General features: G+C 42.5%; 1 long non-coding RNA gene across 1 annotated transcript; it reads left to right on the top strand.

Annotated features, from left to right (window-relative positions):
* The first annotated feature begins 11,921 nt into the window (after positions 1 to 11,921).
* Positions 11,922 to 58,868, top strand: LOC112633646. The gene is made up of 4 exons (XR_003121562.1): positions 11,922 to 12,194; positions 55,634 to 55,766; positions 58,531 to 58,675; positions 58,808 to 58,868. It is a non-coding gene; the product is annotated as an uncharacterized LOC112633646 (long non-coding RNA).
* The last annotated feature ends 13,221 nt before the right edge of the window (positions 58,869 to 72,089 follow it).

Raw genomic sequence — 72,089 nt, forward strand, 5'->3', positions numbered from 1 at the left:
TATTTTGGGATAATTACGAATACACCTGCTATAGACATTTGGGTGTGTATTTTTGTGGGAAGATAATTTTTCATTTCTCTAGGGTACATACCCAGGAGAGGACATGTGGTAAGTGCATGTTTAACTTTGTAAGAAGTTTCCAGGCTGCTTATGGATGCAGATTCCAGTTGCTCTGTGCCTTTGTCAGCCCTTGGTTATTGTCAGCTTTACTGATTAAGTCATTCCAAGTGGTATCTCATTGTGATTTTTTTTTTTTTTTTTTTTGAGATGGAGTCTCACTCTGTTGCCCAGGCTGAGTGCAGTGGCGCAATCTCGGCTCACTGCAACCTCCGCCTCCCGGGTTCAAGTGATTCTCCTGCCTCAACCTCCTGAGTAGCTGGGATTACAGGCGTGTGCCACCAAGCCTGGATAATTTTTGTATTTTTAGTAGAGACGGGGTTTCATCATGTTGTTCAGGCTGGTCTCGACCTCCTGACCTCATGATCCACCCTCCTCAGCCCCCTAAAGTACTGGGATTACAGGCGTGAGTCATGTTACCCGGCCTATCTCACTGTGATTTTAATTTGCATTTCCCTGATGACTAATGACGTTGAGCATCTTTGTTTAGACATATTGACTTCTTGTATATCTTTCTTTGGTAAAGTGCCTAGTTGAAGTTTTTGGACATTAAAAAAAATGGGTGCTTGTTTTGATTTTTGATTTTTTTCAAGAGAGTCCAGAAATTGAGATTTTTACATGAAATCTTCTGATTTTTAAAAATAAAAACCAGACCAGGCTCAATGGTTCACACCTGTAATCCCAGCACTGTGGGAGGCCAAGGCGGGCAGATTGCTTGAGGTCGGGGGTTTGAGCCAAGCCTGGCCAACATGGTGAAACCCAATTTCTACTGAAAATACGAAAACTATCAGGGTGTGGTGGCACATGCCTGTAATCCCAGCTACTCAGGAGGCTGAGGCAGGAGAATCTCTTGAACCTGGGAGGCGGAGGTTGCAGTGAGCCGAGATCGCGCCACTGCACTCCAGCCTGGCAACAGAGTGAGACTCTGTCTCAAAAAATAAAATAAAATAAAATAAAAATTAAAATTAAAATGAGAACCAATCTAAGAGATTTATTTAGAGAGAGGAGGTGGCTTCTCCAAGATAATGAAGCATTGTGTTTTCAATCCCAATTCTTCTGAATCTAAATCCAATGTGCCTGTTGCTACCCCAGGGATGTTCACATAAACAAATCCAGAGCAAAATACTGAACAGAAAATCCCCACTTATGACCACATTCTGTGAGTTCTGCTTTATGGTCATACTGAGTATCCCAGAGATGCCTGAATCCAAAACTTGCTCGCTGAGGGGCTGAGACAATTTTACTCTCATTAGGATTTACCCAGTAACGAGTCAGGTAAAGGTCTCACTCAGAAATAGACTATGGTCAAATTCAGAGAGACGGAAGGTAGAACGGTGGTTGCCAGGGGCTGGGGGAGGGAGAAACGGGGAGTTGTTTCACTCATAGAGTTTCAGTTTTGCAAAATGAAAGGAGCTGTGGAGGTGGATGGTGGTGATGACCGCACAACAATGTGTGTTAACGCCTGCATGGTTAAGAATGGTTCAGATGGTCGCTTTTATGTTATATGTATTTTATCCCAATTTTAAAAAATCAAAAATTACAACAAAAAGAAATAGACTACAAAGAAACAAAATGCTGTTTTTCATCATTCTCACACCAGCTAATCCCTGGGGCTGTCTTCTGATTTAAGACCGCCACTGTGTCTTCATTTCAGGGACAGATGAACCCTGTCTTGAGACAGCACCTCTGGATTTTATGCCATTCTCATGAGTGACCAAGGTTTCTTTAGAGCTTTTATGCTCATGAGTTACATTTTGCATTTGGAACCGAGGGTACACACAGTGCTATGCTAGAAAGACATTAAATGCAAGACTGCTATCTTTTGAATGTCAGAGAATCCCACATAAACATGGTTAAAGAAACATACGAACCCTTTAGGAAAGGGGTCTCAACAAAGCACTCTGCTCACCTATTCAGTGGGGAGGTGGGCCCAACGGTGGCGACAATGATTTTCATGGATGTGGTTCAAGGCTGTTGTGAACAGATGCGTCAGATTCACGAGGGATTGCAGCCCCTGGTGGGGCCGGGTTCAAGCATTCTGAGGGCCCCGCCTGAAATCCACGCTCTCATTATCAAGGAAACCACGTGCATCCCTGGTCCTTCTTAAGAATCTACGTTCAAGGTCGTTATGGATGCTCTGTGATTGTGAAGGCTCTTTCAGGCCCACCCTTCCCACGTGACGGGATGGTTTCACTGGGTCTCGTGTGTTCAAGGTGAGCTGGGTTTGTATAACCAGCAGTGACTGTTATTCACTGGGAAATGTTCAAAGCCTTAGGGCCAAAACCTGTTTCTCTATCTGTAACAAAGGGAAAGTCCCCAAGTCATCTGGGTAGATCATCTTAAGAGAGGACTCTTCTATTTTATAGTTTTCCAAATAGTGAGGGATAAATGGTCGGAGTTAAACAGGTAAACTCTCTGTCCCTCAGCAAAACACAAATAAACAAGTGACAAAGCCCCCTTTGCCAGCATAGGGGGACTCTTGCAATGTTTAGGGGTGGGCTTAATCTCCCTGGGTTGGGGTAGACCTTCCTTCCTTCGCACTCCTAGCGGCTTCAATGTTATAGGATGGCACTTCTTCATGTTTAATCACTTCTGTATAGCTTCCTACATTTTTGCTATATTCACAAATCATTTACATTTACTTTGTAATTTTCATTAAATAGACTTTAAACCCATTTAAAAAATTTACTTAGCCATAGCCAGTGGCTTTCAAAGTTGAACATGTATCAGAATCACCTGGAGGTCTTGTTCAATGCTATATGGCTGGATCTCTCTCTCAGGGTGCAGTAGGTCTGGGGAGGGGCTGATAATTTGCATTTTATCGATTTCTCAGGTGATTCTGATATTGCTAATTAGAGGGCTACAGTTTGACAACTACTTTGCTAAGCAATAGTATCCCAGAAATCATGGATTTGATATGGCTTTTTAAAAAGGTGTGTGTTGGCTGGGGGCGGTGGCTCACACCTGTAATTCCAGCCTTTGGGAGGCCGAGGTGAATGGATCACCTGAGGTCAGGAGTTCAAGACCAGCCTGGCCAACATGGCAAAACCCTATCTCTACTAAAAATACAAAAATTAGCCAGGCATGGTTGTGGGAGCCTGTAATCCCAGCTACTTGGGAGACTGAGGCAGGAGAATCGCTTGAACCTGGGAGGTGGAGGTTGCAGTGAGCTGAGAGTGCACCACTGCACTCCAGCCTGGGCGACAGAATGAGACCCTGTTTCAAAAAAAAAAAAAAAAGTATGTGTTTGTTAGATTGCAATTAGAAACATTGAGACATTGAGAAGTGGGCAATAATAAAGCCACTTTTCGTGAAGCGGTGAGACCCTCTCCCTACAGTGGGTGTCCTTGCGAAGGAGACCTGAGCAACATGGTGGCACTGCCTGCTGGCTGTCACCCGCCCCCTGGTGTGGGTGTGCCTACTGATAGAGCCAAGGGCTGAAATCCTAGCTGGCTTTGTTGAAGGCACAACTTGGGGCAATTCCTCACCCCTCTTTGTCCCCCAGTCTTCCCAATAAGCAGGGAGGTGATGACACTGACTGACATCTAAGGGTTCTGTTGCTCCATCCTGGGGCCTTTTTGAAGATAGTTGCCTGATGGAGGCAGCCTCCCGAAGAGAGGCTGGAAGCCCCCTCTGCGGGGTGGCAGGTGCACTGTGATGTTTCATGTATCAGCACTTTCTGAACTGCACTTGACAAAAATCCACCTCAAACTGGCTTGAGCAAGAAAGGAAACTTATTAGCTCATGTGACTGAAAAATGTATGTCTGGATTCAGGTTTGGCTGGATCCAGGGAGTAAAAGGGTGCCATCTTCTTGGTCTGTCAGTCTCCTTTGCTTTCACCTGCCTGCTCCACCCTCAGGCAGGTTCCTCCCAGGCAAAGGCAAAACAGTCACCAGCAGCTCCAGGTCTATGTCTTGCCAACTTAGCACCTCTTCTCAAGGGTTTCAGCAAAATTCCCAGCACTGACTCTCACTGGACTGTATTAAGCACCCATCACTGAACCCATTACTCACTGGAGCAGATACAGATTCTGGGCATTGGCCAGACTTGGGTGTGGTTCCTGCTCCTGAGTGGTGAGGTATGAGCTACACCTAAGAGTTGATGAGGTGTGGCTCTCCAAAGCATGTTGTCAGGAGCTATTACTAGAGAACAAAAATATGCTGGGAAGGTGAAAACCCACAGTGGTCCTCCCAAATTCATCTGCATCAGTGGGGATCAAAGTGTGTTCCCTGGATTGAATGGGAAGCATCAACATCACACGGGAGCTCTTAGAAATGCAATTCATGGCTGGGTGGGGTGGGTCATGCCTGTAATCCCAAAACTTTGGGAGGCCAAGGTGGAAAGATAGCTTGAGGCCAGAAGTTTGAGACCAGCCTGGGCAATATAGCAAGACCCCATCTCTACAAACAATTTAAAAATTAGCTGATGTGGTGGCCTGCATCTGTGGTCCCAGCAACTTGGGAGGTGGAGGGAGGAGGATTGCTTGAGCAGTGCCTCCTCCATGATTGTGCCATTACACTCTAGCCTGGGAGACACAGTGAGACGTTATCTCTAAGAAAAAAAAAAAAGGAAAGGAACAAGAAGAAAGAAAGAAATGCAATCCTCAGGCCCAGCTGTGCAGTCACTGACGTAAACCAGAAGATCTCGACCCTGATTTCAATTTGAATCACTTGGGGTATTTTACACCATCTAGACTCTACTCCCAACCAATTTTACCAAGGCAGGGAGGGGAAGGGGATCCAGTCATTGGTGTTTTAAAAAAATGTTTCTCCAAATAATTCTCATGGCAGCCAAGGTTGACAGAACAACTAGCTTAAACAAACTCTTGTTCTCTGCTACTTCTCATTTATGAAATGGCAGTAAACAAGACTGTGGACAGTTTTTCTGTTGAGAATGGTGGTGCATTAGAGGAGCTATTACTAGACTTGGGAGGTGGCAACTTGAGCCGAGGATGTGACGGTTTTTAGTTTTTCTAATACACATTAAAATCAATATAGAATTGATAAAAATTTCTTCTGAGTACCAGCTAAAGTTACCTTGTGTGCTATTAAGTATCCCTGGTGTAGGGGAAGGAACACTGGACTTGAATCCAGAAGACTGGAAGTTGAAAGCCAAGTTCTATGATAGCTTGGAGAAGCCATGCAGTCTCTCTTTATTTGCATGATGGGAAAGATCTCAGGCACCTTTAAACCCCAAACAGAGAGACAGGTGATGGCTTCAGGGGAGACGATGAGGGGGGGACAGCCATTAAAGATAAGCATGAAACCCAAAAATACAAACAAGCAGTGGAATGGTTAGAAAAGAATTACAGAATGTCTGTTGCTTTCTTTTCTTTTCTTTTTTTTCTGGAGACGGGGTTTCATTCTGTTGCCCAGGCTGGAGTACAGTGGCATGATCTCAGCTCACTGCAACCTCAGCCTCCCAGGTTCAAGCGATCCTCCTGCCTCCTGAATAGCAGGGACTACAGGTGCATGCAATCTCAGCCTCCTGGGTTCAAGCAATCCTCCTGCCTCAGCCTCCTGAATAGCTGGGACTACAGGCGCATGCCAACATGCCCAACTAATTTTTGTATTTTTAGTAAAGATGGGGTTTCGCCATGTTGGCCAGGCTGGTCTCGAACTCCTGACATCAAGTGATCTGCCTGCCTCAGCCTCACAAAGTGCTGCGATTACAGGCATGAGTCACTGTGCCTGACCCACCAGAATGTCTATTACTTTTGATGGGCTCAGTTTTGTGGAGAATTGCAAAAGTCTTTGTGGAGGAAGGATCTCAGGTGGAAAAGAGGAAGAAATGACACTGGCGAGCTGGCGAGGACTGAGGGTGCAGGATGGAGAGAATATGCAGGAGTTGACTGAATCCAGAAAAAAGAGTTTTGGATTTGGCTTAATTCAGGCAGGAAGTCAGCTCCTGAAGCAGACGTGTGACAGACAAAGTGTGAAATGCAGGAGAGGCTCAGAGCAGAGATGACATAGGGAACCCAAGAAAGGGGCTGGAGAGCCCAGATGGCAGGCAGTGGAGGCCTTTCCTGGGTGTTTACACTGGGTAAAAAAGGAAGGAAAAAAGAGACTCAAGTGACTTTGAGGAGAGAGCGACTGTTTTAGCGTGGAGATGCTGAAGACCAGCATTTCAAGCTCAGGGAGCTGGATGGGTGGGCGGTGGCAGGGTCAATAGAGGGGAACCTGTGGAATGGGATGATCTGGGGGAAACACCTGTGCGAATGACAGGGGATAACGTGTAGGAGGGACAGGGTGCTTGTCCCCCAGGGACTCTGGTTTAATGGAGTCTTTCCAGGGCTGAGTGCCAGAAAACACGCAGGCTCTGCCCCAGGTTTCCAGTCGACTGCACTTCACCATGTGCCCCGTTGGACTCTGACCTCCTGTTCTCACACCGAGGCATTTTAGCCATGGTCAGTGTTTATTTAAGTTACTTCCCCTTGAGTTCACTGGCACAAAACACTGCCCGGTAGGCAAGTATGCCTGTGCCCCACGGGGTCTGGGACCGTGCCCGCGGGTGTGCGTCCAGGGGCATCAGGAGTGCAATGTCCAGGCTCTCTGCTCTGTGCAGAGGCTCCTGCAGCGCCAGAGTGCTACGAGGGGGAAGGAGAATGCCTGGTTTACATTTTAATTTTAAAGATATTATTCAAATGCAGTACTATTTTTTTCAGATACAAACTCAGTTTTGCCCATTTCGTATTAAATTAGTCATCTCATAGTTTGCATTCTGTTTCATCGTTTGGAATTTGAAGCACAAAACTCCAAGAGGTCTCATGGAGACAGAACTGAAATAACTCGAAGTTTGCATCTTCGCCTCTCTAGGCACCCTGCTATCATTGTTTATCAGGAATCCACCGTTCATGGTGAATCTGCGGCATCCCAGGGCTTGTCTTGTGATTGCACCTGAAGAAAAGGCAGCTCGGACAGCCATAGAAACCCACTTTTGAAACAGCCTGAGTCCACATGGGTCAGGCACCGGCTGTAGAACTGAGAATTCTCTGAATCAACTTCCGGGTAGGATGCAATGTTAATCTGTAATAAAAATATGCTAGTTTGAAACTTACATTAATTTATATAAAATTATAACTCATCAGTAATCATCATGAATTATTTAGACCTTTGATCAACAAAGTACTTTTTTTTAGAGAGGAGGATTTTATTCCTGATCTCTTTAAGAATTGCTGGACCATGATAATAAAAAGCAGAAAACTTTTATCAGGATTTTCTACAGACAATGCCCCCAAGGACCTGCCCTTGGTAGATCACTGACTCGCAAGGTGGTTATGAGGATTAAATGAATTAAAACAATTAAAGCACTTAGAAGAGGGCTTGATATTAGCTATTACTGGTTTTTCTACAACATATAAATCCCACTGCTAAAAGAGTCCACGGGTATTTGATGAGGGCTGCTGATGAGCCTCAAAAATTCTTATATTAAGAAGGTGGAAATAGGCCAGGCACAGTGGCTCATGCCTGTAATCCCAGCACTTTAGGTGACTGAGGTGGGTGGATCACTTGAAGTCAGGAGTTCAAGACCAGCCTAACCAACATGGTGAAACTCCTTCTCTACTAAAAATACAAAATTAGCCAGGCGTGGTGGTGCACTCCTGTAATCCCAGCTACTCAAGCATGAGCCACCGTGCCTGGGAAGTTTATTTATTTTTATTGTTTGTATGGTATTGTATTATATGACTATACCTCAATTTATTTATCCATTCTACAGTTCATGAACACTGGAGTTGTTCCAGATTTGGGCTAATAGGAACATTATGTTAGTTGCATTTCCTTGGTTACTAACAGGGTTGGGCATCCTTCATATGTCTGTTGGCTATTTGGATTCCCTTTTTCTGAAACGCATATCAGGGTTTTTGGGGGCCCATTTTTCTATGTTTTGTTTATTCCTTACTGATTTATAGACATTCTTTATGTAGTTTGAGCTCTCTGTCAGTTTTATGTGCCCCTACTATTTTCTTCCACTCCGTGGCTTGCCTTCTCGCTTTCTTAATGCTGTCTTTTGATGAACAAAGTTCTTATATTTAATGTACTCAAATTTGTCAGTTTTGTTTAACCTTCTAAAAGCTTTTTTTTTTCTTGATTTTTTCAACTTGCTTTTCACATATACTGTGCCTGGAATTGAATTTTGTATATGGTTTGCGGTAGGGGCCTCATTTCATGTTTTCCTTGTGGATACTCAATTGTCCCAGCCACATACATTTTTAAAATAGTTTTCTCTCTATCCTCCTTCAATTTTATGTTTGTCATGAATCAAGTGTCCATATACATCTGGGTCTCTTTAAGAACACTCTATCCTATTCCATTAATCTATTATCTGTCCTTGAACAAATGCTAGGCTGCTTTAATTAATGTAGTGTTATTTTAAGTCTTGATACCGGGCAGAGGAAATCCACTCTCTTCTTTGTTTTTCAGGAATAGCTTAACTACTTTTGGTCTTTTCATTTCCATATACATTTTAGAATCTGCTTGTTGGGATTTCAGTTGGGACTACAGTAAATCTATACACCAAGTTCATGTAGGATTGGTATTTTTATGACATTGAATCTTTCAGTGCATGAATACGGTGTTGTTTCTCTTTTATTTAGGTCTTCCTTAAGAAAAATTTACAGTTTTCTGCATACAGGTCTTGAAATGTTTTGTTAGATTTATTCCTAGGTACTTGATATTCCTTTCAACACAAATGTAAATGATATATTTTTCTTTTAAATTAATATTCTAGCTGTTTGTTACTAACAGAGAAATGTAGTTGATTGTTGTATATTGAGTAGCCTTGTAAAACTCATAATTTCTAATATCTTATTCTGTTTTCTATGTAGTCAATCATTATCTTCAAAATAACAATAGTTTTGCTCTTTCCTTTTTAAATCTTTACGCTTTTTAGTATATTTTTCTTGTCTTACTCTATTGGCTGAAACTTCTACTCTAAATGTTGAAGGGAAATAGTTATTATGGGCATCTTTGTCCTTATCATGATTTCCAGAGGAAAGTATTTAATATTTCATTATTAAGTTTGATGTTTGCTGAAGATTTATTGTAGGTAAACAATATCACATTAATAAGTCCCCTTCTTCTTTCTAGTTTGTTGATAGTGTTTATTTTAAATAATAAATGAGTGTTATGCCTTATAATTGCTTTTTTGCATCTGTGAAACAATCACGTTTTTGCTTTATATTCTCAGTGTGATGAATTACACTGATGGATTTTTTTAACATTAAGCCAGCTTTGTGTCTTTGAGATAAACTAAATTTAGTAATGAAGTATCCTCCTATTTCATATCCCCGGATTCAGACTGCTGTTGTTTAGATTTTTTGCATCTGCAGTCATACATAATATTCATCTTTCATCTCCCTTCTACTATGAATTAAGGTTTCAAGTCTATGTTAGTCTCAAAAATGAGTTGAAGAATATACCTTCTTCCATTTTCTGAGAGTCTAAAAGATTGGAATTATTTCTCACTTAAATATTTTGTGAAATGTATACATGTGCAACTTCATTACCTAAAAAGGGCCATCTTCCAAATTACATTAAAATTTACACAATTACATAAAATGTCAATTGTAATAAATTATAATCATGTAAAATTACAACCACCTAATTAAAAAATTTAAAATTACAAATAGAGAAAAATCACATAAATTACAATTTTACAAAAACTACATAATACATTACAAACTTACATGACAAAACCTTCCCTAAAACAAGCTTTGGAGTCAGACCGTCTCTGTATGGATTTTGGCGCTGAGGACAGGCTGTGCAATCCTGTGCCAATCTCTACACCTCTGAGTTCTCAATGTCCTTATCTACCATGTGGGTTTGCTAATGGTTCCTCCACCTCTTTCAGATGTCAGGAGGAGTAAATGAAACAGTGATATGTAAATCAATTCGCCCTGAGCTTGGTCTATAAAAGATCTTTAATATTTGGTAACAACATTCATGATTATATGTTAATAATTTAATTATTCACTCAAGTGTTTATTGAGCATCTATTGTGGGGCCAGCACACTGGATACTGGGGAAGCAACGGGAGGCAAAATTGGATGTGGCCTTTCACGCACCTGGAGCAAGGATTCAGCGTTTGTTCCCGCAGATCCATGACCCACCCCCACTGAAATGAAATGGAGGCCGATGTTTACCGTGCCACCTCTGTGTACCTCTTTAGAGCTCTGCGTACTGCTTTTGTGCCAGATGGGCAAGAATAAATGAAAGCAGCCATTTCTGCTAGGGAGCAATCAGAGCCTAATACTGAGCTCTTTGGAAACCGACTCATAGCAGTCATAGGCAAGGGCCACTTCCTTTAGGAAATGAATGAAGACAACTTGCTTTTCCTAAGCTAGATTCCCCATTTGTATTTCTTGACAAGGGCTAAATGTGTCATACAAAGGACTGTTTTCATTGTCCCTGTTTTTCATAGTTTCCTCCAGGCCCCACCAGCTTCTCTGCTGCAGGGAGTTTACCAGGAAACAGGTGCACAAAAGGAAGAACTTGCTGAGGCCCTGGCAAACTGGAAACTCAATCCAGGTGGCCAAGGTCTAATCTTCCCCTACACCAGGTAATTTCTCTCCCTTGCATCTGAGCTTGTGAAATCAATATCAATAGTTCTCAGGTGGTCCATGGCTCTTCCAGTACTTCTGGAAATCTTTGCACCAGTACCTTTTTTTTTTTTTTTTGGCTATACATGGCTTTGATTCTCTGCTACACATTTCTCAAATGGCTTTATGAGGCCTCAGGAATAATACCTATTTCTTGGCTTTGTGTGAGGACTCAGTGAGACATGTCAGGAATGCTGTGATGTCTGGTTGGCAGCACGGAATAAGGGCTCATTTATTGGACTGCTTGTTGGGTCAGGTGGGGCAGTCTATCTGTAGATATACAGATACACAGATCCATGAACATATAGAGGGAGATACAGCTATAGATAGATGCATATGTACACATACATATAGCATATTCACATACATGTATTAATTCAACATTTTTTCTTTTTTGAGACAGAGTCTCAGTCCGTCACCCAGGCTGGAGTGCAGTGGTGCGATCTCGGCTCACTGCAACTGCAACCTCTGCCTCCTGGGTTCAAGCAATTCTTGTGCCTCAGCCTCTCTAGTAGCTGGAATTACAGATGTGTACCACCACCACACGTGGCTAGTTTTTTTTGTTTTGTTTTTTGTTTGTTTTTTTTTTTTTTATTTTTCGTGTTTCGCCATGTTGGCTAGACTGGTTTTGAACTCCTGACTTCAAGTGATCTGCCCTCCTTGGCCTCCCAAAGTGCTGGGATTACAGGTGTGAGCCACTGTGTCTGGCCTAATTCAACATTTTAACAAATAATCTAGTGCCTACTATGTGCAATTCACTGTATTCTTATTTACATGAGTGGATCAATTATTAGTCCTATTTGTGAAATGCAAAGAAAGAATGTAACATTTGAGTTTATGTAAAAAGTGTTGGAAAAACTGTTTTCCCAAATGAGCTAAGATGGAGCAATGGGACTTTTAGGGGTAGGCTTCACAAGTTACCTGCTAATCATTGATCTCAATGTAGGCTAACCCTGGGCAGTGAGAGATGGCCATTCGAGGGCACCACTGCAGAAGATCTGGCATTCTGCCTCCTTGTGGAGTCAGACTTTGGCCCCCTGCAGTGTTTACCATTGTGGGGGCATCAGATGCTGATGGGCAGAATGAATGTGGAGGAAGTTGGCTTCACTAGGGCAAGGAATGAATGGCCACCACTGCTTTTGTGCCAAAAGACTGAGCCTCCCTGGGAGAGTGGACAAGAACAGGCTGGAGGAGGGGGTGCCCTTCATCATCTTGTGAGCATCTGGGCCAAGTTCAGGGCTGGTGCTCTCGTTCAGATAGATTTAGCTGGTAGTGCAGAGATCTGTGAGCTTGCTTTTGCAGGACTTTAATGATATATAAAAGCAGCATGAAGTGCTCCTGACTGTGGATTAATTTGGAGAGGACTTTCTCTGTTGAAGAGTGGCAAGACTCTTGCAAGTTCTTAAAAATGCACTTGTTTGGTATGAGAATGAAAAGCAGTGGCTGAAGAACCAGTCTTCAATGGGCAAGGCTTCTCTGGTAAGTTAAACAAATTCAGGCTGGGATTTAGAGGAATTCATGCTCGTGTAAGGATTAGGGCATGCCAAAGTAAAAACTCCAGTATGCAAAAGTATTCCTGGGAGGCGATTTAGAAATACAGATACTTGCATTTATTTAACAGATCTGGAGCAGTTACTCTCTGCTGCAAAGGCTGCCACTACAGATGCAAGAGGAAAGGGCCCTCATGATTTCTGTTTGATTGTGGCCACCAAGTTTAAATGCGGGAATGTAGGAATTACAAAAGCATGGAGGAAGGGTGGGAATTTTTGAAACTCACGAATAACCTTGTAAACGGAAGAGCCTGTTTTAACCCCGAAAAAGGAATAAAAGACTTGAGTTTACATGGGAAGTGTTTTAAAAAAAATTTCCCCTATACCCTTGCCTTCTGGTTAATTCCATTTTAAAATTGCAATTTAAAGCTAAATTAAAAGTAAGCCAATGTTGTGGAGGCATGGAGTGGAATACAGGTCCCTGGGCCCCACTTCCCAAGATTTGGATTTAGCTGGTCTGGGATAGGTCCCCAATTCTGAATTTCTAGCAAGCTCCCAGGTATGCCAATGCTGCTGGTTGCACATCATACCTGGGGTGGCACTGAGTAAGAGGTTGTTAGTTTTCCATTTTTGAAGGTATTGAATAGAGAATGGTTCTCACATTTGGCTGCATTAGAGTCAACTGGGGAGCTTTAAACAAGCCCTAGTATCCTGACTGCATCCCAGACCAACAACAGCAGAAAGTCACCTAAAAGCAAGCTCACGGATCTCTGCACCACCAGCTACATCCATCTGAACGAGAGCACCAGCCCTGAACTTGGCCCAGATGCTCACAAGATGATGAAGGCTATGGGGTTCAGGCATCTGTATTTTTAATAGCTTCCCACATAGTTCAATGTGTAGCCGAGGTGAAGAACTGCTGCTCTGGGAGGAAATTATTTCAGGCAACGGCAACCAAAGGTCTTAGTCATCATGAGGTGTCAGAATCACTTTGGAGACCATGAATATTTTGTAACGCTTCCTGTCCTATCTTGAAATGAAATTCACAGACTGTATAATCTACTTACACGCATCATTAAAAAAAGTTCTTTCTGTAATATAAAGGAGGAACAAAAGAGAAGTTGAAAAAGGTAACTTTTGGTAAACAGACACACGCACACCCACACATACACACCCCCCCCCCCGCCCACACACATATTCTATAGGTGAATGCTTGGGTACAAGTTCTCTAGAAGACGTAATAAAGTATCCAGGTGTTTGTCCTGTAAGAATGTGATCCCCACAGCCCCAGAGCCAGGCCAAGCCTGGAGCACAGGACCAGTGACTCAGACACCACCGGCTTGGTGTCATGGTGCCGTGGTTTTCCATACTGGTGAAAAACGCTCAGTAAACTTCTGGACACAACAACACACGTTGACTGACTCTGCGTTCCTGCATATTCCGCTCATACTAAGTACCAGGCAATATTGCTCTATGATTACATGTCAGAGATTTAGGGTCTACGGTAGGTAATTACCAACTGGTTGTTCATCGACATGCATTTCGGGCTGAATTTTGAGCATTTCAGAAATTCTAGCTTCCCTCTTCCTTTGCCCAAATGCGAAGATGTCTTCACTATAATTGAGCAATCACAAACGGCCCCCTCGAATGTCTCAGAGCTCCCCGTTGAACACTCATGTGGAATAAGGAGTGACGGTGAGCTCACTGAAATGCACCCGACGCCAGGTGCATTCCACCTTCCACACCGCAGCAGCGTCCCGCAGGCCAGGGCTGGTGGGCGAAACTGTAGTGGGCGAAACTGTGGTGGGTGAAAATGCGGTGGGCTGGATAAAGGACTCCCACCCCAGATGGCCGCAGGGGTCCATTCAGGGGAGTGGAGAGAGAAGGGCTGTGGGCTTCCAGTCAAGCTTTACCCTCACTGAAAGTTCAGGTTCAGGGCCCAGTCCCCGAGCGTGAAAAGCGACCCTTATAGAAGAGGTAAAGGAACCTCCTTCAAATCCCCTGCACCCGTGCCCCTCCTTCAAAGAGAATCCTGGGAATTATTTAGCGATCTCCAGTGCCCTCTAGTGGCAGATACTTGTCATGCCAGGCACCAAAAGATGGTTAGTTTAATTTTTATTGTTTAAAAACATCACACAAGCTCATGCAGGTTTATACAGTAACAATCTCAAGCTTTCCTGCATTTCCTTTTATCATCCCAATCTTATTACACCCGAGAGAACATTTCTATTCCTTTCCTATGCATTTGCAAATGATATATATGTATATTATATATTCGTTTCTATATGTTACACAGAGATGTAGACATGTAGAAACATATATGTGCACATATGCTTAGGTACTTATACATAAGCATAAAATATATTTTGTATGGCATGTATGTATATCTATTTTATATTTACAAGTGTAAAAAATTTTAAAACTTTATATAAATATATAAAAATATAATACATTTAATTATATACTTTATACAATATGTTTATATAAAGTTTACGCTTATATTGATAATATATTTTTATGTACTATATAAAGTCTGAAAATATATTGTATAGGTTTATTTTTATTTTTATTTATTTATTTTGAGACACTTTCTGTTGCCCAGGCTGGAGTGCAATGGCACAGTTCACTGAAGCCCTGAACTCCGGGGCTCGAGGGATCCTCCCACCTCAGCCTCCAAAGTGGCTAGGACTACAGGTGCAAGTTGCCATGCCTGGCTAATTTTTTGTAGAGACAGGGTCTCCCTGTGATGCTCAGGCTAGTCTTGAACTACTGGGTTCAAGCAATCCTCCCGTCTTGGCCTCCCAAAGTGCTGGAATTACAGGTGTGAGCCACACACCCAGCCTGAGGTTTTTAAACAGCAGTTGATCTGACTGTTTCACTGCTGCATGGTGTTGTGCAGCGTGGAAATAACCTGACTGGTTTGATTTTTCTCCCCTACAGATGGACATTTAAACGGCTTTCATTTATCTTCCATTACAAGAATACTTTGTAAATCTATGTGAATTTTTCTATAAGAAACACTTCTAGCTTTTCATTTAAGTCAGAGACTCAAATCTGAAATGCAAAAGCTTGTAAAACTCTGAGGTGTTAGAAATCATCCCGCCCAAGGAGTGAAGTGAAGGGAAGTTTCATAAACTTGGAATGGAAGGAAAAGGCTGGACAGGAGTGGGATGGCGTGGCTGAGAGGGAGATAGGAGGCTGGGTATGGCTGAGGGGTGGGAAGTGTGGGATGGCGTGGCTGAGAGGGAGAGAGGAGGCTGGATATGGGTGAGGGGTGGGAAGTGGGAGCATTGTTTTCACCTAAAGCTGTATTCAGGCCCTGGGGTTTTTGTTTTTATATTTATTTAGTAAATAGATAAAACTTTAATCTGGTTCAAAATTCAGCAACAGAAAGGTGTTAGATTTCATTTTCCTCATCCTTCTGTCTTCCAGCCACATCATTCTCCTCCACAGAGCCAACCAAAGCAATCGGTGTCTTCTGCATCCTTCCAGAGATAGCTCATGCATAAGCAAAAAACCAAAAAACAAAACAAAACAACAACAAAAAACTTTCTTTCTCTTTCTTGTTTTCCCTTCAAAAACCACCAATAATTGTACCTGATATACATAGTCTGCCCCCTTTTCTCATTAAATAATGGGAGATTATGTCATTACGAAGAATCAGATTTCTTCATTCCCTTTGCCTGGCATTCCGTTATGTGGACGAGCTGTTATTTATTTAACCAGTCCCCACCTGAAGGACACCTTGGTTGGTTCCAATCTTTTCTATGACAACAGTGCCACAATGAGTAGCCTTGTACAACTGTCATTATGTGCATGTGTGGGGACACATGTAGGATATAGTCCTGGTAGTGGAATTCCTGGCTCAGAGTGTTTTTTGAAAAGAACTGCAAGTCGCCGTCTGTGGAAGCCTTGCCAGTTTGTACACTTGTGTGATTCGCTTCACCTCTACCAGCACTGGAGTCATTGAGTGTTATGTTATTTGTCAACTGGATAAGTGAAAAATGGTATCTCAGGGCGCGTTATGGGACATGTTAAAGTACGAGTGCAGTCAAATATCTTTTCAAACACTGATGAGTTTTAGTGCCTTTCTTTAGAGGAATCTTGGGTGCTGGTCTTACTGACTTAGAGCCTCTTCCTCAATCTGCATTACCTTAGCTGTCCCCAGTGCACTTTAGGGCATTACATGGATTTGGGTTTTTTTTTTCATCCTGCTCTCCTTCCTTTGGGAGTGGCCTCCGAGGCTGACATCTTCCCATTCCTCTTGCTTCCCTCCTGTCTCTGTCTCAGCCACGCCATCCCACTCCTGTCCACAAGCCGGGTGCACAAGCCATTCCAGAGGGACTTTACCTCACTGGAATGAACGTGGCAAGGGACCTGGGTGTTGTGCTCCTCCCTCCATGGGCTCTGGTGCTCTGGCTCCCGGTTTATGACCCATGATCCTCTCTCGTTCCATGTGCGTGACCTCTCCATCCGATAGCACAAGCAATTTTCAAACAGCCACTCCAGCTGGATGCCCCCAGGCAAGCCCTGCACTTTCCCAGCTTTACATCCTGGCCTGTGCTGCCCCCTCCATGTGTGATGCCCTCCTTGAGTCTGGCATGGGTGCATGGCTGCCTGCTCCAGCAGGTCAACCCTCGGGCACATGAACTTACCCTACACACGCTCTTGTGGCACCAGCTGTCTTCGTAGCTGGTGGCCACACCAGGAAACATTTCCTAGCCTCTTGTTTCTCTTGAAAATTGTGTCATCAAATCATAGCACATCGTAAACAGTTAAGAAGAAAATTAACATGCAAAATTAACAGAAGAAAGGGAAGAAAGAGAAAATGCAATCTGCCCCAAAGCTGTTCTCGACAAGTTTTTGGAGTGATTTCATATTATTTTAAGTTTTATGAAGAAAGTACAATTTTATGAATATTTGTATCTTGCTATTTCATATTCGCTGCAATTCAATGTGTAAAAGTTGCCACAGGGACACTAAGTGGTAAAGAGTTAATGGTCTTGCCATCCACTAAGTGCATGGAACCGGAATAGAACAGGGCCCTGATTCCCACTGCCCGAGGCCAAATTTCCATCCATGCCAAGCATGCTTTTCAGCATCTCCACTTTCAGTTGCTATTATCTCTCTGCCCTTGCTTCTTCCAGCACCCCAGGGAAAAAGCTCCATCACATTTTGGAGGGAAATAAAGAAATAGAACCAAAAACCTATTTGATTTCAGCTTTTGGTTGGTGGTTAATAACCGAGATAGCTCAGGCATTTTTCCAGGTTGGAGTGCAGTGGTGCCATCATAGCTTACTGCAGCCTCGAATGCCTGGGCTCAAGCGATCCTCTGGTCTCAGCCTCCTGAGTTGCCTGGTTAATTAAAAAAATATTTTGTAAAGACAGGTGTCTCACTATGTTGCCCAGGCTGGTCTCGAACTCCTAACCTCAGGAGATCCTCCTGCCTTGGTCTCCCAAAGTGTTAGGATTATAGGCCTGAGCCACTACACCTGGCCCAAGCATTTACTTAAAGAGGTGGGATGAGCAAAGAGTTCCTGGAGAGAAGCTAGCTTTCACCCGTCTTCCTGCTACCTGGAAGGTGCTGTTTGTGAATTCAGGATTCATCTGTCCACATTGATGGTTTTCTTAGCTTGTGAGGTTACTGAAACGCAATTATTATAGATCAAAAACTTTCCCCAGTGGCCCCTTGAGACAGGTTGAATAATGTCGTTTAATCTCTATAACCTTCCTCTGAAGTAGGCATGGTCACTCTCTCTTTTAATGATGAGAAAAACAGGGAAGAGAAGTCCATAGGAGGATGGAAACTTGGCCTCAGGCAGTGGGAATCAGGGCCCTGTTCTGTTCTGGTTCCATGCACTTAGTGGATGGGAGGACCACTAACTCTTTACCACTTAGTGTCACCGTGGCAGCTTTTACACATTGAATTGCAGTGAATATGAAATAGCAAGATACAAATATTAATAAAATTGTACTTTCTGCATAAAGCTTAAAATAATGTGAAGTCACTCAAAAAATGGTCAAGAACAGCTTTGGGGCAGATTCCTCCCTCCCTCCCTCCCTCCCTCCCTCCTTTCCTTCCTCCCTCCCTCCCTCCTTTCCTTCCTCCCTTCCTTTGCATGGAGAGATTGTTACAGGGAGGCCTATGGGATCCTGCTTCACTGTAGTTTGGGAGGCAAATGCTATGTGGGGGCTGGTAGGAGGCAGCGCTGTGCTTGCTGGAGTTACGCTCTAACCTGAGTTGGGTTTGCATCCAGCTGCTGGTTGACCCAGGGAGGTTTCCAGCTGCTGCCTGGAAACCAACAAGAAGAGTAGCGAGTTCCAGAAACACTGGAGTAAGATGGTGACTTGGTGAAAAAAAGTCTTTCTGGAGGAAAGGGAAAACACTCCCATTTTATTTTCTGTGAAATCTGGTGGCCAATGAAACCACTTCCCATTGACTTGGGTGGGGAAGGCAGATACTTAGATTCATGTTCCCAAAGGAGAACATTATGCAGTGGAAGATGTAGCTTCACAGTATGTCCCACTCTGTCAGGGCTCTGTGCTGCACATAGACTCTGATGTGAATTGGCATTCTTCCTCCCTGGGGTTGTGCAGTGCCCAGCCTGGGCAGCTGTATACTCCAGCCCTGGATAGGTTGATTTGTTTAAGGAAGGCTATTTGCTAGCAGGTATACGGAGATAATGCATTTTATATGTAGAGTTAGTGTCTTTTAAAAAGAGAAAGCTCAAAAAACCTGAAGACATAAAAAGCAATCTATTCACTCCTGCACCTCTCCCTCCTGCAGACACTGAGATCTTCCCCGGCGGCTCTGATCTGGGGGCTCCCTGTAGGTGCAAAGACCTGGTTCTTCAGACTCCATCCATGGAAGGGGGGAACACCAGTCACAGGGAAGTGGGCTCTGCATGGGGTTCCAGACACAGTAAAACAGGGCCTGGCACAGGTAGAATGGGGGAAAAGGGGGCCCTAGTCAAAGGGCAGGGCAGCCTCAAAGTTGACCCCAAGCCTGGGACCAGGGGGTACTTCTGCTCCCTTCTGCACCCAGAGTCGGAAGAAACAGTTCATTCCTCTTAACCCTTTCTTTGAATCATCCCTGCAACTTGGCATCCCTGAAACCACATAGGGAAATCACTCCTGTTGTAAACCCTTTCTTGGTGGCCCCCTGTGGCAGCAGTGACTTAAAGTCTCATCACTCATGGTAGTTGTGTTCTATAAAGCTGCCATGAACACTGAACTAGTAGACGCTGAATCGTTGCTCCTAGGAGAAGCATAGAGTTAGATTCCTGCTAGCCTCTGGTCATGTTTTGTCGACTGATCAGTACATAACCTCGTTCTATGTATGTTTCTGTTGACAGATGTCTTGTTTGAGGTATAGTGCGAACCCATTAGCACTGAACTCAGGACCAGCAACGCTGTAACTCAGGCCTGAAGGAAGCTTTTCTAGCACATGAATTTCCTCCGTAAGACACCTCACAGCCTCTTGTGCCTGGGAACTCTAGCCAGCACTGCAACACGATGCCTGGGGCCATTATAAATGTGATATCACCAAAGAAACCCCACAAAAATGTGAAAATCATGGCACTAAATAGACCACAAAAAGAATGCTTATTTGTAGTATGAGAACTGGAACCAGAAGGTAGGATGTCATTGTGTTCTTCCTCAGCACTGGGTGGCTCAAATTTCTCTCCACTCTGCCGGTGTCTTTGAGTGACCAGGAAATTGCTGGGAATATTGATTTTGGGATAACAAATAAATTTTATCGAGTAGCTGAATTTGCAAATATGGAATCCACAAATAATAAGGGTTGCCTGCATCTTGAGTTAATTGCCATTTAAAAACAATGTCCTTTTCCAGTTCGTCCATTCACCGCGGTCCAGGTCTCAAAAGTGATTCCTCCCAGGGGTCAGGTGGGCAGTGCAAGGGTCCGGTGGTGACTCAGGTGGAACAGAGGTCACTGGCCTTGTCCAAATGAGGCAGCAGCTCCTCTCCTCCTGCAAGCTGGGCAGGGGTTGGGGCCCCATGATTTTTACTTGGGAGGGGCCCATGATGGCATCTGTGTGAGTGTGGCCAGGGATGTCTCTGGAAGAGGAGGTTGCAGACCGAGATTTTCTGTTTATTTGGAGGGTGAATTTGGGGTGCTGAAGGGCACTGGAAGGTCTAGGGCTTCCTATGTCTTCCCTTAGTGCTACCTCTGGGACTCCATTTTGTCACAGTTCCTGGTATTTCATGAGAAAGCTGGAAATCCAGGTTTTTTTTTTTTTTTTTTTAATTAGAAATGTCAGGATTTAAAAATATAAACAGCTAACTAAAAAATCGAAAATCCCTAACCATTGTGCAAGCAAATGAAACAGGCAAAATAAACATGGGCAACTATGTTCCTAGGTGCCTGGTCAGCTGGGATACAGGTGAGAGGCTGACAGCAGGTGCAGGTAACCCCCTTACCCACTGCCTGTCCATTCTATGTGTTGTTGCTTGGACCCATTAACATTGTCTGCCACATATTTCTGTTTGGAGAAAGTTCTGCTACTGTGGGTGAGTCTTGTCTATACTGAAGGCAGGGCTGAGCTGCAGTCGGTTACAAAGTCTACCTTCAGTGGGATATTGTAAGGGTTCATATGAATTGAATTAACAATATTTTTATATGTGAGGCTACACAATCCTAAAGGAAATGTGACTTCTACAGAGAGAATGAAGATGTTCCTAGCACTTTCAAGTATATCGAGCGTTCCTCCAATAAGTGCATTTTTTTCATCTTGTGCATCTTGTGTGTGAAAGCTTTCTGTGAGGTTATGTCCATGAAAACAAATGCCTTTTTTTCTTTTCCTAATAAAAGCAGAATAATGAAAGATAAGGATAAGGTTACACCATGGCTACAGTGGTTGTCAACAAGCCTTTTGAGATTGTCTTTTCTGTTGAAATCGGTTAATGAATTGGAGTTTTCCACTGAGCTCACGGAAGGTAGCTTTTCAGATCTGGGAGCAGATAATCAGAGACACTTTTCCCATGCAGCATTTTGAAGGGCATCGTTTGGTCTTGTAGCTCTACCAACTCGGTCTGGTCCAGGACCAATCTTGCTAATTACCACAGGTGGACCTTTGGCCCAAGGAAACAAACAAGGCTTTGGGGCACTTCTCCGTGGCCGCCTTGGGACCGTTCAGAAGTGATGAGCGGCCAGTCTGGAAGCCGCTTGGGTGATAATGATTCTCGAATGGGCTTTTATGTGGACGAGCAACATGACCTAAGGCACCAGGGACACCAGAAAGGACACTTTTTATGCAGCTTGAGATGTGAGTAGAGAGCAAAAGAGATTTCAAAAGATGGGCACCGCCGCTCTCTCGACATTATAAAGTGTCTTCTGAGTGACAACAGTGCATCCTTGTGCACGAATTGCACTTAAGCTTCGTATTTTTGGAAAATGACAATCTGTGTTTTCCGGTTACTATGGACCCAGTGTAGGCCTAGAGGTTTTATGTGTGCAGGACCTCATTCATGAAACCCTTCCAGTGATTGGGAGAGGCAGGAGTGGTTCTTGCCCCCATTTTACAGGGGAGGAGACTGAGGTCCCTGAGCTAGTGAAGGATCCAGCTGGGACTCTCGAGCTCAAGTCTGTGGATCCCAAAGCTTATGCTTGTTGAGGCTCAAGAGACGATAGAACTCGCAGTGGCTTGGATGTGGCAGGAACTCATTTCACTTGTCTTTTCTCAAGACATGGGTGGTGGGAGTCATCAGGCTGACAGAGCATCTGATGGGAAGTTCAAAGGACTTTAGCCTGGTTAGCAGTGTGTTTGGAATCACCTTGTAGGGTTGACCTTAAATCATGGGGATTTTTGCAAATTCATTATCAATGTAAAAAAAAACAAAAACAAAAACAAAAACGCCTGTTAGTGATGCCAGGGGAGGGCCATTGTGGATTACCGCTTGATTAATCATGGCTGAGTAGGGAGAGTTGCTGTCATTTTCCTTTTTCTTTTGTTTCTGTGAAGCTCCTCACCTTCCTATCTCAGCCAGATGTCTTCATCAACCCCATCTCCTTCCAGCTCCTTGGGAAACTTACCACATCTGTTTTCTTTTTGCTTTTGAATAGTCTTTTTCTGTCAACTGGACCCTTCTTGTTTTCTTTTTCACCAATGTTGCAAAAGTTGAAAGAATTGTACAGAGAACGTCACACACTTACCACCCAGATGCCACGATTGGCATTTTCTGTATGTGCCGGATCACACATCTGCTCTTCTGTCCATTCTTCTAACCACCCGCCAAGACTTTAAAAAAATGCATTTCAAAGCAAGTTGCAGACATTTTACACTCACTTCCTAAACACTTCAGCTTGCACACCACTGACCAGATTTCAAGATTCATTTTTGTTTCTTTTCTGTTAAGTAAAAATTTACAGTGAAATGCATAATTCTCACATGTAGCATTGGGCAAGTTTCCCCCATTGGCTTTTAATACATCTGCTAATCTCTTCTATTACAAAATCAAGCCCAATCTGCCCTCACCTCAGGCCTATTCAGCTACTGCCCCGAGATGCTCCTCCTCATTTCCAATCAGACTTTTTGACAGCACTGTCCCCGTTTCTTCCCTCCAGCCTCTCCCTGCACCCATCTGGCCCATTCCCTACCCATCCTGGCATCTTCACTGAGGTTACCAATTCCTTCTGTGTCACCAAATCAAGGGATATTTTCTAGTCGTCACTCTCCTTAGCTCTCGGTGGCACCTCAAGCACCTTTCCTGCGGACACACTCCCTTGCCTGACTTGCAGGGTGTGACGCTCCCTGGGCTTTCCCCACAGCCTTCTGGCCACATTCTTTCTCTCATTGAAGTCTCCTTTGCCATTTTCTCGTCTGAAATTAAGTATTGGAATTGCTTAGGGCTCAGCAATTCCACACTTTTTTTCTGACTCCATATTTTCACAGACATTGATCTCATCCTCTTCTGTGGTTTCCATTTCCTGCCCCCTACCCACAACCCTCACATCTGCATGCTGCCTGGCATCTCTCCTGCAGCTCTAGGCCTGTATTCCAGCTCAGCGCTCCTTCTTGGATGGTCCAGAAGCACCTAACATGTTCATGTCCAAAACCTGACTCAATCTTTCCTCTTCACACTTGTTCTCTGTCTTAGTACATTTTGTGTGGCTAGAATGGAATATCTGAAGCTGGGTAATTTATAAAGAAAAAAAGGTTTGTTTGGCTCACGATTTTGATGGTTGAAGAGTTCATGATTGCATCTCTGCATCTGGTGAGGGCTTCAGGCTGCTTCCACTCACAGTGAAAGGGGAACCCCGACTCGCAGAGATCACTGGTAAGAGAGGAAGCAAAAGAGAGTGGGGAGGTGCCAGGCTCTTTTTAACAAGCAACTCTTGCTGGAACTAATAGAGTGAGAACTCACTCACTCCCATGGGAGGGCATTGCTCTATTCATGGGGGATCTACCCCATGACCCCAACACCTCCCACTAGTCCCCACTTCCCAGCACTGACACACTGGAATCGACTTCAACAGGAGATTTGGTGGAAACAAACCATGTTCAAACCACAGCGTCCTCCTCTACGATTCCCCCAGCACAGGGAGTGGCATTACCATTAACCCAGGGGGCATCACTGGCCCCTCCTCCACTGCCAAATTGTATTGATTTTGCTTCTCACAATTTTGTCTTGATGCCGACTTCTGCTTCTCTCCACCACCATAGTCAGGGTTCATATCTAGCTGAGTCTCCCACCCTCTTGACGCCCTCCCAACATGCATTCTCCACCCAGCAGCCAGAGTTCTGTTCTCAAAACACTAGCCTGGTTCTGATGCTCCCCTGCCTACACCGGCCAGTGGATTTCCAGTGTCTTCTGTCTTTGCAGGGATTGCAAGGATCTTCTGGGTCAGGCCCCTGCCCACTTCTTCAGGCTCCTCTCTCTACCCTCCGACCCCACCACTCTCTATTCTCCAACCTCACCAGCCCATCATGGCTTGGTTCCTCTCACCGCTGACCTCTGCCCATGCTCTTCCCTCTTCAGGAAGCCCTTGCCCCTCTCCTTGTCTGCCCAGGCCTCCCCATATGCACAACTTGTCCTGCAAATGCCTCCCTCATGTTATGTGTCTTATGACGCCACATGCCTCTCCTTTCAGATACTTAGCATGGTCACACTTTTACATTTCACTGTGAGCATCTTTGATTAATGTCCTCTTCCTTGTGGAAGCTTCATGACAGTATTTTTTTCCTTTGCCTTTGTTGGATCTTCAACACCTAGTGAAATGCCTGACACATATTAGATACACAACTGTTTGCTGACTGAATACATGAAATTTCATTCTTTACATATTCCTAATTTTTTAATGGAAGGCAATTAATGTTAGCCAAGGTACCAAAATTGGAGAATTACTGTAATAGCTGTGGTTCAGATTTTTGAAAATATTTTGATAAATCTGGGACATCTAGTTCCTTGGGCGGGAAACAAAGGCTCACTCATGTCACCACAGTTTTTAAAAAAATTTGGACAGTGGTCATATGCTCTGTGGCTTATAGAGCAGGGGCAGGAGACCTGGAGCCTGGCTATTAAGGGTGAATGCCTCCTGGTTATGCTGTTATTCTTGTTTGCAGAATGGGACAGTCACATGCCCCTAGGGTCTCCAGGACTTGTGAGAATAGGGTAATATTTATGTGTCTCTGCAAAACGGTAAAATCACATTAGTCCACTGCGGAAGGGGCAATCATGTTTAGGATCAAGATTCCACCAAATTTTCCTGTTTTGTCTTGCAGAGGGCAGGACACTACCCCTTGGACCATAGTGGGAGGGGCTGCTCTATTGGGTCATCCTGCTTTGGAGACTTGAGAACTGGGCTGAATCAGTGTCACTCTTATTATTATTAATGTTGCGATGATTGGTATTTCACTAGGACTGGCTCTCTGTAAGCTCCGGCCATCCCATCGGGCTTCAGTGGCCTGCAAGAGCTTGGCCATGATGCTCCAGCTGAAGGGCGCTTTGGTCCCTGATCCCAGGGTGACGGGCAGCTCAGTGGGAATGTACCTCCATCCGAAAGCACAGGGAGCCGGTAACCCAGGGGATGGGCTCTCCAGAAGCTGCCAACCCAATACTTCTGGGAATTGGCTTTCTCTTTTCCTTGTTGTGGAAACCTCACCAGCTGCTTCATGGGGGAGGTTAATTAATGCAATTAACAACAAATGCCTTAATTGCAGATGTTTAGAGAGACACTTTACTATTATTATTGTTATTATTGTTTTGTGTGCAACTCTCCGCACACTTGGATATCTCTTTATTAAAGCAAATAAAGCCATAATTAGGTGCAGCCCAATTCAAACAGCAGCAGCTTGGAGCAGGAAACCATAATTCAAGAACAAGAGGCGTTCTCGACAAATATTATGTTGTCTGCCTAGTAACTGGTTGTGTGCCAGGGTGCTGTGAGCTGCTTCAGAAGAGCTCTTACCTGCTTTCTCTAAAGCCTGGACAGACCGGGGAGGCCGGGTTGAAGGAGACAGGCCGTGGGGAGCCAGGGCCATGCTGGTAGCCCCCTCAGAGAACGGGCCCTTGAACAAGCCCACAGGCCAGGGGAGCTTGTATTCCAGGAGGCTTTGATTAGAAGCTGGGAATTACACAGGAGCTGGGAGTTAAGGGAAAAGAGAAGGAAGACAGTTTACTGCTCTTAAATTGTGGTTTTGGAGGATTAGAAGAAAGGAACCAGACATCGGGTCAGCATTTCAAGGCGAAACAATTGAGAAAACACACATTCCAGGCCTTGACCATGGATCAAGGCCTTGACCGTGAAGTCTTTAGCTGTGTTTCCCGATTGCACAGACGGCTTATAGTGTGAAGTTGTGTGCATCGATATGCTAATGACGGCCTCTTTAAGTGAAATTAATGCCCGGATTGTGTGCTTAGAGCAGCCCTTCATTATTCCCTGTGATATGAAGATGTGTTGGAGATTCTTCCCGGCCTCTCAGTGACACTCTTCATACAAAATTTATCTCTTTTATGGGTTTGAAGCTCTTTCAGATACATATCAAAGACCTTTCCATGCCTCTACCCTGCATAATATATTCTGCAACAGCTTATAATAAATCATCCTCCTTCCCTGACTGGTTAGCCGTGAGCAAACATGGCTATTGCTGGCACCGAAAGGATGCGAGATCCTATTTAATGCTTTGCCTCTTGTGTTACTACTGTCTGTCCTTCCATCTTCCCTGGGGAGCCCCACAAAATGGCAAGGGGCTGGAGTCACCCCCAGTGCTGTTCTGATTTTAAAGCCACTGTCTGGGTTGATGACATAGGAAATGTAACATGCTGTTCTTTCACATTGAAATAATCTTTTCCTCTCTTTTGCCTCATTTTCTGATTTCACAAGTAGACATGGCACAGGTACCCACTGTATTTCCAAGGGACTTAGGTTGACAAGGGTGACCATATTGGTGGTTGCTTGTGAGCTGAGCATAGATGGGCATTGTTGCATCTGGTTGAGGAGAGAAATCAAATGAAACAAAGGGAAAGATTGTCCAAAATGGTGGTCTCTGGGCTAGGAACTGCACCATGGCTGCTGGCTGCTAACACGGGAGGCGGATCCCACTCTAACATGGGTGACTTGGGAGAAAGCCTCCCTCAGAGAGGTTCCCTGTGTGGGCACAGAGGGATCATGCTTTCCGATGCTCACGAGTCAATGGGGCTCTTGTGTTTGGTGTGAGTGGTGGAGCAGAAGAATAGGTAATTTTTTTTTTTTTTAAGAAACAGAATTTGCTTTTGGTGGGGTTATTCCCAAAGGCCAATGTGTGTTAAAGGAAATGCACCCTGTGATGGATATGGCTAGCTGCACCCCATTTCCTCACCCAAATCTGCTTGCTTTTTCTTGTGTAGAAATTTATAGCTGGTGAGATGGTTGCATAGAACAAATGGGACATTTTCCAGATTCCCTTGCAGCTAGCTGTGGTCATTGAGGTTGACCAAAGATTAAGTAAAATTCCCAAAATCATACAGCTAGAAAAACAACAGAGGCAATATTTGAACCCAAATCTGTTTGATTCCAAAACCAGTGATCTTTATTGTCTCCTTTCATTCTCTTAGAAGATGGAGAATTTCAATCAGGTGGTTTTTAAAATTTCCAGAGAATAAAGAATACGCTTAACAAAAATGACTTATCTTATATTTATAGTATTATTATTAACTACAGACAATCTATTGAATAGGTAACATATATTACTATACATCAACAGATAAAAACATATCATTGGGACAACTACTGAATGGTTTTTCATAAATTATAAAAGTAGTTCAATTAGCTTTATTGAGGTATAATTTACATAGAATAGAATCTGTAGACTTTTGGTAGATAGCTTGATGAGTCTGGCAGATGTACACAGTCATGTAACCATCTTCACAATCAAGACATAGGACATTTCCATTACTCCAAAAGCTCTCCAGGCTGTTGTGTATTCAACCCGTCCTTGCAACTCCAGCACCTGGTAAACACTGACCCGTTTTCTGGGACTATTGTTTTGTCTTTTCTAGAACTTCATATATATGAATTAACTCTTGCTTTCCGATTATTATATTAGTGCCGTTTTTATTAGAAGGTTGTTTTGGAGTAGAAAGTTTGGGGTTTTCCTTTATAGCACTGCAGAATGAAGTCATGTAGACCAAGCAGCTATTGCTTTACAGACTCAGTCCAGTGCTGTTTTCCCTATTGCAGAGGGAATGGGATTTACATTGTAAGCAGCCTTAAAAAAATGGCCATGCACTTCCTCAGAGCCACTCTGCCAGTTACCTAAACTAAGCCACCAGAATTTACTGATGACACTTGTGAGTAGGTGAACTCTTGATGCACTTAAAGAGGAATGTTTAATATTTGTGAAGAATATTGGAAATGTCCAAGTCAGAGCATGTTAATTGGATGCATGCAGTAGTTGGGAGGTGGGCTGAGGATGCTTCCAAGCTCTGAAGGCTCCTGCTAAGTTAGCAAATGTTTTGTCTAAGAGTAGACATGAAAAAATGCAGCATTGTCTGTCTACAGTTCTCACCAGAGCCAGACCTGTAAAGTTAGGCACCTTTGCTGTCAGCTGTGTTGGGTATTATTCTTGGAGTCCTTTGGACAGCACCAGAGTCTTGACTACAAAAGCCAGTCATGGCTGGACTCCCTCAGACGCTTCCCCACATCTGCCTCACGTTGACTTATAACCCTTGAGTAGGTAGGGCTAAGAAGACAACTTCTATTTCAGGGTATTTTAGTTTGGATTTCCCCAGAATCAGATCCTGAGACAGATTCGAGTGATGATCTGGATAAACATCCTCAGGGGATGGGGCAGTGCGACAGGGAAGGGAAGCCAGTTACACCGGCAACTGGAGCACAGTTCCTCTAGGAAACTATGGGAGATGGTGGCGAGCTCGCAAGGAAGAGGCCAAGAAGCTAAGGTCCTCGTGCTCCCAATCCCTGTCTGTGGCTGGGTAAGGGCTGCGTCCGGAAGCATCAGATCGCCAGGACGCCTGGCTTACCCTGCGGGCTTGTGGTCAGTGCATTCCAGAGTACACAGGAAGCAGCCTTTGGTGTGCAAGGGCAACACTGAGGGGCTTGGGCAGGGCACCTGCAGGGACTGCTACACAGACCATACCAGGTTCCCTTCTTCATACTCTGTCTAAACCGTGACTACCTCTCTGCACCAGCCATCACACTGTGTTCCTCATCGGTTTGCACTGGGCCGTGGCTCTTTAGTATCTCACCATTATTGCCTTTTCTAGAAGACTTCTAGGATCTGCCTAGATAACTCCTCCTCAGCCATCAGATCTCATCTAAGCACGCTTTTCTCAGAAAGGCTTGCCCTGGCATCCTGGTGAGCGCAAGTCCCGCTGCCACATGCTGAGGGGGCGTTGGTGGACAGGCCTGCCCAGTGCTCCTCAAGAGGCTTTTCAGCAGAAAAACACATTTTCCAGACTCCCGTGGGACTGGGATTTATGGATTTCTTTCTTTCTTCTTTTTGAGACGTCATTGGAAAGTGTCTCTGTAGCACAGGTGGAGTGGAGCCTTCCTTCTGATTTTTCCACTTTGTGCTTTCTGCATTCCTGTGCATTTCTGGCAAGCAGATCTGGAGATGTGGGGTTGTTCTGTGGTTCCTTTCCAGCAGTCAAGTTTTGTAGTGCCAAGAGATCAATGGAGGGAAGGTCACTCATTATTTTGCCCTTGTGTATCTGTCTGGTGTGCTGTGGTTTAGACCAATAGTTGAGATGATAATGGTTTCCTTACTGATCTGTGGATCACGGAAAAGGTGGTATGTTCCCAGAGCCTCTCGATTCTCTGTCTCCCTGATGGTCCCATGGTTGGTGGTTGTCCTTGAGGAAGAGGCCCATGGTATTGCTGAGAGTAACTGGAAGTCTAACCTACAATCTGCTCCTCCCACTCTTCCAAAGATTTTGTAAGCACTCAGCCCACCAATTAAATACTCTCTGCTAAAAAATAGGATGTGATGACTTATGTCTCCTAAAATTGAACTTCAGTGGATATATCTCATTACACAAATACTTCTTTTTGTGTTGTTTTATTTTGAAAATTGACACATAATAATTGTACATATTTATGGGTACAATATGATGTTTTATTACATGCATACCGTGTGTAATGATCAAATCAGGGTAATTATCATATCTGTCACTTCATGCATTTCTAATTTCTTTGTGATGAGAACAATCAGAAACCTCTCTTCTAGTTATTTTGAAATATACATTATATTATTGTTAACTACAGTTGCCTTACTGTATTTTTTAAATTTTATTTTTATTTTCCACATACTTCTACTTGGAAGCAGTTTTATAATTATTTGTGGGAGTATATAAAATAGGGGTTGTCTATTCAGAAGGTCCCATGACGATGGAGTTATATCAGCTTTAGTTAGTATAATAACTTAGGGCAATGGTTCTCAAACAGGGGTGACTTTGTCCCCCAGGAGACATTTGGGAATATCTGGAGACTTGGGTAATCAAAATTGAGATAGGCGCTTTTGGCATCGAGTGGGTAGAGGATGGGGACACTGCTCAGCATCCTAGAGTGCACAGGACAGCACCGACAGTAACGAGTCCCCCAGCCCAAACTGTCAATGGTGTTGAGGTTAAGAAACTTGGATTTATAGATTTCTTTCTTTCTTTTTTTTGAGACAGGATTTCACTCCCATAGCTCAGTCTGGAATGCAATGGCACAATCTTGGCTCACTGTGTTCGGGGGATCCTCCCAACTCAGCCTCCCAAGTAGCTGAGACTACAGGTGCACACCATCACACCCAGCTAATTTTTTGTAATTTTAATAGAGAGGAGGTTTAGCCCTGTTGTCCAGGCTGGTCTCGAACTCCTGTGCTCAAGTGATCTGCCTGCCTTGGACTCTCAAAATGCTAGGTTTGGGTCAGGTGAGGTAGCTCATGCCTGTAATCCCAGCACTTTGGGAAGCCGAGGCAGATGGATCACCTGAGGTCAGGGGTTCAATACCAGCCTGGTTAACTTGGTGAAACCCTGTTTCTACTAAAAATACAAAAAATTAGCCAGGTGTGGTGGCAGGTGCCTGTAAGCCAGCTACTGGGGAGGCTGAGGCAGGAGAATCGCTTAACCCGGTAGGTGGAGGTTGCAGTGGGCCGAGACCACACCATTGCATTCCATTACTCTTGGGAAACAAGAGTGAAACTCCATCTCAAAGAAAAAAAAAAAAGTGCTAGAATTACAGGCATGAGCCACCATACCTGGCTGGTTTTCCGAAACTATATCAGATAGTGGACAGGATCTTTGGGAAAGCAGAGAGCTTGGTGAAATGCACAAGCACAACCCAGACTGCTCCAGGAATCTTTCTCATGCTGCCATCCCATGTCTTTAAGCACTAGATGCCAGAAGCCCTCCTGGGCAGGGGCGTGATTACTGATCCTTACTGTGCAGAGAAGGACATGGAGGTACGCTTGTCTTGACACAAGCTTGGGTCTGTTCTAGTCCATGCTTTCCTGGACTCCCACACTCTTCCTTTCGTAGGACGTCTGTTTGGAAAAAAAATCACTAATAACCTGACTGAATGACTTGTAAGTCCTAGCAAGTAATAGAATGGCATTTGTCTCTTTTATCCAAATTGGTCATGTTTTGAAAGATTTTATGACTTTAAGGTAGTCATTTTGTCTAGACATATTTCTGTGTGGGGAGGTGTTATATATTTATGCACATATCGGCTATTTAATTTTTAGATAATTCAAGAATATATTATCATCATAGAAAACATCAGACAATAAAGAAGTACACAGAGAAAAAGTGAAAATGCCATTTAAACCCCTGTCCCTCTTCACTTTCAACCCCACCGCCCTTCCCAAAGGTACCTGCAGTTACATTCTGGTGTATATTCTAGATATTTGGTGTGCATATATTTTCTATGTGTTTACATGTGCAAACATGCATGTAGACAAGGCATGGTCTTGTTTTCAGGATTTGTCTAATCCTTGTGATCATATGCATTATTTTGCAACTTCCTTTCTCCATCCCCCCTCTCACACTTTCTTTTTCTTTTAGCTTGATGTGTCTTGAAGAACTTTATACCCAGGAATGTCTGGCTTCACCTCATCCTATTGGCTGCTGCGTAGTGTGGCTTGGGACAGATATGCTGCATTCAGGCAACTACAGAGCGGTGATCACAAGCTCTCAACCTGCTGTCAGCCTGCTGGGGTTGAAATTGTGGCTTCACCCTTTGTAAATATGTGACCTTAGACCCTTTACTTAGCTTCCCTGTTGCCTGTTTTTCTCATTTGTGGCCTGGTTCTTCATCTGTTAAAAAAATTGTGAGCTTGTTGAAGTCATCCACTTCCGACAGATTAATACGATGTGCTTATACTGTAGACACCATCTATCCATTTTCCCTGGGTCTTGATATGAGAATGGATGCAGTTTGAATTGCACTGAAAGCTTCTTTCTTCTTTTCTAAAATTTTCTTTTCCCTAGCAAAAGAATTCTAAGAAGATGTAGTTGAAACCCAGGTTTTGAAAATTCCGAGCTTAAGAAATTATATTTTATATAGCTTCCTAGAAAATTTTCCTTTATGACCTGCTGGCTACAGGCAGGATATCAGTTGATTCCAATGATTCTTTATTTCACCTTGGCATGTCTTTTATCAGAAATCATATGGAAACTTTTTAATTTATGGGCTTTTATTGCAATCCTCAATTCACCCTGAGTAGTCTATTATGAAGTGTTCTAGAGGTTCTTATTGTCCCTTATCAGAGAATTGTATCTCGGCGCAATTCATCTGTAGTCATTCTTCACAGAGAAAATCTTTCATATTACCTTTCTTTCATCATATAACGACAACTCTTGAATACATCATTATTCCACAATGAGCTTATAAATTATTATCATTAGGCAATTTTTCATATAATCTGATTTTATAAACTGTTTCTTTTTATTATCATTAGAGGGGAACCAGTAAATGCATCTATCAGTTTTGATCCACCGTGATAACAGTAATAGAAAAACTAAGTAAGGACATCTTACTGAGTCGCAAACATACTGGATTTGTAATGACTTCAGACCAGGATATTCATGTGCAAATAGCCCAGCAGCATGGCCCTCTCTTATGAGTCACAGTGCCACCCATAGTGGCATCTTAATTGGTAATGCCCAGATGTCTTAAACTGGATTTTTTTTTCCCCACAGAAATGAGTTTTTATTTTTATTTTTTTCTTTTTTGTTTTGAGACAGGGTCTTGCTCTGTCACCCAGTCTGGAGGGCAGTGATATGATCATGGCTTACTTGAACTTTTGGGTTCAAGCAATCCTCCCACCTCAGCCTCCAGAATAGCTGGGACTACAAGCATGCATCATCACACTTGGCTAATTTTTTGATTTTTTATAGGGACGAGGTCTCACCATGTTGCCCAGGCAAGTCTTGATCTCCTGGGCTCAAGCAGTCCTCCCACCTCTGCCTCCCAAAGTGCTGAGATTACAAGATTACAGGCGTAAGCCACTGTGCCTGACTTCCAGATTTGCATCTTAAAGGGCTGTTTCATTGAAGTAAGTTTTAAAAATGTAAAATAAAATATTTTTAAATGAAGAAAAAGCCAAAGTAGATTACTTAGGAATATGTGATTTGCTATGTGTAATGGTAACCCAAGACCCCTCACCTTCGACCTATCTGCCTCCCCAAAACCTACTTACCTGTTCTTAGAGAATGAATATTTTTTTCATATAGAAGTAGGAAGGTACATTTTTTACATATGGCTTTTAGATCAGCATTGTCCAACAGAGCTTACTGTTCTGATGATATGCGTGTTTATCTTTGGTTCTGTTCAGTATGGTAGTGGTGGCTGCATGTAACATTGAGCTTGTGGAATGTGGCTGGTGCTACTGAGGAACTGAATTTTAAATTTTATTTAACTTTAACACTTAAATAGTTTCACGTGGCTAGTGGCTATTGTCTTGGATAGTGCAGTTTTAGGTTGTCCTTAGTTGTAGTATGTATATTCTGTGTTACTGCTTGTTTCCAATAGTATGGATAATTGAGAATCGACTAGTTTTTTTTCTCCCCAATTTAATTAATCCTTTAGGTGATTAGGACATGTAGCATTCATAAGGAAGACTTTTTTTTTTTTTTGAGATGGAGTCTCGCTCTGTTGCCCAGGCTGGAGTGCAGTGGCACAAACTCAGCTCACTGCAAGCTCCACCTCCTGGGTTCACGCCATTCTCCTGTCTCAGCCTCCCGAGTAGCTGGGACTACAGGCACCTGCCACCATGCTCGGCTAATTTTTTTTGTATTTTTAGTAGAGACGGAGTTTCACCGTGTTAGCTAGGATGGTCACCATCTCCAGACCTCGTGATCCGCCACCTCGGCCTCCCAAAGTGCTGGGATTACAGGCGTGAGCCACCTTGCCCGGCCAGGAAGACAATTTCTTTTCGAGACAGGATCTCGCTTTGTCATCCAGGCTGGAGTGCAGTGACGTGATCTCAGCTCATTGCAACCTCTGCCTCCCAGGTTCGAGCAATCCTCCCACCTCAGCCTCCTGAGTAGCTGGGACCCCAGCTACTGTAGCAGGCGACACTGTACCTGGCTAATTTTTTTATGTTTTTTGTAGAGATAGAGTCTGATTATGTTGCCCAGGGTGGTCTTGAACTCCTGAGCTCAAGCGATCCACCCGCCTTGGCTTCCCAATGTGCTGGGATTGCAAGTGTGAGCCACCATGCCCGGCCAGGAAGACAACAATATCACCAATAGCCAGCCTTCTCAGAGTTCTGGTTGTGTTCTCACACATTGCCTGGGTTAACTAATCAAATCTTCCCATCAGTTATGAGGGAGGTAGTACTTTTATCTTCATTTTGCAGTTAGGGAATGAAAGAAGCACAGAGAGGTTAAGTGACTTGCTCAAGGCCACACAGCTAGTGGCTGTCCAGCTGTCCTCTTTCATATCCCATCTATGTGTGGGTTGGGCTTTCTATTTTGCAGCATTTACAAATGTGTCTACCCCTGCACTGCTTCCACATAGTTTTACTAATATTTACTAACATTTTATATTAAGTTCTGATAACTGCAGGCAAGTCTCCCTCTGTTATTTTTCAAATTAGTCTTTATCCATTCCAGAGCCTTTGCTTGTTTATATTAGGGTCTCCCAACTTTGGTACCATTGGTACTTGGGTCTAGATTATTCTTTGTGGTAGGGTCTGTCCTGTGTGCTCTAGATGATGAATAGCATCTCTGGTCTCTGTATCTAGACTTCAGACATTGCCAAATGTCAACTGGGGCCAAAAATCACCATTGGTTATAAACTATAATTCTGTATAAATTGTAGAGTCAGTATATCAAATTTCAGAAACAGTTTGGTCTGACTGTTGATTGAAACCCTGTCAAATTTATAAATTAGTTTTGGGAAGAATCACTATCATTATAATATTGAGTCTTCTCAAACATGGACGCATTTCACCTCAACATCTTCTCAATCTCATTTCATATCTTTTAATAACATTTTATAATTTTCCTCATGAAAGTTGTATGCATCTTTTGTTAAATTTATTCCTGGGCGTCTTGTAGTGTTTTGCTATGATAAAGAGATTTTTTTCTTTTCTGATTCCAAGAATAGGTCATTATTGGTATAAAACAACATTAGTAATTTTTAATGTGTCTTGCATAAGAAAATCTTCTTGAACTCTTTTATTAATTCTAATAGTCTGCACATCTTCTAGAATTTTTTTATGTAGATAATTACATTGTCTGCAAAATAATCGCAATGTTGACCCATTGTTTAACATTCTTACACCTTTAACTTCTTTTCCTCATCTCATTGCATTGACTAAGACCTCCAAGAAAATGCTGAATTCTCGCAAGGACAGAGGGACACTTTCATTTTACAAGCAAAGAAACAAAGACTTGGGCCTGTCCAAGGTCATTCAGTGAATTAGAACAGAGTCAAGGCTGGATTCTAAGGTTTACAAACTTCTTTTTCCTTTATTCCTTCTTGCTGCTTTTGTTTTGGTTAATTTAGTTAACATAAAAACAATTTGCTGTCAGACCCTTTTCATTTTAAACCTGTTAAAGCCCTAAAAGAAAGTTACTTACAGTCTTTTATTACCTGCGGAGTATAATGCATCAGCACACTGATATTGACACAAAACCTCTGTTATTTTCTCTTTATAAAAGCATGTAAACTCTTTAATATCTACTAGTCTGCAAGTATGTTTCCACTTAAGAAATGCTTGCAGTAGAGTCTTCCTGCTAGTGAGCTATATTAAGAGGATCTGAGTTCTATAATAACAATAGCTATGTTTGATGGATCACTTAAAATGAAGCAGGTACTATGATAGATACTTTACAAGTATGCCCTCACTATGTCTTTATAACAATACTCTAAGGTGTCTATTATTATTTCTGTTTTACAGATGAGGAAACTGAGCTTCAGGGTATTAGGTAATTTGCCCAAGGCCTCTTGTTTCTAAGTTTGCTGAGCCTGGACTCAGACCTGGGTTGGACACCAAAGTAAATGGCCTACTTGCTATAGATTTTGGTCACTGTTAGGTGTACACACATAAAATTAATATTGGATGAATTCAAATTCAGTTTGACAGGTCTAGGAATTAATTGTTTTCACTGCTTTAGCTTAAGCAAATGAAATTATCTCTTAGCACTACTTCCACATAAGTACGTACAAAGTAGTAATAGATTTGATTTAGTAAATGCCTCCAATATGCTGGGCACATCATGCATATTATCTCTTATATGCATAACAAATCTGAAAGGAAAGCCTTGTTAGTACCACTTTAGGGATCAAGAGACTGGGGTTCATAGAGATTTAGTAACAGCTAGTAAGGAGCACAGCCAGTTTGCACACTGCTTCTCGCACCACATCAGGCCGACCAGTTGGCTTGTGAGCCCAAAGCTGTGTTTTGGTCACACTAGATTCTCAGTTGAAAAAATATAGTCCAGCAGCTGCATTTTAAAGAATCATTTCCATCATTATTCAGTATGTGGAACCCAAGAGGGCTTCTATAAACATGAGTACATGTTCCCAGACAAAGGAGATAATATCGATGACAAACAGCCATTATCTAGAACATCTGTTAGACTGTTTCTCCTGGTTTTAAATAACGCATGGCATGCTCTAATTCAGGTGTACTCTGAAAACCCAGCAGCTTCTCCCGTGATTTCTGTGATCTCTGGGTATGATGAATGAGAATATCTGTTGATCATGGAGTACACCACTTAATCAAGCACTTTGGCTGCAGATCAAATTTTCCATATTTTTAACTATAATTATAGCTATAACCAACACTACTTATCTTGCTTTATAATTTACATAGTGATTCCACATTCAGTGTCTCATAAGCATTTAATCCCCAAAATGGCTCTGCTCGGCAGTCATTAATATTGTCCTCACAATAGTGTTTTTGAGATTGCCCACATGTATCGACAAAGAGAGACATCCAAGAGATATTGTTCTTTGAGAATAATGGATTTTTGCAATATGGTTTAATGTGACACCGTTTTAGTTTAATAGTGTTCAGAAAAGAAGATGAAGGAACATGTATTAAGCAGTTAGTTGATATCTCTGGGGGTAAGAGTTTCGCAAAAGCTTCTTCATTCTATTTTACATATGCCTGAATTGCTTTTATTAGTTTTTAAATTTAAATTTTATAAATGCAAATGGTTTCCTTAAATATATATTTTACACAAATACAAAGTCATACAGGTATATTGTTTAAAAAATCGTACTGCCCCATAAGGCTGGTAATAAGAGAGATAATCTACCTTGTCACCTCCCTCACCCTCACCAGTATTAGAAGGCAACAACTCTGAACTCTTATAGAGCACCGTTTTAGGGATTAGGAGACTGGGATTCATAGAGATTTAGTAACAGCTAATGAAGAGCAGAGCCAGGTTTGATATTTATTACTCCATCTCAAATTGAGTGGTTTTACTGTTAATTGTTATTGCTTGGTTTTAGATATTATATATTGACTTCCTGCTGTGGAAGATGAGGATTCAGACCCCTTCCATACCTTCCTTCCATCCCTAATCATTCCACTGTGGTCGTTTCATTAGTCATTGTGAGATATGCACAGTATTATGACTCTAGGTCAATACCACTTGCAGCCAAGCCACACCATGTGCTGTGTAGACTTACATTTCCATTCATGTACAACCTCTCCTCCAAAGTTGGTAACAGTCTCTTTTTAAAAAACTTTTGCTTGTTTTTAAAAGAAAATCAGTCATTCATTTTCAAGCTTTCTGCTGGAATCTTGTTTCTTCTCAAGACGATGCAGGGCAGGGAAGGTTCAAAATTGGGACTTAGCATGGGAGGGTTATTGGCTTCACCCAGGAAAGAATTCAAGGTCAGTGGTGAGAGAAAGCAACTTTTAAAAAGCAGTGCTTGGCTCATAGGCAGTGTGCCCAGCATCGGCAGTGTACACTGGCAACTATATTTATACCCACTTTGAATCACATGCTAATTAACAGGTGGGTTATTGAGAAGTTTCTGGAAAAGAGGCGGGAAGTTTCAGGAACCATTTAAGTTAACTTCCTGGCTGTTGCCATGGCCTGTTGCCATGGCGTTTACAGGCTGTCATGGCACTAGTGGAAGTATCTTCATGGTAATGAGCAGTGAGGCCAACTGGAGGTTGCTTTCGTTGCTGTCTCTTGGTTTTGGGTGGCTTCTTCCCTGCATCCTGTTCTGTCTAGATCCTGCTTCCATCAGTGGGGTCGTGACTCAAAAATAAGTCCTGCCAGTCTCCTACGTCAAGGATATTCAAGTATTTTGGGAGCAGCTTTATCATCTTGATGACACCCCTCCTGGGTGTCCCCATCCTCTTGTCCCAAGATTGCAGGCCTCTCTCCCGACCTTCTCCCCCGGCCACCCTGGAAGCTCCCTGAACTGTCAGCATCTGGTTCTTTCTGCTTTTCTTTTGGGATGGATCTCACCTCAAAAGAATGTTTTCTGGATGCCACATCTTTCTTTCTTGATTTACTGCCTCCACCCCTGCCATTTCCTTGCCTCTTTTCAATTTCTGCTCCTTTAAATCATTTTAGAAGGGTTTGAGGAAGGAACAGTGATCAATACTTGTATTTGATCTTCCAAGTTTAACCTGAAGTTCCCTATATTTTATGACCAGAAAAAAAAAATAAAGATTTTTTTTCTATTAGGGTAGAGAAACCTATATTTTCAAATTTCACTACTTGAATTATTCTGTGCCTTGTCTGCATTTTGTGGGTGCACCATTCACCAGGAACTGGTAAAATCCACATGGGGAAGCACCTCTCAAGTTGCTTTCTGCAAAAGGGCGCCTAAAAGAGACCCAAAAGTTTGGCCTGAAAAGTTGGAAAATGTCTTTATTTTATCCTTGTGCTTGTTGACAGCTTGCTGAATACAGAATTTCAGGTTGGAAACACTTTTTTTCTAGCTTTGGTGGTGGTGTTGAGAAGTCCAAAAACATTTTGATTCTTAATCCTTTGTGTACACAATTTTATTTTCTTTATGGAAATGTTTAGAGTCTTCTCTTTGTTTCCAATACTCTAAAATTACCAAATAATAAGCCTTGGTATAAATCTATTTTCACCTATTTTGAAGAATATTTGATAGGGGATTGCAACCTGGAGACTCATGTCTTTCAGTTCTGGTAAACCTTATTGAGTTATTTATTTACTTGAAAAAAGAATATTCTCCTCTCTATGTTTTCACTCTTGAACTTTCATTGGTGATTATTGACCCTCCTGGACTGATCTTCTAATTTTAAAGGTATTTTAAAGTTTAAATTCTATGTCTCTTATTTTTTTTTTTAAATGAGCTTTTGTTAACTATACTTCCCAAACTTCTGCTGAGTTTTTTTTCTACTATCATATTTTTAATTATTCTTTTAAGAGACAGAGGCTTACTATGCTACCCAGGTGGAGCGCTACCCAGGTGGAGCACTACCCAGGTGGAGTGCAGAGGCTATTCACAGGTTTGATCACACAGTGCACTGCAGCCTTGGACTCTCGGCCTCAGGTGGTCTCCCGGCCTCAGTCTCCGCAGTAGCTGGGACTACAGGCATGCACCACCATGCTAGCATATCTTTCAATTCTTAAGAGCTCGTTTTTTGTTCTCTGACTGTTCCCTTTCTACAGAATATTGTTTTAGATTCATTGATATAATAGCTTCTTTTGATTTTTCTGAAAATATTAATGACCCTTTTTTGGTATAATTTTTGTCTTTCTACATGGGCTCTGTTTCCTCTAATTTACTTTTTTTCTGTTTTTTCTTATGGGGGATCTACTTCATGCTAGAGCTTTTCTTATAAGTCTGGGGATCCTTAGCTGTCTGCTCAAATTTAAAAGTGGAGCACTGAAAAGCAGATTGGAAATTTTGTGCATATAGTTGAGGCTTGTCACTTATGGGTTCCACTGTGTAGTAATCTTTTCAGGTCATCGTAGGAGAACTCTTGATGTCAGGATCTAGGTCCTTTCTCTTGTGTTGGTCAAATTTCCCAGAGAATAGTCTTCTCATTTTCTTTTGGGCAGTATATTTATTGACCAGTGAGTGTGGGGGTAAATAGGTTTGAGGGTTCCAATACTCAGTGTGGAAATTCCACAGAATGAACTATTTGTAGTACGGACACCTGTCCTCCCATGTGCCTGATATCTCCCAGGCCAGAAACGTTCTACTTTACCTTCAGGAGAGTCAAGCTCAGTCTTCTAACACAGTGAGGGAGATGCAGCTCTCTGGAAGTGTGTCTTCCTCCATAGGTTTGCATCCAATTCCCCTATGTTCAATTCAGGCCCAGCTGGGCTCCCATTCTCTGGAGTAGGTGCCTCCAGAATTGTAGACTTCATGGGTTCTTAGGTTTTGCTTCTGGGCACTCCCATGACCAGGTTACAGTTATCTTTCTCAGGTGTGCATAAGTAAGTCTATTATTTGTTGCAACTCCTTCATCTGCTCGCTACGACCTCTCCAAATTTTGTTGCTGCAATCTACTCTCCCATTCTCCTTGTCTCTTTTTAATCCTTCCTGCCCCACCCCACCCCACTTTAAATCATTTTAGAAGGGTTTGAGGAAGGAGCACTGATAAATACTTTTGTTTAACCTTCCAGGATTAACTGGAAGTTCCCTATGTTTTATGACCAGAAAAAAGAAAAAAGTATACATATACTTTGCATTTGGGCAGAGCAAACTATTGTTAAAATTCTACTGCTTTAATCATTGTGTGACTTGTCTTCATTGTATGGGTGCACCATTTACTAAGAATTGGTGAAATCCAAGTGGGCAGTGAGGCTTAGTTTGGTGTAATAAGAAACAAAACAGCTCGAAATGTCTTCCTTCCTTCCTTCCTTCCTTCCTTCCTTCCTTCCTTCCTTCCTTCCTTCCTTCCTTCCTTCCTTCCTCTCTCTCTCTCTTTCTCTCTTTCTTTTTTTCTTTTCTTTCTTCAGAAACAGGGTTTTTCTTTGTTGCCCAGGCTTGTCTTTCACTCCTGGACTCAGGTTATCCTCCTGCTGTTACCAAAACACCAGGGGTTTGTTCTAGGTGCTGGTGCTTGCTGCACAGAAAGCCAATTGCTGAGACAATGAGTATTGCCAAGGAAGAAGGCTTTAATCAGGTGCTTCAGCCAAGGAGATGGGAGCTCAGTTTCAAATCTATCTCACTGACCAACTACAATTGGGGGTTTATACCATAGGGTAAGAATGTAACTAAGTGTGGGAAAACAGGAATTATGGAGGGGTAAGAAAGAAGAGTTGGTCTACAGGAAGCAGGTGGTCAGTTAGGCAATCATGATGGGTGAGGGGTCTGGTGTCTCATTGTCTAGATGCAGTGATCTGGTGAGTTTCAGTTCCTTGATACCATCTGGGAAGTCTGACCATTGATTTTCTGAGGAAGGAACTCAGATAAGACAAACGTGTTTCAAGCTTTAAGACCAAGAAAGTCTATTTCTATGTTTATCCAAAAAACAAAACAAAGCAAAACAACAACAACAACAAAAACCCAGTGAACATCAATTCTACGGGACAATTGGGCCAGTTTCACCAATTCAGCCTCCTGAGTAGCTGGGACTGCAGGTGTGAGCTACCATGCCTAGCTTAGCTCAGTATTTTTCAAGTGATTTCCATAATTCATTAGTAGGCTGTGAAATCAGTTCATTGGATTATGGGCAGTTTTGATTTTTTAACTAATGAAATTGAACAGACTAGAACAAAATAGAAAATATGAGGGTTGTTATATATGGTAAGTGTAAAAATTATTTTATAAAATTGTTTTATATCATATTAAAAGCATATGTGTATTGCATTGTGATATAAATCTCATTTCTTACTGCAGAGTATGTCCAACAACATTTGAAGGTCATGCTTTTGCTAAAAATTATTGAACTTAGCTAGAGAATTTTTGATGCTTGCCTTTCCAACCAGTTGAATCAAATTCAATTTAGTGGTTGTAGGACATGCTCTAATCTGAGGGCTTTTGGAAAATTTTCTCAGTGGGTTGATGAAGAAGGTAAATGGTTCTTGGTCACTGGGCATTTTTGTTTGTCCACATAAACCTTTCACTTTTCTATCCTAGCTCAATCCTACACTATGCTATCCTAGGAAGACTACCACTTGCATGTAGCTGTTGAGAATTTGATCTCATATCACTTGTTTCATGAGTTTTGATTGTAAATTAGGCCATATCTCAGCGAATTTCAAACTAGAGCCCATCTAAGGACAAGCATGATTTCCAGTGGAATTGTTAGCTTCAAATTTAAATGAATCTCAGGATGGTATTAAATTGTCATGTTGGAGGGGTGTTTCTTTGATTGAAATCTCGAGATGATATGGCCTAGTGTAGGAGAAAACTGTATTTGTCATTTTGATTTTTTTAAATCACAGAAAATGTTATTTTCTAAAAATGACTGCAACAATATTTTCCATTTCACATGCTCTTTCAGCACTGTGCCACTCCCCCATCAAGAAGTAGCATTTTCATCCCCTCAGGTGGGCCTTTGCAATGGCCTCAATGAATTAAGCATAGTGAGAAAGGTGCTATGCAGCTTTCAAGGCTGGGAAGTAAAAGGTTATACAACTTTTGCCTGGCTCTCTCTCATGATCCTTGTCCTTAGAACCCAGCCACCATGTTGTAAAGAAGCCTAGGCCCCATAGAGAGGCCTCCATAGAGGGGAGCCAAGGAGCTCAGCCTTCGACCTAGCTGGGATCTCAGCTAACAAGCATGTTAGTGAGTCCATCCTCCAGTGGTCCACTGAACTACCCCAGCTGATACGGTATGCAGCAGAGATGAGACATCCCCACCAAACACTGCCCCAAATGCAGATTTGTGAGAAAAATAAATCTTGCTTTAAGCCACTAGTTTTTGGAGTTATTTTTAATGCAAAAGTGGAGCAGGATAGGGTAGAGTAGGACAACACTTAAGGAGGACAGAGTAGTGACAGGCTATTGTAGCTGACACGTCACCTACAATGTCCACTATCATGGTCCCCTGTTTACTAATAGAATCTCTACAACAATGAATCCACCTGGAAAACTATGTTTTCCAACCTCCCTTGAGAAGAAAGTAGGCCAATGTGACATGAGTAGGAGTTACTGGGTGGAACTTCTGAGGAAAGATCACTAAAGGGATTATTCAACTGGGAGTTACCTTTTCGTTCTTGCCCCTTTCTCCTTTTTCTGTTCATGGACTTGGATATAGTGGATGGCTTCAGAAGCCATCTTGTGACCATGAGATGACTTGAAAATGGAGGCTGTAGTCTACAGATGGCAGAAAAAAAAAAAAAGAGCAGTAACCTGGGATTGATGATACGGGGGAACCTTCAAATCAGCCATGGAATATCTCCAAACCTTAATGTGAGTGATAACAAACAGCTCATCTCTTTGAACCACTAATATTTTGTGTCTCTGACTAAAAGTCCAATGTCAACCTAACTGATACAGATGGGTACTAACTGAAATCATCAGAATGGTGGTCACTCTAAGAGTTCTACTGAATGGTAAGTAATACTAACTACATGAGATTTAATATCTCCAAATATTTAAGATCACCTATTAGGCTATGCATCACTCTTTACTTGTGTTATCTCATCTAATCATGAAACAGACTTAGAGAGTTATTAACAAGGGTATTCTTAGCTCCTATTTTATATAAAAGGCAATTGAGAACCAAAGACATGTGGAGAATTGACTCAAAATCACAAAGCTAAGTGACAGAGTTGGCTCTAATTCCACTGCTCCAAGTCAGAAGTTGTAACTGTTTTGTGGAAGATGGCATAGAATAGCATTTAAGGAGGAAGGATTGGGGGCCACGGAGAATTGGGATTAGGTCTTCACATGATAGTGCTTTGATCAGTGGCAAGTAACAAAAGTTCTTTGTCTCTTCATTGGTAAAGGGAAGGCTAACACTATCTGCCTAACAGGGATGCCATGAGAATCAAATGGAATAATGCCTCTGTGGAAATTTGTGTTTTCTAAAAATGGCCACAACAATATTTTCAATCCCCATGTTTGCCTTACAATGTGATTTTGATACTGTTCCCATCAAGAGATGAGCTTTGTGTTCCACCATCTTAAATCTGAACTTGCATGTATGGTGGACATGGCACTATGTGACATCTATGGCTAGGTCATAAAAGATGATACAGTTCTTACCTTGTCCTCTTGTCGTGTTTGCTTTTGAAACCAGCCACCATATTGTGAGGAAGCCCAAGCAGCTCATGGAGAGGCCCACATAGAAAGAAACTGAGAAACCAGGTGTGGTGGCTTATGCCTGTAATCCCAGCACTTTGGGAGTCCAAGGCAGGCTGATCACAAGGTCAGGAGTTCGAGACCAGCCTGGCCAACGTGGAATTTTTAGTAGAGACAGGGTTTAGTAGAAACTCAGGTTTCTACTAAACCCTGTCTCTACTAAAAATACAAAATGTGGCAAGCACCTGTAATCCCAGCTACTCAGGAAGCTGAGGCGGGAGAATCTCTTGAACCCAGAAGGCAGAGGTTGCAGTGAGTTGAGATCATGCCATTGCACTCCAGCCTGGGCGACAAGAGCAAGACTCTGTCTTAAAAAAAAAAAAAGAAAAGAAAAGAAAAGAAAAGAAAGAAACTGAGAATCCTGGCCCCCTACCCTGCTTGAGCTCTCAGCCAGCACCAATTCACCAGCCACAGACTGAACAATCCTGGAAATGAACTCCTAGACTCCATTTGAGCTTCCCCAGTTGACACCACATGAAGCAAAGATGATGTTCCCCACTGGTCCAGGTTGACATGCCAGATTCATAAATTAAATAAATGATGTTTTTTAAAAGCCACTACATTTTTGAGTGGTTTATTTATGCCACAGTAGATATGTGGGAACAGACGTGCAGCACAGCATCTGCCGTTTAGTCGTACTTGGTGAAAGCTCACAGCGATTATTATTACTAATATTATTCTCATTGTTTAAACTGCATTCTTCCCTCCTGACCACGGATGAAGATATTTGGACTGAAAAAGTCAGAAGACAGAAATCTTTTTGGAGATTTCTCTATAGACCCTTAATGAAAAATGTAGGATTCTGACTCATGACTACAGTTTAGTGCTCATGGAATTATAAAAACAGAAAGGGTTCCATGTTCCTCATCTTTAGATTGGCAAACATGCAAACTACTCAAACGTGATATTTTCTCCTGCTATCAGAGCTTTTAGAGGGGAGGAGCTGCAACTTATTCTTCTAGGGGCAGGGAAGCCCCTAAAAATCTCCCATGACTCCATGGGGAAGCTGAAGGAAGTTTGAACTGAATTGTTGGTCCAGTAATGTACCCTGGACCAATGCAGGGGAACCCTGAACACCGAGATGATGATCAAGGTGGCATGGACTGCATCATGGGGATTCTGAGGACAGATTCTGATTAATCAGACTTCAGGGTTCTATTCACCATCTCTCCTGTGAATGAAGCAACCTCTGGCTGGGGTTCCTTTCATAATAAACATCGATAAGCTTGTAGATAGCTATTTTGTCTTTCTTTTTCTGGGCTTGTTATGCAAACTCAACTTTCTTTATTGCTCTTTGCCAAATCTCCTCAACTGTTTTTTCCACACACACTTTAAGGTGAGAAGACTAAATCTAGACACAATTAGAGTTCAATCAAGCCTGCTTAACACAAAAGGGCTGATCCTTGACCCCCACATTTCATACATGTGCAGGTGCTCCTAAGGGCATCATCCTCACATGCTTTCTTTATAACTTTTATTGAGCTTAGGGTCCACTATGACTCCAAGATTTTTTCTATTCCCTGATATCTGTGTTCTTTTTTCTTCCTCCCAATTTTTACTGGTTGGCATAGAGTAGCCAATCCCAATTAATACACTTGGCTGACAGGGCCCTCCCTGATTCTTACCACTTTCCTGGCTTAATCTTACCATTCTCCCTCTTGTTCATTATATTCTTGGTATATTGGCCTTCATTCAGTTTTTTACCCAGGTTAGCTCTTTTCTTTTTCTTTTTATTGTTCAATGTGCCTGGCATTCAGTAATCTGTAGCAAATGCAGTCAGTGCCCCATTCATATCCCCTTAGCATTCACTATCAATGGCTTCCTCCTCAAGCATATATGCACATCTCCACCTGGGGCTTCCTGGGGCTTGGGAAGCAAGCTCTACTGTGGGTAGGGAGGGCTGGAGGTGGGGATTGGGTGGAGTGGGGCAGGGGGAGAAGGAAAGGGTTGATCCGTTGGAAGCAGCTCTCAAGCATGATGGACGTGAATTTGTGGATCAATAATCCACCTTCATGTTCTACACCATCTCCCCAAATTCCCAAGCTGGAAGGACTGTGCCTCCATTGCTCATAGCACTAACTTGCTCATTGGCATTCTTCCCTGCCTTATTTTCTCACTCCCCTACCCATGTTTCTTGAAGTCATCTCCCAAGTAACTACTTACACTCCAATCCTTGCCTCAGATCTAAGACATGGGGTTTATTGTATGTTTGTGGTTATTATTAACAGCAGAATGGCTATGGTAAAACAAAATGTCTCAACCAGGCACCTCACAAGATGCCACCAGCTTCAGTTCATAGAAGGTGTTTTGCAGTTGAAATACCTGGTTATACTCTGACAGGGTTCACATTCATTCATTCAGCCATTCAGCAAATATTGATTGAGTGCTTACTCTTAGCCAGAGGTAGGGATTTCAGTATCAGAAGTGGCTGCAAGTGGTTGCAAATCCAAATTAGAATTACTGCTGGGAAAAGAGGAAGGTAGCCCTAATTCCGGGGAAACAGAAAGGCAGCCCCAATCCCTTCCCACTCCACTCTGACTCCATTTCCCTTTCACTCCCCTCAGCATTCTGGCTGCTCTTTAAACAAACTCAGTCAGCCCCCCTCTGAAGTTTTCCACCTTCTTCATGAGATCTTTAGACCTCACCCCCTTTCTTTAACAGCTGTTCCTCCAATCCCTTAGCCTGAACTAGTTTCTCAGGGTGAATCATTTTATCTCCTCTATCCCCTCTTCTAAGCATTAGGTTCACCCTTCTCTGCTTTGGCATCACCTATTATCTAGATACGTCCTAGACTATGGCACGGCACATGCCTACTTGGAAATGTGTCTCCCTTTCTAATTTGCAATAGACATACATGGCAACTGTTGATGCCACACCCATATCCGACTGCCCTTACCACTTTAGGGGCACACTGACCTGATTTCCAGCTGGCGGCACCTGCATTTATTGATCTGAACTTGACTTCCCACCTGTGCAGCGATCACCCACAGGGATGGTAGACTTGATCACAGGCCCATTTGAGGCTGCTTCCGTTCCCTATTCCGCCTCCCTATTCCTCTACCGACGTTTTCTTCACCTTCCAAATAAACCACCTGCGGCTGAATCCTTAATTTGGAATCTGCTTCTGGGTTAGCCCAAACAAAGATTTAGTTTTAAATTTATAGTTAATTTTAAGCAAAATATATGGATTTCTATTTCTTGTTCCATCAAGTACAGACACTATATCCTAATACTTATTTTATTTTATTTTACTTTAAGTTATGGGATACATGTGTAGAACATGCAGGTTTGTTACACAGGTGTACATGTGGGATGGTGGTTTGCTGCACCTATAAACCCATCATCTAAGTTTTAAGCCCTGCATGGATTAGATATTTGTCCTAATGCTCTCCCTTCCCTTGCCCCCCACCCCCTGACAGGCCCCAGTGTGTGCTGTTCCCCTCCCTGTGTCCATGTGTTCTCATTGTTCAACTCCCACTTATGAGTAAGAACATTTGGTATTTGGTTTTTTGTTCTTGTGTTATTTTGCTGAGGATGATGGTTTCCAGCTTTATCCATGTCCCTGCAAAGGACATGATCTCATTCTTTTTATGGCTGCATAGTATTCCATGGTGTATATGTGCCACATTTTCTTTATCCAGTCTATCATTGATGGACATTTGGGTTGGTTCCATGTCTTTGCTATTGTGAATATTGCTGCAATAAACATATGTGTGCATGTGTCTTTAGTAAAATGGTTTATATTTCTTTGGGTATATACCCAGTAATGTGATTGCTGGGTCAAATCGTATTTCTGGCTCTAGATCCTTGAGGAATTGCCACACTGTCTTCTACAATGGTTGAACTATTCAGAACTTGTTATCGGTCTATTCAGGGATTTGACTTCTACCTGGTTTAGTCTTGGGAGGGTGTATGTGTCCAGGAATTTCTCCGTTTCTTTTAGATGTTTCTTTTAGATTTATCCGTTTCTTTTAGTTTATTTGCGTAGAGGTGTTTATAGTATTCTCTGATGGTAGTTTGTATTTCTGATTTTTTTCAGTCTAAGATCAGATATTTCACCTCCTTTCTTTTCCACCTTTTCTCTATTTTTCTATATGTATTTCTAGTTCTGTCTTCACTTTTACAGTGTTTACATTGCTAACATTTACATTCTGTAATAACATTTGAATAATCTTGGGTTCTTTTTTCCCTGTAAGTTGGTTCTAAAAGTTGAAAACCAATAAACTAAGTGTACATTATTATGCCTTTTTATCTACCTTGAATTGCAGGGCCAAATGGATTTGCCTTTTCTTCTTCATGAGTTCCATGCCAAGAATCCTACATCACTCAAAGGAGGATGTTTCTAGCACCAAGGGCAAATAGAGTCCCCTTTTTACCCACCATTGACTTCTCACAATCATGTCACAGTGTAGTCTGTTTCACAGCGGAAGCTTGATTCTCTTGTGCAATTTTGTTTCCCTAGTACTCCTCCTCTAATCCCAGGTTTTGCTTTCTGCAGTCAGTTACCCACAGTCAACTGTTTTTATATTTTGAGAAAGAAAGAGAACACACTTACCTAATTTTTATTACAATATATAGTTATACTTTTTCTATTTTATTATTAGTTTTTGTTGTCAATCTTTTACTGTTTCTAATTTATAAATTAAGCTTTATTATAGGTATGTATAGAAGAAACAGTATACATTGTGTTTAGTATCATCTGTGGATTCAGGTATCCACTGGGGTTCTTGGAACATATTCCCTGAGAATAAGGAAAAACGACTACATATTTTTTTCTTGTAGAGATGTCACCACATCACAGCTACTTTTAAACTTCTTACTGATTCTATCAGTTGGTTTCATCCCAGTCTTTCATGAATATATTCTTTGTGGAGCCTACGTATTTTCTGTTCTGATTTGGATTTTTGCTTTATAGACCTACTTTACAACTCTCATTCTTGCATTTCTGTTAGCTGCACTTTAGGGCTCATTCTACTGTTTTTTGTATGCGACTCTTTCAGTCTATTAATTTTTATTCTTCTTTTGTTGTGGCACAGCCTTAAGTAATTTCTGTGAGAAAGATATTAGGAGATTTATTTTCTGAGTCCTTGAATTATTAAAAGTGTGTTTATTTTATCTTAGATTTAATAATAGTTTGGTTGGGTATAAAATTCTTGTATACATTAATTTGAGTATAAAATTGTTGTAAATTAATTTTCTGATAGAAACTTGAGTACTTTTCTGCATTGGCTAATAACACCCAGTATTGTTGATCTTAGTATGAGCCTCAATCCTTTGTATATGCCTTAAGTTTTCTGTCTTTAAGCATTTTATATTTTCATTATATCCTTGGGATTCTGATATTTCATAACTATGTACACAGTTCTGAATCCTTTTTCACTCATTTTGCTGGCATGCTGTGGGCCATTTAAAGATGCAGATTCAGATTAAATTCTCTGGCAGCCTTTCTTCTCTTATTGCATGTCTTTGATAATCCCCTCTCCACTACCCCTGTGCTCCTGCATTTCATCTGAAACTGCTAATGCTCAGATCATTTTCCTGAATTGATTCTCTGCATTGTACCTTCTCTATTATGATTTTGACCATTGTATATTTGCTCTGCATTCTAGAAAATTACCTTGACATTATTTCTCAACATTTACATCAGATTTTCAAAACCAGAAAACCTATTTTTAATTTCCCAGAGCTCTTTCTTATTTTTTGTTCAATTTTTAGGGCATTTCATTCTGGTTTTGTAGATGTGATATAATCTCAAATCCTTCTGAGGTCATTAATTAGAGTGTTTTTTTTTTTTTTCTTAATTTCTTCTTTGGTTGCCTGAATTGTGTTTGTTTCCTTTGGTGTTGTTTAGTTCTGTTTGTTTGGTGCTTCTGCTTCATGTAGTAGTCAGTATTCTCCATATTCCTGGTGATCTGTTTCGGTGTTCATTTTTAAGAAGGAAGACATGGATCCATTTTTCTAGGTAGCTGGTATGCACTTTTGCTGCTATTAGTTGTGTGGTTTGGGTGAGGCACCTGCATGAGGGCAGGGCTAACTGACTGGATGGGCTTCACATTAGGGAGAAGAGGCAGGGAAGGAGGTTTTGGGCCCGGGGACCCCCAAATGCCAGAATGAGGAGGGCATGGCCATGGGTGCTGGTACACACTCTAGGAGTCCTGGCTCCTAACTCCTAGAAAGCGTGTTCAATTTAGAAGAGAAAGCTTTGTTGTTGCCGTTGTCTTTCTCTTCCCCAGGAGCTAGAGGAACAAGCTGGGTGGGCAGCCTGCCCTCTTTGTGCACAGACTTGGAGGAAAAGTAGGGCAGGGTGTAAGAAATGAATGGTGCAGTAGGTTGGGAGTAGGTTTTTAATTCCTCTCCTATTTTGCAGTCCCTTTTCCTCAATTGCTCAGTCCTGGTCTGCTTGCTGCGGAGCCTGTGTCCTGCTGGCAGGGTGGCCCTTTCCCTGTGGTCCCCTCTTGTGCCTGCTGAGCCACCGTTTCCCTCATACAGGCTTGTTCATCAATACGCTCCGGCCACTCAGGCCCCAGCGTTATTTTTTAGAAACCTCTCATCCTTTGCTTGTTGGTTTCCCTACTGCTATCCTTTGCTCTTAAGAGATTTTCATTCCTTGATTCCTCCATGTTCAAGGTGTCTTAGGAGAAGAGGAAGACAAATAGTATGTCCTGTCTCTATCTACAATTTGCTCCTTTTTGAGATTTCTACTTTGGGTTAATTTTCCTGGTATTAGAACAAGTCCTGCAATTTTGACCAAGCCCAGATATGGGAGATAATTTGGTGTTCCTTTCAGCTGATGTTTCAATATTTGTTTATTTGAGGAGAGGTGTCCAGGAGGGGTGCTGGGCAGCAGCGGCTGGTGGTGGCTTGGTGGGTCCCTGGCTGTCCCAGGTGACTGTGCCCAGTCCCTAACTCACAGGCCCCAGTCCATCAAACAAAAGCCAGTTCTTAGCCAGCACCAGACGCTCTAGGTAGAAGTTCATTAACCACCTGTAGTTACCTAAGCTTGACCCCTGGGACCCTGATTCCTTACCCCTGGAAGCTTATTTTAAAAAATCTCCTTTGCCCACACTAGATGAGACATGCTCTGCTGAATGCAGTTTTCTTCATGTGACTCTATTTCCAGTGGCGTTTGGGCATCTCTCACGGAGAGCTCTCTCATCCACGGGCACCTCTGTGCAGGTGGCTTTCCAGGAGAGCCCAGCTGGGAGCACAATTCGGGAGAGTTTCAGAGCCTTCTTTCTGTGCCCAGCAGAGCCACTCTAAGATCCACTGGCGCTGGGACTGCACCCACTCTTGGCTGCCTTTCCAGGCCATTCAGCAGCCCATTGTTTGCCACAGCCACACTCGAGTCTCCCGGGCTGTGCCCATTTCCAGCAACTCTGAGCGGGGTCACCAATTAAAGGAGGAAACAAAACGTTTCCTGAGCCGGCGGCCTCCGGCTGGCTCTGCTTCCTGTTGCTGTGTGAGTGCGGGGCTCCCGCGTTGCCCACGGCTCCCACCGTTCTCCATGTGTGTTCCTCTCCACGTCTTCTTTATTCCTCATTAGCTTTGGTTTCCTCTCTCCCCCTCCCTCTTTTACATGTCTGTTATTTCCAACCCTTTAGCCACACAAAATGAGGGGTGCCCTTTTCCTGTTGCCTCGGGAGTCACTCCTCCCTCGGCCGTCACCTGCGGATGCCGGGCCATGGCACTCGGCCACTTCTCGGCCACAATGGGAGCTCTCAGAGCCGGGCGGCGCAGCCTGGGCTGGGTGCCAACATGCCACAGCGAGGCAGCTCGGCCTGCAGAGGGGCGTGAGCCTGGCAATCAGACCCTCGCAGAGCCGCCACCGACTTGCTGTGGGGTCTGGGGCAAGTCACTTGACCTCTGCTTAGCTCCTCGTCCCAGAGAGGAAGTGAGGATGGCTTCCCTGGGATGCTGGAGGAATTGCCAATGAAGGCAGGACGCCTCCTGGCCCAGGCCTGCAGACCCACTGCCAACCTCTTGGATGAGTGGTTTTGTGCATGCTCTCAGACAGAAACACACACACACAAATACACATGCTCATATGTAGACACACATGCAAGCATACATATATTCATGCATTCACATATGCACTCACAGACATAAACATAAATACATATGCACACAGACATACAGACATACATTTACACACAAGCACACATGAACAACCAATGCAGACACACACAAACGTGCACATTCGGCACATAAATATCCCCACACCCACACAAGCACATATACAGACATACACACTTTTTATATCCTTAACACACACAATTGCAGACTTATTCTTACATAAAATATGCACATATACATACACACATTTACACACAGACATACACACTCACATACAAATGCATGTTCACCATAATCAAGGTTACATATAAGAGTGTGTATATGAGTGGGTTTCCCAATGAAGCAAATATAAACCGAATTAAATTTCAACTTGTCTTTATGGAAACGAAACAAACAGCTTGAAATCTCTGGGATTTCGCCCGTTCTTTCCTTGTCATACATGTCAAAAGTCCACGGCCCGTGTGTGCTAGTCACTGTGCCAGGCACAGTGAGGCATATGAGAAACAGCTGATGTGGCCTCAGGCCTTGAGGGACTTATGGGCTCTTCGGGGAACATAAGCCAATGACTCAGGGCACTGATGTGCTAACACACTCGGGTAGGGAGCTTATGGGAGGGTCCAGCTGTGGCACAAAAAATGGAATGTTGCATGCGGCCAGAGGAGGAGGATCAAGGAGGGCTGCATGGAGGCAGAGGCTCTTGATCTGGATAACTCCACCAGATCAGGGTGGAACACTTTAGCTGGGCTTGGTATCAGAGCCACAGACAATGACTCTGACTCCAGACATGCATGTGGAATGTGTGGGAAAGAGCAAAGGTCCCATCAATTCATTCTTCTTTGAAGAGGTGGCTTCAAGTGCCTGCCATGACCACAGGGGTTGGGGGATTCTCAGCTACATCTGGGCCACTGCAGGCATCAAAGCTGGAGAAACAGAGATGACCGCCACTTGAGCACCTGCACACCTAGCCTTGCTCGACACTCTGAGTGAACTGCTTGCACATTTTTCTTCTGTAGCTGTGTATCTGTGGTGATTGACTGTATTTTTTAAAGGCAGTTGCATCAGTATTTTTGTTCCACATGCTCTTCCAGAACCTTGCCTCATTTCAACCAAGAGGTGGAGTCTGTTTCCGTCCCCTTGCACCAGGGTAGGACTTTGTTGACTACCTTGGTGAATAGAATGTGTGACCTTGGGGCTATGCCATGGAAGGTGGTAGTGTTTCCTCATGGCTCTCTCTTTGGGTCAAGTGCCTTGGGAGCCTGGCACACATGGGAAGTCCAACTGTCCTGAAGGTGCTGTGCTGGAGAGACCATGTGGAGAGACCACACAAGGACAGAGAGAGATGCTGAGGTCAGGGATGAGCCCCTGCTGGTCCAGCCCCAGCTGTTTGCATCTCCCCAGGGCTGGCACCAGCCATGATCGAGGGGCTTTCTGATGACTCCATTCCAGCCTTTGGGCTGCCCAGCTGATGCCTGGTAGAGCAGAGATGCACTCTTTCTACAGAGCCCTATGCAAATGGCATCTTCGGGAACCAAACAAACTTGCTGTTGGCTTAAGCCACCAAGTTTTGTGGAGGTTTGGTACCCAGCAACAGACAATTGGAGCATCAGTTCAAGCAAATGTTTGATCACGTTTGCCCTTAAGGGCTGAGACAGACCTTGGGAAATCTTGGTTACTCTTGGAGGCCTTATTCAAAAGGCAAAGTCTTCACATGTGGACTTTTAAAAAATTGCACTCCTCTTGGAACACTGGAGAGGAAAAATCCAAAGGATCCGAGGTGCCTCTTTACAGGCAGGTGGCTTTATCTAAACACATGATCATACGAACCACCTGCTGTCCTGCCTTTTCATGAACTTGGCTTCTTTTCTACCAGGTGTGGGGAACACAGCCATTCAGCATAAACAACACTTTCCTTGGGCTTAGAAAGTCTAATGAAATGAAAGTGACAATCCTGGCATATTTGGGATTAGTCTTTGAATCCGTATGGTTCATTCTGCAAGGCACACTGACCTCCCACACTAGCAAAGGGGACAGCCCCTTATAGCCAGGGATCTCTAGAATGGAGAGTCACCTGTTCCATCTGCTTCATGATACATGAAGTTACTTGAATGTGCCTGCTAGTCAAGTCATGGAAAATTAAGAGACAGAGAGAGGACATCTTGACTTAAAAATACATGTTTAAAAGCATTTCCAATCCACCATAGGTGAGCATTTTCATAAAATACAATAACAGGCTGAGTGTGGTGGCTTACTCCTGTAATGCCAGTGCTTTGGAGGCCAAGGAGGGGGATCACTTGAGACCAGGAGTTTGAGACTGCAGTGAGCTATGATGGCAACCCTGCACTGTAGCCTGGGCTACAGAGTGACTCTGTCTCTAAAACAATAAAAATAAAAATACAATGCAGTAACAATGAATTACTAAGAAAATGAAATAAAAATATACGCTAAAATTCCAGCCTAAAATTATTATTAGATTTAACAGACCTAAAGTTACTCTGCTTAATTAGGTATCAAAGTCACTAAGTGGTTGCCCTCCAAATCTCCACCGATCTCACTGCAGATCAGCACAAATCCTCAGCGCACCAGCTCAGGTGCCCAGGACCACCCACTGACTAGCACAGGTCTAGAGAGCAAACAGAAGCTATTTTCAGGAAGGCAGGGTTGGAATGGGAAAGGTGCGAAGGAAAAAAGCCATCAAATCTGTGGGACCCAGGTGTAAGAAGTAAGAGAAGTGAGCTGTCTTCAGCAGGGGAAGCGCCAAGAGAGAGAATGTTAGGGTTCCATACAGACTGACTTTGTTCACTCTTTGTTTTTTAGCCTGAGGTTGATCTTAAGATCAGATAAGAGTCTCCACTGGAGAGAGGGTGGACAGGGCACGTGGATTTGTAACTTCTGGCATTCTGGCAGAGACTGGTATTAGGGGTCCCTTAATTAAAAGCAGATTCTATTTCCAGTCCTTCAGAGACACCAAGTAGGCTCCAAAGAGCCTGGCCAAGCACACAGTCCTCACCCCATGGTATTCTTCTTGGACGTTTGAACCTTGGAGTAGCAGGAATTCTGAGGATGCTTCAGCGTGTGTGTGTGTGTGTGTGTGTGTGTATACTGTGTATGCCAGCCCAGTATCTAGCAATCAGCTTCCATGGTGGCATGACACTTGTAGCATGGCTGATGGATATGTCCTTCCTTCTTGGATAGTGTCTGTTCTAACATGTCATCTGGGATCCCTTGGAATCTTCAAGTACAGAACCGGTTGCTGCCTCATTGAGTTGGTGGGACAGAATAGCTCCTGGTTGGCAGCATGGGTTGTGCAGAAGGACAGACCCTGCAGGTAAATCACAGCAGATCTCGGCCATGTTTGCAAGTATGTTACTTAATAATTTCCAATTCTAATGCATTTAGGAGTTTTCATGATTCATGTCATTTTCACCCGTCTTGCATTCTGCTGTGCTTTCTTGGGTGGAAGGGAAAAGCATAGCCTTACAATTCAGAGGCATCACCCATATCGTTTCTCACCATTATTGCATCTCATGGCCCTCAAATCTTGCTCATGTTTTGTTACCACTTATAGCAGTTTGGCATTATTACAGAGTTTCAAATCCCAACATTTTTGGGGGGAGCATTCATAAAAATCTCATATGACATTTATGCCAGTTTAATACAATATGATGATACCCAGCAATTTCACTTTCATCATTTAGACCAAAGGAATATTTGTACACATGCACGAGGCAGTACGTGAAAGGACATACGTTATGGCAATTTCTGGAAAAATACAAATTTAGAAATGCCCTAAATAGCCATCAAAAGGGGGATGGACAGATAAACTCAGATTCATTTACACAATGGGATACTCTCCGGCGGTAAAAAGCAAGAGACATATCTGTAAGTGGGAACATGGAAGGGTCTCAAGATGCATTGTTGACCGAGAAAGCGATTTCCAGATAATACACGCAGCGTGATAGCATTGCTGAAGGAAACAGAACCTCATACACTATAAAGCGTGACCACAGGTTTTCTAAGGGTACATACCTAATAGAAAATAATTTGTAGTGCACCATCCAAAACAATGACAGTATCTCCTGTAGTAGGAGAGGAGGAAACCGAGAGCGGTGGTGCTCAAAGGGGATTTTTAGCCTTACTTGTAATTCTTGGAGTTTTTTTTTGTTTTTTTTTTTTTTTTTGTTTTTTTTTTTTAATGAGGAAACATTACTCATGTCTTATTTGTGTAGTAATAAAATCATGTCAGAAATCCGGGTACACTGATGAGCATGACTATCACCCCTGGCAATGTCTATCTGAGTAAAGGCCAAATAAAGATAAGAGAAAGAGACAAGAGCACTCACAGAGTAGTGCTCAAGGCCAGGGCCCATGACTCCAACTGCCAGAGCCTCCAGCTACAGCTCCACCCCACAACCCACCAGGCTGCGGCAACCCTCAGAGGTTTCCTGGGCTTGCTGCCAGCTGTGGGGTTAGGAAGTTAAGAGAATGAACCCTGAAACCAAACCACCTGGCTTCCCATTCTTCCGATCCTTCCAAGCGATGTGATCTCTGGGGAAGTCATGCATCCCTCAGTGCTTCAGCTCCCTTGAGTGTCAAGTGGGTATAAGAATAGGGGGGTATTGTCGGGGTTAAATTAAATCATATGACCAAACCTTTAGAATGGTACCTAGGACAGAGACATCTCCACGTAAATATTATCTGCTACTATTAATCTTCAAGAGCTTTTCTTTTTTTCTTCCCTAGAATTTTCTTTAGGGACTCAGATGTTTAATTTCCACTAAGATCAAGCCAGCTCCAAAGCCTCCTCCTTTATTTCAGGTCCTTGATAAGTAGCATTACGGGAAGGTTTAAAAGAAAGTCAGGTCCAACATTTCGTTGTATGAATGGAGAAACTGAGGCCCAGAAATGCAAGTCTCATTGCTAGTCCTCCCAGGAAGTCAGCAGAAGAGCTAGCCCAGACCTCCTCCCTCCTGACCCTCTGGCCAGCTCTGTGACCATTGGTACCACACACTCTTCTGACAGGAAAGAGCAGGAGTTGAGCTGGGCACCCGGCTCATGCTTGGAATCCCAGCACTTCGGGAGGCTGAGGCAGGAGGATTGCTTGAGCCCAGGAGTTCAAGACCAGCCTGGGCAACATGGTGAAAGCCCATCTCTACAAAAAATATAAAAAAATAGCTGGGCATGGAGGTGTGTGCCTGTAATCCCAAGCTACCTGAGAGGCTGAGGTGGGAAGATCACCTGGGATTGTAGTGAGACGTGATCACGCAACTGCACTCCAGTCTGGGTGATGGAGTGAGACCTTGTCTAAAAATAAAAATAATAATAATAAAAAAAGGAAGCTGGAATTGGCTTGTGGAACAACAGAATTGGAATTTTTCTCAAAAGACTGACTTATCCCACTTTGGAAAATGGGCAAAATACTCCTGCAGCTCTGGCGACATTCTATGGAGTCCTCAGTTATGACCGTGACAATGGTACAGACAGGCTCGACCCTGCTGGTGCCACAGAGCAGGGACTGTGGGAGCCTGACAATGAGCTTTCATGGCCCCAGGACAGGACAGAGAGGAGGCACCTCTGCAGGAGGCTCGGAGATTGAGATGTGCTCGTTGCAGGCAGGCAGCTGCCCTTCCCATGGATGAGAGCAGCCCCTCTCTTCTTCAATATTGACCAGCAAAGAAACAAAAATCCATCTTAATACTTTTTCAGTGGAAAATGAAGCAGTTTATTTAATATTATTTGGATAACAAGCATCCACATGAACAGGATTCGAATGTCAGTTGTCTTCGGGGAAAAGAGATTTATTGGTTGGTAAATATTGAGAAAGAAAAGCTGATAAAGAACAGTTTCAGCTGCGGCTTCTGCCCGGAGCAGGAGAACAGGCCTGTGTTGTATTTTGGGGCCCTGGGAAGGCAAAAAATTGTGAATGTCTTTCTTTGTTGGTGGGTGTAAAAGTGGAGCCCGCTACAAATAATTTCTTATTTCTTGTCGCATAGATTTTAAATTATGTAGCTTCCCTACCTTGTTAAGTATTAAAGCGGTCTTGTTTAAGGAAGAGACACTTAAATAATGAAGCTTATGTATCTTGTTTTCAGACATCAATATCTGGCTTTGAGTGGCACAAAGAAATAAAGGAATGTGGATTCAGACCTCACTGGGATGCTTGGCAATTCTAATTCTACCCCAGACTGCAAATGGACACAAAACTGTTACGACTTTTGTTGAAGAGGAAAAGGATGGGTGAGCATGTGACATTGGGAAATTGTATTTTCTTCTTCGAGTTCTTCTGTTTCCTAATATTTAATCCTACTGTTCTCTTCTTTAGTGAAGGTCTCTTTAGTAAATAATCTCTGCTGAAATTGCTTCGGGCAGCACAGAAGCTGGATTCAGAAGCACACAGGTCTGGGGATGCAGGCTTCGGCCACCCTGATGCGAGGAAAGACTGCCATCTCGTGGTCAGCTCGATCCTGGCACCTTGGTAAGGGTCCAGGCTGCAGAAAACCGGGCTTGGGGAGGAAATGGTGCTGCAAACTGGATTTCTGCGGGACAGTGTGGATGCCTTTAGAAAACACCCAGAAAAGAGCTGAGTGCCACCCAAGGTAGGCTTCAGTGAATCCTCTGCAGGTGTGTTGTCATCCCCTGAGCCAAACACACACTTCACACACACGCTGTAGGCTGCGTGAAAATGAGGTAGAAATGTGGGGAAAACATAATCCCGTGGAGAGAACAAAGAGCTGAACATGTAAATGCCTCCAGCATGCCTGGCAGAGAGAACATTCAGGCTGAGAAAAGGGGACAGTAACTTGTACCAAAGATAAGGAAGTAGCCTCTGGGGAATCAATCAGCAGGGCATCTGGTCAACCCCTCAGACAAAGTCAGGTCTGAGCAGGCAAGATCTATGGATCTGATTTATTAATATTTTCACAATTAAAAAGAATCTGATTGTAAAACTGTTACATGTGTTGTGAGAAAAAAAGAAAAAACAAACAATATAGAAATGTACAAAGAAGAAAATGAAAGATTGGAAGCGTCCTCACCTTAGGGAACCATTATTAGGTGGCCAATCTTCCAGACATCTTGCTACAAATATATCCAAATGGAAATTAAAAATGCACTTTCACATAAGTGCAATCAGACCTTGTGCTCTTCTATCCCATAGCCTGCTTTTTCATTCAACACTATGACAGAAGCATCTTTCCAGGTCAATAAACAAAGGCTGGCCTCATAGTTTTTTTTTTTTTTAATCAATTGCATAAAGCTAATGGTATGTAATATTGATTTGATACCTGCTACATGCCAGGCGCATGCATGATCTTGCATAATCTCATAACAACTCTACCGAACAGGAGTCTGTATTATGCCCATTAAGCAGATGAAGAGGCTGTGGCACAAGAAAATCGATCAGCATTGCCAGGGTATCTGACCTCAGAGCCCAGGCTCTTGACCAGTAGGCTAGAAATGAAGCATAATTTACTTACCAGTTTTCCGTTGATGGACATTAAGCTATTTCCTACTTTTCTGGTATAAAAAATAAGATTGCAGTGAAACTTTATGGCATATACATCTTTGCACCTTAGTGAGTTCTCTCTAAGTTAATTTGAAAGTAGTAGGGTGTGGAGTTTGTGGGTCAAAGTGTATGCTCAATTTATGCTTTACTGTGTGCCTGACTTCCCTCCAGGCAGCATGTGCCGGCTCACACTCCCACCAGCTGTACAGGAGAATTTCCAGTGCCCCACGACCTTGCCAATACTAGGCTTCCTCATCAGTTTTTTTCTCTCCTTTATTTTTCTTTAGAAAAAAAAATAGCCTTTGAAAAAATTGTAGGAACTAGTGCAATGTGAGCTTGTAAGTGCTTCACCCAATGTAGATCCACCCAGTGTTAACATTTTGCCACATCTGTTAGTTTTTATCAAACTGGAGTTATCTATAGACATCATAACACTTGATGCCTAAATACTTCGGCATGTGTCTCTTAAGAAAAAAAGCACACCCTTACGTAAGCATAATATAATCAGTACACTTGGGAATTGCTAAAATACAATTTTCTAATACAAAATTCATATCAAGTCATTGAATAAAGACACTTCTTGACTTAAAATGAGATTACATCCCAATAAACCCATCATAAGTTGAAATAATGTAAGTAAAAATGCATTTAATACACTAAATCTGCTGAATATTGTAATAGCTTTGCCTACATTAAATGTGCTCAGAACACTTACATTAACCTACAGTTGGACAAAATTATCCAACAGAAAGCCTATTTTATAATAAAGTGTTAGATATGTCATGTAATGTATGAAATACTGTACTGAAAGTGAAAAACAGAATGGTATGGGTTCTCACAGTACGGTTTCCACTGAATGCCTATCACTTTTGCACCATTGTAAAACTGAAAAATTGTAAGTTGAACAATTGTAAGTTGTGGACTGTCTGTACTTAACAGATTTTGTCTTGATCCAGAATGGTATCAAGGGTCACGTATCATTTCCCAGTCATGTCTCTTGAATCCAGAACAGATCTCCAGCCTTTTTGTGGTCTCTCATGACATTGGCATTTTGAAGAGTTTTATGGAGTGTACTTAGGCCTGGATTTATCTGATTGCACCTCAGGATTAGATTTAGCATAAATATTGTTGGCAGGCATATTATACAGATGCTGTTGCTTCCTTCTCAGGGCATCATATCAGGAGGAACAACAAGATGCCAATTTGTCCACAATTTGTGACATTAACTTTGATCACTCAGTTAAGTGAGTGCCTGCTCTATTTCTCCATTGGAAATGTACCCTGATCTTCTGTGATTATTAAGTGACCTACTGGGTGATACTTTGAGACAGAATGTCTTGCTTCCCAACAATCTCTTACCCAGTGATTTTAGAATCTATTGATCATCCTTGCCTGGATCAATTGCTGCTTTCCTGACTATAAAGTGCTATTTCATTTCCCATTCTTTCTACTTTTAAAAAAAGTTATCGCTTTTCTATAAAGAAAAGCTTCTTATTCTACCCCTCAAATTTTTTAGTATCAGATTGTACTCATGGCTTCTTTCTCAATCCAGTGTATTTCTGTCGCTATCCATTTTGACAGCCAGATCATCCCAAATTTGGCAAGTGGCAGCCCCTTCAAGCTGGACCTGTGTCCTCTGAGCCCCTTTCTGCTCTCTGGCACGAGATGCTCCAGGCTCACCTTGCACTTTCCTTGCCTCAGGTCTGGCATCAGCCATTTCTCCAAGAGCCCTCCCATCTTTGTTTATATATTTATTCATATTTAATATCTCATTATTATTAGTTTTAAAATTTATATAAAATAAAGTTGACTTTTTTGGGTAGTTGTAGGAATTTTAATACAGGTATAGGTTTGTGAAGTCACCACTCTAATTGAGATATAGAACAACTCCAAATCATCAAGTTACACACTTTAAATATATATAATTTTTAATTGTCAGCTATACCTCAGTAAAACTGGGGAGAAAAGATACAGTTTCATGCCCAGAAACTACTTTGTGCTTCCTGTTTGTGGTCAAACACGTCCTTTATCCCTGACAGCTGCTGATTTTATCTCTGTCTTTATAGTTTTACCTCTTACCTTGAGTCTGGCTTCTACTTTCCTTTAGCATAATGCCTTTGAGATTCAGCTGTTGCATGCATCAATAGTTCATTCCTTTTTATTGCTGAGTGGTAGGTATTCCATCGTGCAGATGATCCACAGTTTGCTTCTGCATTTACCCACTAAGACAAATGGGTTGTGTCCAGTTTTTGTTGATTATGAATAGAGCTGCATAAACATTTATGTATAGAGTTTTCTTGTGTGAGCACAAGTTTTCATTTCTCTTGGGTAGGTGCCTAGGAGTGGGATTACTGAGTCACACACTAAGTGTATGTTTCACTTTTTAAAAGCTGTCAAGCGTTTTCCAGAGCAGCCAAGCCAGTCTGCGTTTCACCAGCAATTCCTGAGAGTTTCAGTTGCTCTGCATCCTTGCCAGTGCTTGATATTGCCAGGTTGTTTTTTTAAAAACCCATTTTAAAATATGTTCAGTGCCTCCCTTTTTTAATCTTTGTAAATGTTATAGGTGAATTTAAAAAGTCGATCTCAATATACATTGACTGTTAATAATACTATTAATTACTATTACTGTTAATAATACTAATAAGTAACTATCAATCTCATAGATGAAAAAGATGATTTATGATCTTTAAAAATTTGCATTTTGATTATTAGGAAAGTCAGAAGGGCTCAATTATAACAGAGAGAGAAGCGGATAGAGAAGTGTGTTCTCGCCTGAAGGTGTCTTTCATCTTGGGCTGCCTCTATCTATTTCTGGGATCACTGGCGGCCCTTGTACTCTTATCCTCAGCTCTTCCTGGGGGCATTTTCGTTTCATTGAGGCTATGGATGGGAAAGAATGTCCAGCCCATTCTCTCTCCCTCTTCTGATTAAAAGCAGGGGAGGCAGAAGTGGAAAGGGCAAAACCAATTATAGGTTGTAGCCTACACTATCCAAAGCAATATATACATTCAATGAAATCTCTGTCAAAATACCTATGACATTCTTTAGAGAAGCAGAAAAAAATAATCCTAAAATGTATGTGGAACCACAAAAGACCAAAATACCTAAAGTTGTCCTGACCAAAAGAACAATCCTGGAGGAATCACATTACCTGACTTCAAATTATACTACAGGGCTATAGTAAACAAAACAGCATCATACCGGTATAAAAACAGACACATAGACAAATGGAACAGAATAGAGAACCCAGAAATAAATCCAGACATCGTCAGTGAACTCATTTTCGACAAAGGTACCAAGAACATACACTGGGGAAAGAACAGTCTCTTCAATAAATGGTGCTTGGAAAACTGGCTATCCATGTGCAGAAGAATGAGACTAGACCCCTGTCACTTTCTACCCACAAAAATCAAACCAAAATGGATTAAAGACAAATGTAAGACCTCAAACTATGAAACTACCAAAAACAAACAAACAAACAAACAAACAAAACATTGGGGAAGTTCCCCAGGATATTGTTCTGGGCAAAAATTTCTTGAGTAATACTCTAAAAGTACAGGCAACTAAAGCAAAAATGGAAAAATGGGATTATATCAAGCTAAAAAGCTTCTGGCCGAACGTGGTGTCTCATGCTTTTAATTCCAGCACTTTGGGAGGCCAAGACAGGTGGATCGTCTGAGGTCAGGAGTTCGAGACCAGCCTGGTCAACATGGTGAAACTCCATCTCTACTAAAAATACAAAAATAAGTCGGGTGTGGTGGTACATGCCTATAATCCCAGCTACTCAGGAGGCTGAGACAGGAGAATCACTTGAACTTGGGGAGACGGAGGTTGCAGTGAACTGCGATTGCTCTACTGCGCTCCAGCCTGGGCAACAGAGTGAGATTCTGTCAAAAAAAAAAAAAAAAAAGTTTCTGCACGGCAAAGGAAACAGTCAACAAAGCGAAGAGACAACCCACAGAATGGGAAAAATATTTGCAAAGTATCCATCTGACAAGGGATTAATAACCAGAATATATAAGGAGTTCAAACAACTCAAAAGGAAAAAATCTAGTAATTCAATTAAAAATGGGCAAAAGATCTGAATAGATGTTTCTTAAAAGAAAAATATACAAATGGCAAACAGGTATATGAAAAGGTGCTCAACATCATTGATCATCAGAGAAATGCAAATCAAAACTACAATGAGATATCATCTCACCCTAGTTAAAATGGCTTATATCCAAATGACAGGCAGTAACGAATGCTGGCAGGGATGTGGAGAAAAGGGAACTCTTGTACACTGTTGGTGGGAAGGTAAATTAGTACAGCCACTAGGGAGAACAGTTTGGAGGTTCTTCAAAAAACTGAAAATAGAACTACCCTATGATCCAGCAATCCCACTGCTAGGTATACACCTGAAAGAAAGGAAATCAGTATATTGAAGAGGAAACTGCACTCCCATGTTTATTACAGCACTATTCACAATAGCCAAGATTTGGAAACAACCCAAGTGTCCATAAACAAATGAATGGATAAAGAAAATGTGGTACATATACACAATAGAGTACTATGCAGCCATAAAAATATGAGATTCTATCATTTGCAACATCATGGATTGAACTGGAGGTGGTTACATTAAGTGAAACAAACCAGGCACAGAAAGATAAACTTCACATGTTCTCACTTATTTGTAGGAGCTAAAAATTAAATCAGTTGAACTCATGGAGACAGAGAGTAGAAGGATGGTTGCCAGAGGCTGGGAAGAGTAGTGGTGGTGGGGGTGGGGTAGCGGGGAGGGGAAGTGGGCATGGTTAATGGGTACCAAAATATAATTGAATGACTGATATTCTGTCAATTGGATAATTGATAGAATGAATAAGATCTCATATTTGGTAGCACAATAGGGTAACTTGTCAATAATAATTTGATTACACATTTAAAAATAACTAAAAGAGTATAACTGGAATGTTTATAACATGAAGAAAAGATAAATACTTGAGGTGGTGGGTACCCCATTTACCCTGATGTGATTATTACACCTTGTATGCCTATATAAAAAATCTCATGTTCCCCATAAATACATACACCTACTATGTATGTACCCATAAAATATTATAGAGTGTGGTCATCAGAGCATGGAGTCATGTTCCTACATAGTGCTTAAAACTTCCACTAGGAATTATCATGGTCAATTCAGCTTGTTCCAGCTCAAGAAAAATAAGAGCATCAGCTAGGCTCTAGGTACCATGCTGCACTCCCGAGACATAAACAAGACCCTAGCCTTGTTTTCAAGAAGCTCATTCTGGTGGAGACAGGGCGGGAAGGAGACACAGACAAAACCAGCCATGGGGATTAATATATCTTTTTTTTTTTTTTTTTTTTTTGAGACGGAGCCTCGCTGTGTCTCCCAGGCTGGAGTGCAGTGGCGTGATCTCAGCTCACTGCAAGCTCCGCCTCCCGTGTTCACGCCATTCTCCCGCCTCAGCCTCCCAAGTAGCTGGGACTACAGGCGCCCGCCACCACACCCGGCTAGTTTTTTGTATTTTTAGTAGAGACGGGGTTTCACCATGTTAGCCAGGATAGTCTCGATCTCCTGACCTCGTGATCCACCCGCCTCGGCCTCCCAAAGTGCTGGGATTACAGGCTTGAGCCACCGTGCCCGGCCAAAAACTTTTTAAGTTGAGGGATTAATATATCTTAACAAGATGACCCGTAAGTCTGACCCAGGAAGAGAAGGAGATAGCTTTCAGAGGCCGGAACTGAGCTCTGAGTAACTGTGGCTGCCGGAAACTGCCTCTTCCTTTCCAGCACTGGCTTTCCCAACCTGAAAAACTGATTCAGTCTCACATGTGGATCCTGAGGACATTTAAGGAAGACATTTTACAGCCGTCCAGGGAACTCTGATGAGATCTGAAATGTTCTGTTCGTTCTGCAGCTATAAAATAACCTGCCTAGCACAGAAACATATACTGACCATGCCTGAAATAATGAATCTGGCTTTTGAAAGTGCTCAAATAGAAATCTGTTTACTGAGCAAAGCCGTCATCCCGGCTGACTTACAGAAAATTGATAGCACCATTGTCCAAGATTCATGCTGTCTCCTGGCACATCAAAGACAGCCCCGGGGGACTTGATATCTGAAGTCATTTTCTTGGAGTTAAGGGACACTGCCCATGGGAACCACAAACTGCACTGGTCCAAACATTTGGTCAATGCAGCATAACTACAAAGCCTGATTCATCTAGGAAAGCCACCTTCTCATCCTTTGGCAATGTGTAGGCATTTATGTAGGGGGGACTCTTTCCTTCCAAATTTGTACCTAATATAGAGCTTTAGTGGTGGTTCATAGTGAGTGCTTGAATCAGTCAGGAGATAAAAACCACACCTTTTAACAGGCATAATTTTATATAAAATTGTTAACTGGGTTCTTTCGCAGAAAGGCAAAAAGAGAACTCTAAGAAATCCTGGTGGTGGCAACTGCAGGAAATAGCTACTTCCCCTAGGGGTGAGGGAATAGAAGGAAGAACAGAAAATTATTAAAATGTAGAAGCTCAGAGGAGCGGCCCCATGGAGCTGGGACTCAGATATCTGAGTGGGGCCACACTGAAACTGGGTCTGTGTATACTGTAAAAACTGCAAACTGGATGGAGTCGCTGATACAGGAAAGAACTTCCAGTGCCTGGGTTATCACTGAGGAAGTGATGCAGACAATAAAAGGAAGTATTCAGGAATAGAAGCTAATCAGAAACAGGAAGTACTTAGGAACAGGAAGTACTCAGGAGCAGGAAGTACTCAGGAACAGGAAGAAGAGGGCCACTTTCCCTTCCCCAGCCTCAGGGTCTCCCTTTACTACCCCCTCTTGGTGGATCCCAACAGGTAGCAGCTGGCTGGGCAGAATGGTGGATGCAGAGTTCTAGCCCTGGCATTACAAAGCTGGGTAGAAAAGGATAAGTTTGGAGCTTAGAGATAATAGCTCAATAACTGGCAAATTGTTCAATAGATATTTTTGAGTGACTGAATAAATTTACATGCAATAAAATTTCAAGCTTTGACTTTCATTCAAAAATTTATTGACATTCCTAAGATTGCTTTCTCACTGGGGAATTCTCATTTGTGCCAGATTCTCTCTCTCTCTCTCTTTCTTTCCTTCCTTCGTTCCTTCTTTGCTTCCTTCCTTTTTTCTTCCTTCCTTTTCCCCCTCCTTTCTTTCCTTTTTCCTTCCTTCCTCCCTCCCTCCCTTCCTCCCTCCCTCCTTCTGTCTCTCCCTTCCTTCCTTTCCTTCCCTTCCTTCCCTTCCCCTTCTCCTTCTCCTTCCTTCCTTCCTTCCTTCCTTCCTTCCTTCCTTCCTTCCTTCCTTCCTTCCTTCCTTCCTTCCTTCCTTCCTTCCTTCCTTTCTCTTTCTTATTTTCTCCTTTCTTTCTTTCTTCCTCCCTCCCTCCCTCCCTCCCTATCCCCATGTCTTGTTTCTTTTCTTTCTTTGTTTCTTTCTGCAATTTGGCCTCAATGAATCTTCTGAGACAATTTAGCATCCTCAACTGTTTTCACTGCCTCTGTCTCTATGTTCTGACCTTCTCCATGCCTGTTCTGGGGTATTGCAGGTTTCTGTGACAGTGACAGAATGTGACTGATAGCACCTCTTGGCCCATGGAATCCCAGACCAGGACTCAGAGCCCTAGACTTCTTATCCTTGGATAAAGCACATGACTTCTTTGAGGCTCACTTTTCATGAAATGGGAATGAGAATATGGAATATGGTCTTCACTCATTTTTTATAGATGTTATTAAGATAGAAATGAGTCATAAGTCTGGGGGTGGTGGCTGACACCTGTACTCCCAGCACTTTGAGAGGCCAAGGTGGGGTGATAGCTGGAGGCCATGAGTTCAAAACCAGTCTGAGTAACAAAGCAAGACTCCATCTCTACAAAAAATAAAAAACTTAGCTGAGTTTGCTGGCGTGCACCCATAGCTACTTAGGAAGCTGAGGTGGGAGGATCTCTTGAGCCTGGGATGGGCTGTGATCACACCACCGTATTTGCCCAGGTGACAGAGTGAGACTCTGTTTCTAAATTAAAACAAAAACAAAAACAAATGAGACATAAGATGGATAAGTGAATTAAAAACTTTGTAGGTGAAGTTTGCTGATTGAACGTATGTGTTTGCGTTTTTCTCCTCCTGAAGCCCCACTGGAATGGATTGTTTTGAAAAAGGCAAAACCCACTACGATGGAAAAAATGGGAGAAGAAATGACAACAACATGGTTTGGGAGTCAGAATACAGATAGATGACTGGTAACTGATGAAAGAAAACAAAGTTCAGAAGGCCATAGTGGGGAAAATTTTAAAACAGCAGATGTGTGCAGCAAATTCCACAAACCTTGGGAACTAGGGGCAGCAGGTACCTCTGAATTTGGGGGTAAGGCAGAAAGACTCAAATAAGGAGGATTTGTTTAGTAAGCACTCCGATCTCTATGTCTACACCCTACTGTGGGCAGCCAGGCCACTGCCCACCCCTCTCAGCAAAGACTGGCTGGAGAGGGTAAGGCATGGTCTTTGGACACCTGGGCTGTGCACTGCAGCAGTGCGATGAGGGGCAGCTGGATGCTGACTAGCCTCAGCCCGCTTTCCTGACCTGGCTCCCAGGATGCTGCAGTCGGTCTTCACCTTCCAGTCAGGAGACCTGGAGAGTGTTCTCTTGGGAGTCTGTCCAGCTGAAGAAGAAAGCGTTAAAGGTACTGAAATTAGCAGTTTCCCAGGAACATGGCCCATCCGGAGTCTCCTACAGTGGAGCTGCAGATGCCATGTGCGGTTCTTGCACTCTGATCTTCCGATTAGCATTTAGTTCCTTACTCTGAAATGCTAGCAGAGAACTAAGAGTTACTTATGGGACTCATTTCCTATGAATACTATAGTGAATTACCACCAACTTGGGACTTGAAACAACACACATTTATTTTCTTGCAGGTCTGGAGGCTAGAAGTTTGAAATCAATTTCACTGGGTGAAGGCAAGGTATTGGCCAGGCTGGTTCCTGCTAGAGAATCCAAGGAATGTGTTCCCTTTCCTTTTCCAGCTTCTGGAGGTGCTTAGATTTCTTGGCTTATGGCCCCTTCACTCCAATTTTTGCTTCTGTTGTCACATGGCTTTCTCTCTCTGTTGATCTTGCCTCCTTCTTTTAAGGACCCTGGTAATTACATTTAAGGCTCGCTGAGATAATGCAGGATAATCTCCTCATCTCAAGATTCTTAATTTGGTCTGAAAAGTTCCTTTTGTTATACACAAGTCCTGGAGATTAGGATATGGGGAGCCCATTATTCAGGATATCACAATTGTCTCATGAATAATCAGGATTTCCTTGAAAGAAGTAAGCCTAAGGCATCCAGACATTCTAGAATCATACTATTATGTATCATTTTGAGGGGGCAGAATTAAGAAAATAGTCACAAATAATTTTCTATGATCTGCGGTTCGAAAGAAGAATGTAGTTGAGAAAGACTGACTTAGAGTAAAATAAAGGTGAAAGTAATCAGACAGAAGCAGCATAGAATAGGAAGAAGACACTCCAGAAACAGACTATTAATACTTTACGGCAGTGGTCCCCAATCTTTCTTACACCAGGGATTGGTTTCATGGAAGACAATTTTTCCATGATGGGGGTTGAGGAGGTTGGGGGTGGGGATGGTTTTGGGATGAAACTGTTCCACCTCAGATCATCAGGCTTTCGATTCTCCTAAGGGGTACACAACCTAGATCCCTTGCATATGCAGTTCACAATAGGGTTCACACTCCTATGAAAATCTAATGCTGCTGGTGATCTGATGGGAGGTGGAGCTCAGGCAGTAATCCTCATTCACCAGCCTCTCACCGTCTGCTGCGTAGCCTGGTTCCTAACAGGCCATGGACCTGGCTTATGGCCCCTGGTTTGCAGCCCAGGGATTGGGGGCCCCTGCCTTCGGGAGATAAGAAAATAAACTGCAATAATCAAAAGAGAACAAGATGTTACAAAAAACATTCAGAGAATGCAAATAACTCTTGGAAATGAAAATAACACAGCAGCAAAGAAAACCTCAGAATAAGTTTCCAGATAAAGTTGAGGTATTCTTACAAAAAACAGAGCAAAAAGAAAAAGAGATGAAAACTAGAAGAGAAAAGAAAATTAGAGAACGAGTCCAAGAGACCCAACATCTGATTAACAGAAGTTGCAGAAATAGGAGTAAAGAAAACTTATGGGATAAAAGAATAAATGGTAAAAATTCAAAAAACTTTCCAAGTTTTTTAGTACATAAGTTTTCAGATTGGAAGGGTCCCCCAAGTTTCTATCATAATGGGTGATAATAGGCCCATGACAAGGCACATCACCACTGGGGTCAAAAAGAAGAGGTATATCTATATATCTATCTATATCTATATCTATATCTATATCTATATCTAGAGAGGCTCATAAAGAACCTAGAATTAGGAAGGCTTTGAAGTTCTCTATGCCACCTAGAAGGCAATGAAGCATGCTTTCAAACTAATGAAGAAAAATGATCTCCAACTAGAATTCTACTCCCAGCTGAACCACCGCCAATCGACTGAGAGTAGATAAAAGACATTTGCATATAAGCAAGGTCTCCAAAAGCTATTCAAGAATGTGTTCCATCAAAATTGCAGAGTAAATCCAAAAAGAGGAAGACAAAAGGTATAGAAATGAGAAGATTCAACACAGGGGGTAACTGAGTGGCAGCAGACTCTGGAAAAGACCTGTTGCATTTGGCTGTGCAGGATGTACACTGCTCAACTTCTGGGCATGCCATTCTTTTCATTTTCTCTGTGGGTGACATAGAAATAGAAATCAGGACAATTTAGAGCCCCTCTGAAGGCTCCTGGGGAGATTTCCTTAGGAAATTAAAATCAATAGAAAGCCTCATGCATTATGAAGAAATTTAGACAATTGATAGCGTTTGTGATTGAATGAATGATAAATACACAGAAATCTAAGCAAATCAAAAGAAAACAATTATTAACTTTGGAGTATTAATAACTACAAAACTTAAATCATAATAAGCTCTGAGGAGTATTTACATATTCATAATAATTCAAACACTGATGATTTGTCTCTAACTACAAATTTTGAAATAATTATGTTGGGAGAAGCCAGGGTTATGGGAAAGTGGCGTGTGTGTACAGAGGGGTGATGTAAAAGTCAAGATGTGGCAATAAAAACATATTATTCAAGCAAAGGCAGCCTATGCCAAAACAATCAGCTAAGATCCGAGACGGGGGCTGATGATTAAGGGCAATGATATTTTATAACAAAATTTGAATTGTTAGGCTCTTTAAGCAGTATGTATTTGTAAATTTGCTAAAAATAGAAACTAGTAGAAGTTTTAAAAGTTCTTTCAACTCTGGGCTAGTCATTTAATCTCTCTAAGCCTCGATTTTATCTGGGTGAGTGTGCACAGGGGCAAATGTGTATCACACCTGGCACAGCTGAAGTGCGGAGTAAAGGCTAGTGTTACACATGTCATCAGCATCATTGTGAGCTGATGTTACTGCCATAGAGCTTGCTATGCACAGAGTTGGTGTTTGAGTCAGAGCAGGAAAACTGAGTCCCTGGTACACATCATTTAATTACTTGCACCTGTGCTCCCCTCTTACTTACTTGTGGCTTTCCAGGAATTGCTCACATTGACACTGGCCCAATTGTCCCATATAACTAATGTTTATGGTTTCTTTTGAACAAACATAGAAATTGACTCTCCCAGTCTTAAAACTTGAGAAAGTTACATATGTCTTACCTGAGTTTATTTCTCAGGAAACCAATAATCAGGCCTCCTAGATTATATCAAGGACCTGAAACTCATCAGATCACTGCATCTGGACAATGAGATGCCAGACCCCCCCACCTGTCATGACTGCCTAACCGGCCACCTGCTTCCTGTGGACCAATTCCTTTCCCCTACCCTCCCTAATACCTATTTTCCCACACATGGTTACATTTCTTCCCTGCTATATAAACCCCTAATTTAAGTCAGTTGAGGAGATGGATTTGAGATTGATTTCCCATTTCCTCAGCTGCAGCACTGAATTAAAGCCTTCTTTCTCGGCAATACTCATTTCAGTGATTGGCTTTCTGTGCTGCAAGCAATGGGACCTAGACTGAAACCCTAGTGTTTTGGTAACATCAG

The sequence above is a fragment of the Theropithecus gelada genome, chromosome 10 (assembly GCF_003255815.1).
Source record: "Theropithecus gelada isolate Dixy chromosome 10, Tgel_1.0, whole genome shotgun sequence".
In the NCBI taxonomy this organism is placed as follows: Eukaryota; Metazoa; Chordata; class Mammalia; order Primates; family Cercopithecidae; genus Theropithecus; species Theropithecus gelada.